The 60,948-nt window shown below is 38.6% G+C and overlaps 3 non-coding genes across 3 annotated transcripts; all 3 read left to right on the top strand.

The window, feature by feature from the left end:
- Positions 1-9,938: 9,938 nt before the first annotated feature.
- LOC148548695 (small nucleolar RNA R71) lies at positions 9,939-10,046 on the top strand. The gene has a single exon (XR_015898849.1). It is a non-coding gene; the product is annotated as a small nucleolar RNA R71 (small nucleolar RNA).
- Positions 10,047-20,955: 10,909 nt separating this feature from the next.
- On the top strand, positions 20,956-21,059 carry LOC148548694 (small nucleolar RNA R71). Its single transcript, XR_015898009.1, has one exon. It is a non-coding gene; the product is annotated as a small nucleolar RNA R71 (small nucleolar RNA).
- A 4,746-nt stretch (positions 21,060-25,805) lies between these two features.
- Positions 25,806-25,913, top strand: LOC148548693 (small nucleolar RNA R71). Its single transcript, XR_015897815.1, has one exon. It is a non-coding gene; the product is annotated as a small nucleolar RNA R71 (small nucleolar RNA).
- The last annotated feature ends 35,035 nt before the right edge of the window (positions 25,914-60,948 follow it).

The following is a 60,948-nucleotide window of genomic DNA, read 5'->3' as shown; positions in this document are numbered from 1 at the left end:
CTTGACAGCATCCCAGTCAAATCTCAGAAAGTGCATGTCCTCTTCAGCCTTTTGGAAACCGTCAGGCTGATCTGACTTAGGCTGAAGCTACAGAATATCCTTAATGGCCTCTTCAGTGACCAGTATCTATTTCCCTCTGAGGTGCACTGCATCCAGGGAAGTCTTGAAATAGTTGCAGTAAAACTCTCTTACCCAGGAAGCATTGACCTTTGTCAAGTTTCTCTCCAATAAGAACCAGCCTCTTTGTTTGATCTGATTGGAAGTGTATTGCTGTAGTTCCTCTGGAATTTTCAGAGTCCGCTCCAGGTACAGGTTTCTGGAGGTGGCAAACACTGGATACTTTAACTCACAGTATCTGTTTACAAATTTAATGGGATCATTGGCAGGGAGGAGCTGGTCACCCTTCTCCTGCAGGGTAATGTGCTTTTCCCGCCAGGAGTCATCATGCAAGATATCCAGGATAGACATAGAGGATTCACCTCTTTTCCGTTTGTCAGTTGTTGCCTTTCCTTTTCCTTTTCGTTGAGGGTCAAACATCTTGAAAAATAGAAATCTAGGATATAATTGAAGAATAAAAACAGGAAAACAAGTAGGCAAATAGAATAATAGTAATATAAGCACATAATGGCAAAAAGGCAGTAGAATAATGAAATGAGTAAAATAAATGTATATTTTGGGTTGTTTCGGAGGTAAAAATCTGAGATGAGAAATCACAATCCAAAATATATTATGAGTAGAATACTTATTAATTAGGAGAAACAATAATCATGCTATGAGTTAAAAAGTTGAAGGAGTTAGTAAAAAGGCAAAGGGAGAAGCTAGAAAGTTAAAAGTGGTTAAAAGTGAAAAAGTGGAAAGCAGTGAGTTAGGAGAAAGATAGTTAAAGTAAGTGGCATTGAGAATTGTTTCCTAAGTAACAAGAATTTCATAAATTTAAAGACTAGTCAACTCATATTCAAAAATATCAGGTTATTGATGATGATTCATAAAGATATAAAAATAGCAAAAAATTAAAATCGAATCATCAAAAGTGCAATTTAGTAACCAGGAAATCGAAAGGAATAAGAATGCTGGCTCGTGCATTCATGAAGTGGTTTGGGAAAATCTAAGTGATGCCAAATTCAAATTGCCAAAACCAAAATATGAATGAAAATCAAAACAATTTACAGAAAATTGGGCAGCATTCCGGCTAAAATTGGATATTTTCGGGTAATAAACAGCAAGCAGAATAGTTCATATAAATTAAAATAAAGCTGCAATTACATATACGGAATATGAACATGAAAAAGAAGTGTAAAAAGCAGCATGAAACAGTAAAGAACAGCATATGAACAGTATTAACATCACAGCAACATCAGAATAGCGAAATTGATAAAACAAGAAGCACGAACAGCGCAATTATCAGGCCTAAATCCACTAACCACACCCTAGCTACCTAACCACCTAGAATCCACTACAAACATGCATCTCTAACTAGCCTAATTTTAAACATAAACTGAAAAAAAATGCAACTAACTACGAATGAAAGAAAAGTGGCGTTCGGCGGAACCTGGTAGTTAGAGGCAAAAGTATGGAACTAAGAGAGATGGTGGGAGTGGGGTGGTATTGGCGGCAATGCGGCGGTGGCGTAGGGTGGCGTGACGGCGAACCGTGGTTGGCGCAGCGGTGGTTTGGTGGTGCTGGGTTAGGGTTGGGGTACAGGGAGGGGAAGGGGGGAGGGTTCGAGGGTTGTGGGGCGGAGGGTGGTTGTGATGGTGGGAGGTGGTGCTGGGGGCGGACGGTGGTGGTTCGCGGTGGGGGAAGGGAGAGAAAGGATGGGAGAAGAAGAAGGAGAGGAGAAGGAAGAAGGAGGGGGGTGAGGGTGATAGTGGTGGGAGTCGCGGCGGTGATGGCACGGTGGCGGTGGCTGGCCGCGGTGGTGGAAGGGAGAGAAGGGAGGGGAGAAGAAGAAGGAGAGGAGAAGGAAGAAGGAGGGGGGGACGTCGCGGTGGGGCTGGGTGGTTGGCGCTAGGGTGGCGGTCAGGGGTGGTTGGTGGTGGTGATGGGTGCAGATGAAGGAGGGAGAAAGAGCAGAGGGGGTTGGGGAAGGAGAATGGGACCCGGAGGGGATAGGGTTTCGCGTCACTGGGGTTAGTGAATTTTAATTCACGCGAAGGCGTGGGGCATGCGATCGCGTGGCTAGGGTGGAATGGGGTTGACGCGATAGCGTGAGTGACGCGATCGCATGGAATGGGAAAAAGGACGAATGACGCGGTCACGTGAGGCACGTGACCGCATCGCTGGAAATTGTGCTAAACACACAAGTCTAGCATCATTTCAGCGCAACTCTCTGTCTCCATTTAGGGTGTTATGCAATCCACGCAACGTGGACGCGTCGCTCACGCTTTCGCGTGGGATGGGTATTTTGCAAATGACGCGTTCACGTGATGGATGCGAACGCGTGAGCCGGGTTGTGCTAAACGCACACCAGCCGCACGATTCCAGCCCAGATTTCTAGGCGTTGGATTTTTACGCCGATTTCTAGATCACGCGTGCGTGTGATTGACACGGACGCGTGGGAGGTGGTTTCCACAACTGACGCGACGCGTCGCACGCCTTCCTCTTTTTTATATATATATGCAGGTATGCAATTATGCAGTATGCAATGCTAATGAAAATGCTATGAATAACATCCAAGTTCAATAATATAACATAAAATCAAACAGTACGAAATAAAAAATTGAAAAAGAAACGACCTTACCATGGTGGGTTGTCTCCCACCTAGCACTTTTAGTTAAAGTCCTTAAGTTGGACATTGGATGAGCTTCCTGTTATGGTGGCTTATGCTTAAATTCATCCAGAAATCTCCACCAATGTTTGGAATGCCAACAGCCTCCGGGGTCCCAAACTAGGCATGTGAAGCTTTTGAGCAGCTTAAAACAGGTTCTCAGGCTCCTGAGGTAACGAATGTCAGAATAGATTCCAGGATCCCAAACCTTGCTTTAAAATCTGCCTTTGTCTTGATCTATATTCTTCGATTCGGACGGTTTAGAAATTGTATTCTCACCAAGATGACCAAACGTCTTCCAAGACCCATTCAATTGAACTTGGTACCAATCCGTGCACTTTGAATTGAAGTGTGGGACCTTATTGAACCTTGCGCACCAGCTCTGAGTACGAGCCATTTCCCTCTTACTCTTAAAGCCGCAGAGAGCTCTAAGCTGGCCATCTGTTTCAAGCAAACCATATTCAAGTGGAAAAGTAAAGATAAAGGTTAAGGATTGTACCCACTTGAAGCTTGTATTAGGTGGTAATGGCCTTGGGATAGGTGTTTCCAGTGGTTCCGTAAGTTCTACTCCCTTGTAATCTTCTGTGAATTCCTCTACTTCTTTGCAAAATTCTTCAGCTGCAACTGCGTCCTGATCAAAGTCTTCTATGTCTTCCTCATCACTTAAGTCATACGTTGGAGGTTGAGAGAAATCTACCTCGACGTCATCTTCGTATTCACTTTGGTAAGGTTCTTCAGGCTCAAGGAATTCAGTTGCGGATGTGAGTTCGTGACTAGGAGAGCTTGATTCAAGATCGTCACTGCCCATGGAATCAACTTCTTGGTCTATTCCGTCCAATTTTTCACAAGGCATATGCTGTGGAGGTTGTGCACTGTCCTCCTTGGCATCAATTTCAGACTTCTCAGCGGAATCCTTTACGGTTATGGATTCCCATGGAAGTTCAGCATCTCCTAAATCTTCAACCACTATCTCCTCTACAACTATCATGGCTTCCTCTACTCGTTCCATTACAAAGCCATGCTCCTCGTTGTCTACCGAGGTCTCTAGTGTCTCCTTCATGCTACGCTCTTCTTTTGATTCTCCACATGCAGCCACGGGAGTACCTTGAGATCTAGGATGTCGGGAGGCTATTAAATTTACTACCTTAGTTACGGCAGTAGTGAGTTCTAGTACGCCCTTTTCTATCTTTGCTTGCCCTTGAAGAAGAACACAAAGTTTGTCATTCACTGGAGGTTGGGGTGGGTGTGAGGTTTCATTGGTTGGGGGAGAGGGTTCAAAATAAGAATGTGGTGGTTCTTGGAAGTAATTGGATTGGGATTGTGGTGGATAAGGGTCATATGGTGGTGAATAGTGAAAAGGAACTTGTGAGTGTGGTGGTTCAAATCTACGTTGAGAGGATGGTCTATAAGCACAGGGTGGGGCTTGTTGGTAATTGCAAGGTGGTCTACCATGTCTATTAGCTTGGTGTGCATTGTATAGTGGTCCTCGTCCATGATATCTTGGAGGGTGTTGTTGCCTAAAGGGTTGATCAGATCCTCTTGGCTCCATCCATCTTTGATTGCTCTGACCTTGATGCATGTTCCTTCTATAACTTCCGTTCCCTTCAAAAATATTAGAACCAAACTCAAAGCGAGAGGGGTGAGAATTCATAGTAGCTAATGGAAATAAAAGGAGAAAACAAAAACAAACAAACAAGTAAAAGAAAAATATTTACAATAACCAATAATAGGGCACACGTTTGCAGTTCCCTGGCAACGGCGCCATTTTGAAGAGAGAACTTTTGCGTGGTCTATAATTCAGAATAAATTCCCGTTGCAAGTATAGCTTCTAAACCAACAAAAGTCCTTTCTTACAAACGTTTTGGTTGTCACAAGTAACAAACCCCTAAATAAATTGATAACCGAAGTATTTAAACCTCGGGTCGTCATCTCAAGGAACTGCAGGGAGGTGTTCTTATTATTGGTTATGATTTTTGTAAATTGGGGGTTTTGAAAGTAAGGAACAAGTAATTTAAATGACAAATAATAAAATAAATAAATAACTGTAAAATAAACTCTTGGCAAGGTATGAAAATTCGGAAGTCCTATCCTAGTTACTCCTATGAGAATGGAGGTTAATCCCACTTAGTTAACCCTTATGAAAGCAAGGGAAAGTCAAGTGAACAAATTAGTTAGATTCCCAAGTCCTAGCCAAGTCCTAAGGAAAGACGAGAGTTAGTGGAATACCAGTCAATTTAACCGACATAACAACCAATCACGGATAGTTGATAACTCAAGAGCTTCCAGTTAATCAGTTAAAGCTAATAACATAAAAAGCTAAATAAGAATCAATGATCTGAAATACCTCAATTGCATTAATAAGAGAAAACCAATTTAAACATAAAGAGTTCATAAGCCAATCTGGCAATATAAGTAATTAAAGGATAGCATTAAAATATCTGAAAGTAAAAGAGAAATATAAAGTAAAAGGAATATTGAACCTGATGAAGAGTTGAAATTCTAAATCCTTTAAGAGGAATCCTAATCCTAAAAACCTAAGAGAGAGGAGAGAACCTCTCTCTCTAAAAACTATATCTAAACTATCAAAAGTGAATAATTGAAGATATCATCATGAATGGATGCATTCTCCCACTTTATAACCTCTAATCTGTGCCTTCTGGACTTGGATCTGGGCCAAAAAAGGTTTCAGAAATCGTTGGGAGCATTTTCTGTAATTTCTGGTGCGTGGCGTCTATCATGTGTCCGCGTGGGTCACGCGGTCACGTCATCTGAAGTTTCCTTATCACGCGTTCACTTCGGTCATGCGTCCGCGTCATCTGTGTTCTGCTTAAGGCGCGCGTCTGCGTCAGTCACGCATTCGCGTCGCTGCTTTTTCGCTTTAGGCTTGCGGCCGTGTCGTCCATGCGTTCGCGTCGCTGCCAGTTTCTTCAAAAACTCCATTTTGTGCTTTCCTTCTATTTTTGTATGTTTCCTTTCCATCCTTTAAGTCATTCCTGCCTTAGAAGATCTGAAACTTCTCAACACACAAATCACGGCATCGAATGGTAATAAAGGGTAATTAAAATAAATAATTTCAAAGCATAAGAAACATGTATTTCACATATATCACATAATAAGGAAGGGAAAGTAAAACCATGAAATTTACATGAATAAGTGGGTGAAGGGTTGAATAAATTACTTAAATTGAGCACAATATATATATCATAAAATATGAGTTTATCACAGCCCTTTGCCTGTTTACTTCAGAGGTGTTTACTGTGCCCAGAATTGATCTCTTTATAAGTTCATACCAACATTTTGCCTCAGGAGTGGGATCTCTCCTCAGGTACTTGTGCCCTCCTTCATTGTCTCTCTCCCAGTCAGTATTTATCACACAGATATCACTGCAAATTTCATCATAATCGGGGTTCCCGTTCACTCTTTGTTGGTATCCTGGCTCATCAAAATGTTCTTGCCTTAGTCCTAAGACCTTCATAATGGCCTTCAGGCTAAAGTCTACTTCTACACCCGTACAAAACTCTTGTATGTTGGTGCTTCAGTCATATCCAACCTCGTAGCATTAGCATAGAACTCCCTTATGATGTTTGCATTAATCCTGGTGATTGGTGAGGTCAGCTCTTACCACTTCCTCTTTCTAATCTTGGCTTTTATTTCTGGGCATCTCTCCTCAGGCAACAGGAAAGGAATTTCTAGATATATCTTTTTGTCATTCATCCACCCAAGTTGCATTTGGTGGAACCATGATTTGAACTTCCATCGATCATAGTCATTTTCAACTTCCTCAGTGATAGGTTCCTTTCCTCTCCTTCTTTTAAAGCTTGAAGAAGATGCCATGCTTCCCTTGATGGTTAGCCAAGTGGGGGTTAAAGGTTTATGAAGAGGGACGGTTGGTGTGATGCACTCTCAGGAAAAAGTGTTTGAAGTTAAGGTAGTGTTTTGGTAGCAAGTGAACAAGGGTGCTTTGTTACACAAGGAACACGGTTTCTAGGCTTTGGTTTTAAAGAACACAAGAGTTGAATATTTGGAGTACAAGAAGTGTGAAACCTTAGTTCACATGCACGGTTCAAGTGAGGCCATTTATAGTAAGTTTTAATGAAGAATAGATGGCTAGGATTCATTTGGACAAGTGATAAATGAAGGTTGTGCATGCAAGGTTGAATAAAGACAAAAGTTGCCTCTTTATGAAGCATATCTCTTCGGTCTTCCAATTGCTTCTTCCAAGGATGTGCAGACTCACCCTTCAAGCCATGTGATCCACTTTTGTCTTCAAGCTAGCTTTACCCTTCCTTGTCTTGTCTCTTTCATTAAATAGTTCTCTGCTCACCTAACCATCATAACAAGACAAAAGAAGTGAGTACTAATAGGTAGTGGCAAGAGAGCAATTAATATTTAAAACTAAAAATTTGACTCTCATTCCTCATGCTTGTTTAACCAACCGTGACTCTTTTTGGTGCCACCATATATAGTTCTGGAGGACACCAAACTTAGTGTTTGGTCTTATAGTTCAAAGTGTCACTTCCTCCAAGTATTGTCCTTGAAATCTAAACGAAATTAGTGTCACTTTTTGGTTAAACCATCATGGAAAAACTTTATCTTTTTCTTTTTCTAAACATGAACTAAAAATTATAAACATGGTTGCACTTTCATGACTTTCAAAACTCAAAAGAACTTTGACTCCCATGACTTGTTCTTGCAATATATGGAACACCAAACTTAATCTTTGGCAATATATTCCAGGAAACAAATGTCAAACTGGCACTATGATCATTATTTTTGAACGGTATCCTAGTGTGCATGTAAGCACACCAAAATTAGAATTGGATCATATGCTTCTCAATGTCATGGATAATTGTCAAAATTATCTATACGAGCTTGAATTCATGTTAGAGTAACACTTATTATTCATACTGAAGTATTAAAAACAAGGAAAACTAAATCATGGGTTGCCTCCTATGGAGCGCTTCTTTAGCGTCACTAGCTTGACGGTTGGTCATTGTCATGGTGGGTTGTAGTGTCTTAGGTCTTCTTCCCTTACAGTGAAGTGGTCTCCACTTGATTCCTTGGTTATCTCTACATGCTCTAAGGAGAGGACCTTTCTGATGGTGAACACTTGCGGTAATTGAGATGGAATGATTGTAAGTTGGGGTGGTATTGGTTGATGGTGGTTGATATTACCTTGTCTCCAGGGGAGAAACCCTTTCTAGGAATCTTCTTATTTCTCCATTCCCTTGGCAATTTCTTCACAACTCTTTTCTCTTCTTCCAATAGTTTTGTAGTGATCATTGTGTTAGGGGCTTCCTTATTAACTGCTCCTTCCAACTCTTGTGGCTTCAGTTCCTTCTTGAGTTCTCTTGATTGCTGTATCTCTTGAACTTCTTGCTTGTTCACCAAAGACTGTTTCAGTGGTTCAGCTGCTGATTTACTATTGCTTCCCTTTGTGCACATGTTGTTGTGATTATTCTTTGACTCCTTAGGTTCTGGCTCAGACTCAGATGTAGGTTTGAATACATGGAATGTACGGTGTTCATCATGTATTCCTAGGATTAACTCTCCTTGTTCCACATCTATCAGGGCTCTAGCAGTGGCTAAAAATTGTCTCTCCAGAATAATTGGATGAAGGTAACATTCCTCCATGTCCAAAACAACAAAGTCAGTGGGGAGGAAGTAGTTTCCTACATTTACCAATACATTTTCAACTACTCCTTCAGCCTTCTTCTGAGTTTTATCTGCCAATTGGATGATTACATCCGTGGATCTCAGCTCATTGATTTGCAACTTCTTCATAAGTGATAGAGGCATTACATTTATGCTAGCTCCTAAGTCACAGAATCCTCTGTCAATTTTTGTCTCTCCTATGGCACATGGAATATGAAAGCTCCCTGGATCTTTTTTCTTCATGAGTATGTCTTTCTTGATGAGGGAATTACATTCCTTGTTCATTGTCACTATTTGTCCCCCTTTTAAGGTTCCTTTCTTGGTCAACAGTTCTTTCATGCACTTCATGTATGTTGGCATCTGTTGGAGAATTTTTATGAAGGAGATGTTGACACTGAGGGATGCAAACATGTCAAGGAATCTTGAATATGACTTGTCTTTCTCACTTCCCATGAGTCTTTGGGGAAATGGTGCTTGTGGCACAAAGGGCTTGAGGTATTCTTTCTCTTTTTGTTCCTTTCTCTGTTCAGGGCTAGCCATTTCTTCTATCTCCCTTACATTCTTCCTTGACTCTCCTTCATCATGCTCTGAGTGTCTGGAGCATTCTTCCTTTAGACCTTCTTCACTACTTAGATTAATTGACTTGCATTCTTCCCACCTTACCTTCTTCATTTCCCCTCATGGATTTTTTTCTGTATCACTTGGGAAACTATTAGTGGACTTTGGAGTCTGTTGTGAAAGATGTCCTACCTGAGATTCTAGATTCTTAAAAACCTCCGCTCGGCTTTTCATACTACCTTTCACTTCTTCCCGGAATTTCTTCATGTCTTCACACTCTTTGTTAAGGTTTGCAAGCATAGCTTCTAGTTTTGCCATTCTATCATCATCATGTGGTGATGGTTGGTTGGAATTTGGGTGTTGAGAGTGGGTGTTGTGGCTTTGGTATGGTGGCTGTGAGTGAGTGTTTTGTGTGGTTTGGTATGGTCTTTGGTTGGAGTTTTGGTGAGTAGAGTTGTTATACTGCTTACGATTGTGAGGTCTGTGTTCTTGGCCTTGGCTTTGTTGGTTCTCCCACCCAAAGTTTGGGTGGTTCCTCCAACCAGAGTTATAGGTTTTAGAGTATGGATCATTAGCTTGCCTAGATGAATTTCCAAGGTAATTAGCTTCCTCCCAGTTAACTCTTTCTTTTGTCTCCAATTCTTTTTGGGGTGATGGTTGAGCATGGATAGCTGCAGCCTGAGTCTTCTCCATTTGCTTGGTCAATTCAGCTAGTTGCTTGGTGATCATCTTATTCTGGGCCAGGATTACATCCATATGATTTAATTCCAAGACTCCCCTGTTGTTGCTCCTATCTGAGGCAAAAAAAATACTCATTGTCAGCTACTGTCTCTATAACATCAATGGCCTCTTCAATGGTCTTCTTCTTGTTTAGGGAACCTCCAGATGAGTGGTCTACAGCCTTCCTTAATTCACAATTCAGCCCTTCATAAAAGATGTGGATTTGTACCCACTCATTAAACATATCAGGGGGACATTTCTTTGTCAAGTCTTTGAATCTCTCCCAGGCTTCATAAAGAGTTTCCCCATCTTGCTGTCTGAAAGTCTGCACTTCAGTTCTCAGCCTGTTTACTCTTTGTGGAGGGTAGAACCTTGTTAAGAATCTGTTCATTACATCTTCCCAGGTGGTCAAGCTTTCCTTTGGAAATGACTCCAGCCATTTTGATGCTTTGTCCCTCAAAGAGAATGGAAACAGTAGCAATCTATAGGTGTCAGGATGAACACCATTAGATTTAACCGTGTCACATATCCTTTGGAATTTAGTGAGACGCTCATTAGGATCCTCTTGTGCACTTCCTCCGAAAGAACAATTGTTCTGGAAAAGAGTTATGAGCTGAGGCTTCAATTCGAAATTATTAGCATGGATAGTTGGCCTTTGAATGCTGCTGCCACAATTTTTTGGATTTGGATTGATTTATAATCCAAGAACTCTCTTTTCTTGTCCAGTAGGGTTAGCTCCACCTCTTTTGGCATGATTGTTCACCTCTCTTTCATGATGGTTTTCCATATCATCCTCCATGGTTATATCAAAGTATTTCTCCTCTTCTTCTACACCGACAACTCTTTTTCCTCTTGCTTCCCTCCTTAATCTCAAGAAAGTTCTTTTCGGTTCACTATCAAATGAGGTTGAGGTTTCCTTTCTCCTACCTGTCATACAATGAACAAGTACTAGAAACAACAAGTGTAGAGTCTACTAAAATAGAGTATAGTTAGCTTGGTTAGAACAATTTATCAAATAGTTAGTAGGTTAGCTTGCTGGAAAGTAAAGAAGTAAGGTAAAATTAAAGAGAAACAACTAACAGAAAATTTGCAGAGAATAAAATGAAAAACTGAAATTAAATTGCAATTAATCAAAAGAAAAAGTAAGTGCTCAATCTAGTTATCCTTCAATTTAGTAATTGTCAATACAAAACCAGTCCTCGGCAACAGCGCCATAAACTTGATGCACGGGAATTTGCCTCTCAACAAATTTCCTTCCAGCAAGTGCACCGGATTGTCGTCAAGTAAAAACTCACTGTAGAGTGAGGTCAAATTCCACAGGGATTGGTAGATTAAGCAATGTTTATTGGAGAATTATGCTAGTTGACCGAAACCGGAAGTGAATTGAGACTTGCAGAAAAAAAAATTGGCGGGAAACTTAAATTGCAAGAAGTTAAATGACAGAGAATTAAATTTCTGGAATTAAAGAACAGGAACTTAAATTGCAAGAAATTAAAAGGGAATGGGGATTTAACATGAAATTAAAGAAGCAAAATGTAAATAGAATGGGTAGATCAGAGATGAGGGAATCATTGGGTTTAGGAGATGTATAACACTCCAGATCAAATTCATTTTCATCTCTTCCACAATCAATGCATTCATTGATCTCCTTGGCAATCTTAATTGAGTGGATCCCAATTTCTTGGCTCACCAATCTCTCTAAGCATGAACAATTCCCCAATTCCTTGATTTAAGTGCTCGTGGGAAGAGATGAAGTTCGGTCAATGATTATACCACCCAAATTAATAGATCAAAGTTTTGGTAGGATTACATGTCACTATATCCATCTAAACCCCAATCTAATCCAATGTCAGAAAGCATTTCTAGCATATCTCCTCATTCCTCTTCCAAGGTTCCGAGGAGATCCTATTATGAATAGCTTCTTTCCCAAGATAACTATCCAATTGGATAAAGAACGAAAGCTTTCTAGCAAAATCAAGAGAAAAGAAAGAAGAAGATGAATGAAAATTACTATTGATCCATTCGATTACATAGAGCTCCCTAACCCAATGAAAGGGGTTTAGTTGTTCATAGCTCTCAAAATGGAAATTTGGATTGAAAGATACATTGCAAAAGAAAAATCAACAGAAAGTAAATGTGTAGTACTCAATAAAAGGAAAATCGAAAACAAAAAAAAGGTCCCTCTAACTTAAATTCTAAACTATTTATACACTCTCTTCCATTGATCTTCAGTCTCTGAATTGGGGTTTTGGCCTTGGTGAAATTGGATTGAATTGGCTCCAATTGGTTTCCTTTGTTGTTGAGAAGAGATTGGTTTGAAATGCAGAGTCTGATGCTTCACGTTGGGGTCAATGTTTGATGGCCAACGTTGACTCAAACGCTCTTCAGAAAAACCAGTGAAACATGCTGTGATTGGCGTTTGACTTAATGTTGGAGGGCCAACGTCCCGCTATCCACGTGTACGCGTGCTTTGCGCGTTTGCGCACCAGGGGCAAAAATGATCATTCATGCGTGCGCATGGATACAAAGATTTCATTTTACAGTTTCAACACAATGCATGGGACGTTGGCCTCAGTGTTGGACCTCCAACATTCCCTCCAACGTTGGCATTTTCACGAGTGCATGTACTCCACGCTTACGCGTGATTCGCCATTTTTCCCATCCACGCATACGCTTCACTGACGCGTACGCGTCAATTTCAATTTTTCAAATCCAAATTCTAGGTTCTTCATCGAGGACATTGGAGGCTGGCGTTTGAGGCAACGTTGGACTCTAACGTTCGTCTAGTGACGCGTATGCGTGACCCACGCGTACGCGTGGATGGTCAATTTTGCCATTCTACACGTGCACGTCACTCACGCTTGCGCGTGGATATGAAAATTTTGCTTTTTCACGCGTACGCGTCATAGACGCGTATGCGTCACTCAAAAATTCTTCAGCCCCAGAATTGATCATTTTCTCACAACGTTGGGGTTAATGTTGGACCTCCAACGCCACCTCCAACGTGAGCATCAGCACACTTTACAGAGAGTTGCTTTGCTTCTCTTCCAACTTTTGAGGCAACGTTGGTGGTCCAACTTGGCCACCAACGTTGCTTCCTCTTTGTCTTTTCCATGCTCCTTTTCCAACCTTCCTCCATGCTTTCCTTTACCTATCATCAACCAATAAATGCATCAAAGCCTTGCTAAAGTCATGAGAATTCTTATCATTCTTAGCATACAAGTAATCATAGCATAAATCATCATGAAATTGCATCAAATTACTCATGGTTGAATGAATCTAGGGATACATAAATTTCTACCCAATTTCCTTACTTATAGCTGAAGAAAGTGCATAAAACCTATTAAAAACAAAGAACAAGGCTGGTAAAACTAGCCTAAGATGCCCTGGCATCCGCGCACGCGCCACAGACACGCGCGCGTAGAAGTGAAGTTGCAAGGCGACGCGTATGCATACATCGTGTGTACGTGATGCACGGAAAACTTGTCTCTCAACAAATCTCCCTTCGCAAGTGTACCGAATTTGTCGTCAAGTAAAAACTCACAATAGAGTGAGGTCGAATCCCACAGGGATTAATTGATCAAGCAACTTTAATTAGAAGAATATTCTAGTTGATCGAATCCAGAATTTGGGTTGAGAGTTGCAGAAAACAAAATGGCGGGAATGTAAATAATAGAAAAGTAAATGCTAGAATTAAAGGACTGAAAGTAAATGACTGAAAATAAATTGCAGAATTGTAAATGGGAATGGGGGATTTGCTCATAAAATTAAATGGCAGAAATTAAAGAGAATGGGTAAGATCAGAGATGGGGAGTTCATTGGGCTTAGGAGATGTTGCAATTATCCGGATCAAGTTCATTTTCATCTCTTCCTCAATCAATGCACTCATTGATCTCCTTGGCAATCTTAAGTAATTGAATTACAATTTCTTGCAATTCAATCTCTCAAATCTTGATCAATAGCCAATTCCTTGGTCAATTGCTCATGAGAAGAGATGAAGTATGGTCACTGAATATACCACATGCATTTCCCAAATCAAGTATTGAGAGGGTTATAGTCACATACCCATCCAAACCCAATTTGGTCCAGCATGAGAAAGGATTTCTAGCTTGATCTCTTCATTTCTCTTTCAAGGTTCAAAAGAGATCCAAGTTTGAATAGCTTCTCTTCCAAGATAACTACTCAATTGGATGAAGATCGAAACCTTTCAAGTAAAATCAAGAGGAAAGATAGAAGAAGATTAATGAAAATTAGTATTGATCCATCAAATTACAACAGAGCTCCCTAACCCAATGAAAGGGGTTTAGTTGTTCATAGCTCTTGAAAATGAAAACAAAGATGGAGAATACATCATAAAACTAGAAATTGCAAAGAAAGTAAAATACAGAGAGTAGTTCTCTTTTTCCCAGCCTCCAGAACTTCTTCTCAATTCAAAGCTACTCCTATATACTACTCTTCTCAACTTCTAGTGTGATTCTTCAAGTCTTGGGCCTTTGGATCTTGAGTTTGAAGCAGTTCCTTTCTTTATTTGGGCTTGGCTTTACTTGCAGAGAGAAAGTGCGAAGTGGGCGGAGACTTTAGTTCAGGACGTTAGGGGTGTTAATATTTAGTGAGAATATAAGTTCGAGAACGTTAGTGACACTTAGCATTGTCACTAACATTCCAATGCACCCCTTTGCCTCACGTTAAAACCCACGTTAACTAGGTTAACGTGGCTTTTAACGTTGCCTTGTTAACCTTCGAGAACGTTAGTGACACTCAACATTGTCACTAACGTTCCAATGTGCCCCTTCTTGCTTCACGTTAAAGCCCACGTTAACTAGGTTAACGTGGCTTTTAACGTGGCCCTTGCCATCCTTCGAGAACGTTAGTGACATTCAACATTGTCACTAACGTTCCAATGTGCCCCCAGGTCTCACGTTAGAGTCCACGTTAACTAGGTTAACGTGGCTTCTAACGTGGCCATCTTTAGCCATCCCAACGTTAGTGACAATGTTGAGTGTCACTAACGTTGGCTCATCCTTCATTCCTCATCGTTAGCTTCCACGTTAACCAAGTTAACGTGGAAGTTAACGTGACTCTTGGGGGTTGTGTGGTTGCTTCAATGTTAGTGACAATGTTGAGTGTCACTAACGTTGTCGACAACTCTTCATCCCTTACGTTAGTTCCCACGTTAACCAAGTTAACGTGGGAGTTAACGTGGTACTTTGCACCATAGGCCAACGTTAGTGACAATGTTGAGTGTCACTAACGTTGGCTTCTCTTCCCCCCCTTAACGTTAGAGGCCACGTTAACTAGGTTAACATGGCTTCTAACATGGCCACTTATGTGTAATTGCCAACGTTAGTGACAATGTTAAGTGTCACTAACGTTGGCTCAACTTCTCTTCTCCACGTTAGAGTTCACGTTAACTTAGTTAACGTGACTCTCTAACGTGGGCATTGATGGCTTTTTTTTTTTAGAGTGTTATTGGCAATCACTTTTCTCATTATCCTTGCAAGTTACCTCCCCTTTTCTTGCTTCCTTTTGGTCCTAAAATCAAGCAAGAAAGTGCATCAAAGCTCTAGTCCAATTCATGAGTAATGCAACATAATATTTGTCACTAAACTTATGCAAAATCCTCATGAAATTATGTAAAATGCACAATGTATGCTTGAATCAAGGAATAAGTGAATATCTACCCAAAACTAGCTTATTTCCTAAAGAAATGCATGAAACTAACCTAAAAATAGTAAAGAAAAGCTCAGTGAAACTAGCCAAGATGCCCTGGCATCACAACACCAAACTTAAAGCTTACTTGTCCCTAAGCAAGTACTGGAACAAGAGAATGATGAATGGAATATCCAGAGGAATGAGTCATTCTTATGGAAGTTATGTTACTGATTTTATGGTGGTTTCATGCATAGCAATTTATGTTCATTCCATTACTGGCTTTCAGACCTTTATCATGTCCTAAAACACCCACTTTGTTTATATCCCATGAGACTTTTATTCATTGATCCTTTTATTGTTATTCCAAGGGTTGTTTGTGTTATTTAGGCTAAGTGCTCTGTAAGGGGGCAACTCTTTAAGATAAGCTTTCAGCCAACACTCCCGAACCAGTTGCTTCAAGGTGCTAGGTGTTGAGACACCCCTAAGGACTTACTCCCTCAAGCCTATCCTCCATACATACACACTACAGGCATTTAGTTTATTTATTTTCTTTTCTTGAGACTTTGGTGTCCAGCACCTCTTTGGGTTACTAAGTGTTCTGTAGTGAAGGTTACTCTTGATAGTGGACTTTCAGCTGATAATCCCGAGTTAGTTAACCCAAGTTACCAAGTGATAAGGCACCCCTAAGAGCTTATTCATCCAAGTAGATCCCTCACACAGGAGCACCACAGACACTTGCCTCAAGATTAAAACCATTGATGCCTAGCCTTATTACTTACTCTTTTTCTTTTGTTTTTCACTTCCATTGTTCTTTCCCTTTTCTCTTCTTAGGATCTTGTTATTAACTTAATCTCATGAGTGTATCCAAAGCAAAGTATTCAGGCTAGATAATTGTCATCCCAGCCTTGTGGTTGAACCAACTTAGCTAACTTATGACTACCCCAAAGATTCATGAATGCACTTCCACAATATGAACTCTACTCTGGTCTTTTGAAAACAATCATTCTCTTCTTCAATTTGATTTAAAATGGACAAGCTTACAAGTAAATAAGGGAATGATGCAGTGACATTTAAACCAGAAATCATGGACCTATTCAGAAGGAAAACTTAAAAGACACAATTTTAAAAAGTTTAAACATAACATGGAAGCAGGTTCTATTTCATACAAGATCTTCCTTATTTAAAGCATAGAAAACGATGGACTAAAAAGAACTCCACCACCTTTCATTCATGTGGATGTCCATGCTCCCATCCTTGTTTGTCCTCATTGTGTCTCTCTTGAGTGCTTGTACTTCCACTTCCCTTGCCTTTTCCAAGCAGCTTCCTCCAGAAACCACTATCTTCCATCTTCTTCTTGAGTGTCTCCTTTTGCTGTTTCACTTTCCTCTCTTCTTGTTCTACAAATTCTTTTTGGACCTCATCATATGTAGGGATGGCATAGTGTAGCTGATGTATATTACTGGTCATGTAGTTCAACTCGGCTTGAGTGTTTACATAGAACTCCTCCCTATGTAGTTGCCTTCCTTCATTGAGTACACTGAACTCATTGAAAGTTTTCATTTGGGCTATCTGCCGCTGGTTGAGTTCTTGCAAGTGCTTCTCTTGAACCTCTTGCCTCTCATTCACTTGGTTGATGGCTTGAGTGAGCTGGGAGTATTGTTCCTGCTGCTGCTCCATTTGTTGTTTTTGCCATGCTTCCTGTTGGCTCAGCCAGTTCAGTATTTGCTCTTGTCCTTCCATATGTCTCTGTCCCAAATCTTCAATGGCTCTTAGAAGGTGAGTCATATTCAAGTTGGCTGGGTCATGATGCTCTTCTTGTTGATATTCTTCCTGATGATATTCATCTTGATGAGCTTCTCCCTGGGCCCTTTGCCTTCCTATATGTAGCCTTCTTAGTTGCTGAGCCGGTGTGGTATAGACCATTCGCTCGAGTGTGACTGGCCTCCCTGGGTTCACCCAGTCTGGGCTGCTGTCCTCAAATATTACCTTGGCCTTGTTGCACAAGCGGAGAATGGTACTGGGGTACCAAAGTCTGGCACCTGAGTCAGCTTTCTCAGCTGACTCTTGAATCCCTTCGGCAATGAGCTCATGCACTTTGATTTTCCCACCTTGTACTAAGCATTGTACCATAGTGGCTCGATTGATGTTGACCTCTGAATTATTAGCAGCTGGTAGGATGGACCTCCTTACAAGCTCAAACCACCCCTTGGCTTCAGGAGTGAGGTTTGTTCTCTTAATGAACTTTGGTTTATTTCCAGTACCCCTTTCCCAGTCAGCTCTCGGTACACAAAGGTCTCGTAAAAGCTGGTCATAATTGGGGTTGTTGTCCAATCTTAAGTGATAACTTTCTTCTTCAAACGGTATAAACCGTAGCTAAAATGCTCTCATTACACTCATGGGACCAAAATCCACCATTGTTCCTCTCACAAAGCTTGTATATGACTCATCTTTCTTATCATATCTGACTGCCTTTGCATAAAATTCTCTTATGAGATTTGCATTCACCTTAGTGACCGGGTCAGTGAGGAGCTCCCATCTTCTCCTTTCTACCTTCTCTGTGATTTCGGGGCATTCAGTCTTCTTCACTTGAAATCCCAGCTCATAAATGATTTCCTTATCAACCATCCACCCGTATTGCAATGCATGATGCAAGCTTCTAAATCTCTTCTCATCATATGGGTGTTCTTCCATGGGTTCCTTCCCCTCTCTTCTCTTAGAACTTGAAGATGCCATGAATGATGATTAATATGTAAAGGTGGTAAGGTTGTGGAGACTTTTGGTTTTTTAGGGTTTTATGGCAATAAGGAAAGTGAGGGGAGGAATGTTTGTAATCGGATAGGGGATGTATTGTACCGAAATGAAGAGTGGTGAAGGGTGTGTGATGACAATGAATGTTTACTAGATGGACGGATGGGGTTGTTTATGAAGGAAAGACAAGGATCATCACTTAATGAGAGTGATTGGTTCGGTCTTCAAGGGTCTTCTTTCTCCAATGTTGCATGGCCGCTTTTCCCCATGCGTTCCCTCTTGAGACATGTGTGTAGTGCTCTTCATTAAGTGGCGAAATCTCCCCCATTTAATTATCCAATCAATCCCTTTTCATGCTTCTTTTCCTTTCCTATAAAGATTTAAAATAAGGAAATTAATAAAAAAATTCAAACTCTACGGCTAGAATAAAAGGAAAGAAGAGATTTGATTGTTTATTTATGAATTCCAACTAACTAACTAACTATTGGTGGGTCCTTATATGCATTTTGGTGGCACCATGAGGTGACACCAAACTTAGTTTGGATCACTGTGATGGAGGTTTTGTGTTCAAAGCTCCCAAGACTAGCATGCGTCTAGGTTTGCTTTGAACACCAAACTTGTTCCTCACTATATTCTGCATAAGAAGATTTTCACCAATTATTTGTCAACTTTGGATTGATGCTCATAAAGATTGACTTATTCATTATCATCTGAAAGCATATAAAACATGGGTTGCCTCCCATGAAGCGCTTCTTTAGCGTCACTAGCTTGACGTTTTTCCTTCATCATGGTGGTTGGTAGTGCTTAAAGTCCTCCCCTCTTGCTGTGGACTTGTATCCATTGGTTGGATCAATGATCTCCACATGTTCCAGGGAAAGAACTATATTGATAGTGAAGACCTTAGGTAATTGAGATGGCACAATAGGGAGATTAGGGAGAATATTTGGGAAGTAAGCTGAGACAACTCTATCCCCTGGAGAGAAGTCTTCCGTAGGGATCTTCTTGTTCTTCCATCTCCTTGGTACCTTCTTCTTTGTTTCTTTTGAGGTTGTCTTCCCCTTGGTGACCTCTTTTCTCCAAGGAGTTGTGATGCTGTCTTCACCTGCCTCTAGAGGTTTGGGTTCCTCCAACTTTTCCTTGAGCTGTAGTAATTGCTGTTTTCCTTGTTTATCTATTAAGGGGATCTCAGAATGAACTGGCTGTGCTTCAGTGCTTGTTTCCTCCTTCAGTGTCTCATTATCATTTGTGCTTAGTTCCTTGTCCTCTTGATCTGTTTCTTGTGAGAGTTTGAAAATATTGAAGCTGAGTCGTTCATCATGGATTCTCAATATTAGCTCCCCTTTCTCTACATCGATAAGTGCTCTGGCTGTAGCTAGAAATGGTCTTCCCAATATGATTGGGTGAGTATGACTTTCTTCCATGTCCAGAATGACAAATTCTGTTGGGAGAAAGTACTTCCCAACCTTTAGCAACACATTTTCCACCACTCCTATTGCTTGCTTTTGAGTTTTGTCAGCCAGTCTGATAATGACATCTGTGGGCATTATCTCATTGATTTGCAGCCTCTTCACCAGGGATAAGGGCAGTAAGTTGATGCTGGCCCCTAAATCACATAGTGCTCTGTCGAACATATTTTCACCTATGGCACAAGGGATATGAAAACTTCCTGGGTCTCTTCTTTTTGTAAGCAACTCAGGTTGAATAAGGGCACTACGTTCCTTGTTCATCACTATAGTCTGCCCTCCCTTGAGTGAGCTTTTCCTGGGAAGAAGTTCCTTCATATACTTGATGAATGCAGGCATTTGTTGAATTGCCTTGATGAATGGTATGTTCACATGCAGAGATGCAAACAAGTCTAGGAACCTTGAGTATATTCTTTTTCCCACAGCACCATTGAGCAGTTGAGGGAATGGTGCATAGAGCTTCAGCAGCTCTTGTTGTGAGATTTCTGGTTCTTTGTGATCTCTATCCTCCTCCTTTGTTGAGTTGTCTTCAGGTTGTTTGCACATTTTGCCTTGCTTGTCTTCAATCTCTTGATCACTTGCAGTGACCATTTTGCAATCTTCCCATCTTACTTTCTTTGCTTCTCCCTTGGGGTTTTTCTACGTGTCACTTGGGAAGCTATCAGTAGGTTTGGGAATCTTCTCAGCTAAATATCCCACCTGGAATTCCAGCTTCCTAATGGTCTCTCCCTGGTTCTTAATATTGGCTCGCACCTCCTCTTTGAACACCTTATTTTCTTCAATCTCTTGGCATATTCCTTCAAGTAAGGCTTCAATCTTAGAGAGCTTGTCATTAATTGATGAGTGATTCGGAGCAGATGTGCTGTTTTGGTTTTGATAAGTGTGTGGAGACGTGTTGTTGTGGGGGTGTTGAGATGTCCTCTGGGTGAATTGCTGGTGAGCTACATTGTTGTTAGAGTTGTAACGTCTCTGGTCTTAGTTTTGATCTTGCTCACTTCCCCACCCAAAGTTTGGGTGATTTCTCCATCCAGGGTTGTAAGTCTTGGAGTATGGATCATAGTTTTTCCTTGGTGAATTCCCAATGTAGTTGGCTTGCTCCTGACTCCCCTCTGCTTCTTCATTCACTCCTTCTTGGATTGTTGATGAAGATGAGATTGCTGCTACTTGGTTCCTCTCCATCTTCTTGGTGAGGTCAGCCAGCTGCTGGGTAATGAGCTTGTTTTGGGCCAATAGAGTATCTACATTGTTTAGCTCCATCACTCCTCTTGTGTTCCCTCTTTCGGAAGCATAGAAGTAGTCGTTTTCTGCTACTGTTTCTTAGAAGTAGTCGTTTTCTTTGACTCATAAGAGAGCCCTTCATAGAAAATGTGCAGCTGGACCCATTCGTTGAACATGTCAGGTGGACACCTCCTTGTTAAGTCCTTGAACCTCTCCCATGCTTCATACAGAGTCTCACCATCTTGTTGCCTGAAAGTTTGAACCTCAGCTCTCAGCCTATTGATTCATTGAGGAGGGTAGAATCTTGCTAAGAATTTATTCACCACATCCTCCCAAGTTGTCAAGCTCTCCCTTGGGAAGGATTCCAGCCACTTGGCTGCCTTGTCCCTGAGTGAGAAGGGAAATAAGAGCAGTCTATAGGCGTCAGGGTGAACACCATTAGATTTCACTGTGTCACATATTATCAGGAAGGTGGTCAAATGTTAATTGGGGTCTTCTTGAACACCTCCTCCAAACGAACAGTTGTTCTGAACAAGGGTGATGAGCTGTGGTTTAAGTTCAAAGTTGTTGGCATGGATTGTTGGCTTTTGGATGCTACTTCAACAATTTCCTGGGTTTGGATTGATGTAAGAGCCCAAAACTCTTCTATCCTCCCCAGCATGATTTGCTCCACCTCCTCTGCCATGGTTGTGAGTCTCTTCTTCATGATGATTTTCCATGTTTTCTTCCATGTTAGGTTCAAAGTATTCCTCAAAGTGTTCCTCCTCTTCTTCAGCACCAACTACACATTTTTCTTTTGCCTCCCTCCTTAGTCTAAGGAAGGTTCTCTCAGGTTCAGAATCAAAGGAAGTTGAAGCCCCGCTTTTTCTCCCTGTCATACAACCAACAAGTACCAGCAAAAAAAATAGGTGCAGACAGTATTTGTGTCAGAATTGCTGTTAGTTGTGGGTGATGCAATATATCAAACAGTTAGTGGGTTAGCAAATAGAATTGAAAATAACAAAGAAAAACAAAAGAGTAGAGGGGGAAGGGAAGAAGTTTAACTAAATCAAAAAGTAAATCACTCCAACAGAAAAATAAAATTCACAAAATATAAATGCTCAATCTAGTGATCTTCCAATTTAATCATTGTTGATTCACAATCAATCCCCAGCAACGGCGCCATAAACTTAATGCACGGAAAACGTCTCTCAACAAATCTCCCTTCGGCAAGTGTACCGAATTTGTCATCAAGTAAAAACTCACAATAGAGTGAGGTCGAATCCCACAGGGATTGATTGATCAAGCAACTTTAATTAGAAGAATGTTCTAGTTGAGCAAATCCAGAATTTGGGTTGAGAGTTGCAGAAAATAAAATGGCGGGAATGTAAATAACAGAAAAGTAAATGCTAGAATTAAAGGACTGGAAGTAAATGACTGAAAATAAATTGCAGAATTGTCAATGGAAATGGAGGATTTGCTCATAAAAGTAAATGGCAGAAATTAAAGAGAATGGGTAAGATCAGAGATGGGGAGTTCATTGGGCTTAGGAGATGTTGTAATTCTCCGGATCAAGTTCATTTTCATCTCTTCCTCAATCAATGCACTCATTGATCTCCTTGGCAATCTTAAGTGATTGAATTACAATTTCTTGCAATTCAATCTCTCAAATCTTGATCAATAGCCAATTCCTTGGTCACTTGCTCATGAGAAGAGATGAAGTATGGTCACTGATTATACCACATGCATTTCCCAAATCAAGTATTGAGAGGGTTATAGTCACATACCCATCTAAACCCAATTTGGTCCAGCATGAGAAAGCATTTCTAGCTTTATCTCTTCATTCCTCTTTCAAGGTTCAGAAGAGATCCAAGTTTGAATAGCTTCTCTTCCAAGATAACTACTCAATTGGATGATGATCGAAAGCTTTCAAGTAAAATCAAGAGGAAAGATAGAAGAAGAATAATGAAAATTAGTATTGATCCATCAAATTACAACAGAGCTCCCTAACCCAATGAAAGGGGTTTAGTTGTTCATAGCTCTTGAAAATGAAAACAAAGATGGAGAATACATCATAAAACTAGAAATTGCAAAGAAAGTAAAATACAGAGAGTAGTTCTCTTTTTCCCAGCCTCCAGAACTTCTTCTCAATTCAAAGCTACTCCTATATATACTACTCTTCTCAGCTTCTAGTGTGATTCTTCAAGTCTTGGGCCTTTGGATCTTGAGTTTGAAGCAGTTCCTTTCTTTATTTGGGCTTGGCTTTACTTGCAGAGAGAAAGTGCGAAGTGGGTGGAGACTTTAGTTCAGGACGTTAGGGGTGTTAATATTTAGTGAGAATATAAGTTCGAGAACGTTAGTGACACTTAACATTGTCACTAACGTTCCAATGCACCCCTTTGCCTCACGTTAAAACCCATGTTAACTAGGTTAACGTGGCTTTTAACGTTGCCTTGTTAACCTTCGACAACGTTAGTGACACTCAACATTATCACTAACGTTCCAATGTGCCCCTTCTTGCTTCACGTTAAAGCCCACGTTAACTAGGTTACGTGGCTTCTAACGTGGCCCTTGCCATCCTTCGAGAACGTTAGTGACATTCAACATTGTCACTAACGTTCCAATGTGCCCCCAGGTCTCACGTTAGAGTCCACGTTAACTAGGTTAACGTGGCTTCTAACGTGGCCATCTTTAGCCATCCCAACGTTAGTGACAGTGTTGAGTGTCACTAACGTTGGCTCATCCTTCATTCCTCATCGTTAGCTTCCACGTTAACCAAGTTAACGTGGAAGTTAATGTGACTCTTGGGGGTTGTGTGGTTGCTTCAACGTTAGTGACAATGTTGAGTGTCACTAACGTTGTCGACAACTCTTCATCCCTTACGTTAGTTCCCACGTTAACCAAGTTAACGTGGGAGTTAATGTGGTACTTTGCACCATAGGCCAACGTTAGTGACAATATTGAGTGTCACTAACGTTGGCTTCTCTTCCCCCCTTAACGTTAGATGCCACGTTAACTAGGTTAACGTGGCTTCTAACGTGGCCACTTATGAGTAATTGCCAACATTGTCACTAACGTTGGCTCAACTTCTCTTCTCCACGTTAGAGTTCACGTTAACTTAGTTAACGTGACTCTCTAACGTGGGCATTGATGGCTTTTTGAGAGTGTTATTTGCAATCACTTTTCTCATTAATCTTGGAAGTTACCTCCCCTTTTCTTGCTTCCTTTTGGTCCTGAAATCAAGCAATAAAGTGCATCAAAGCTCTAGTCCAAGTCATGAGTAATGCAACATAATATTTGTCACTAAACTTATGCAAAATCTTCATGAAATTATGTAAAATACACAATGTATGCTTGAATCAAGGCATAAGTGAATATCTACCCAAAACTAGCTTATTTCCTAAAGAAATGCATGAAACTAACCTAAAAATAGTAAAGAAAAGGTCAGTGAAACTGGCCAAGATGCCTGGCATGAATCGATAATTGTTATCTTTGCTAATTGAATTGAACTTCAATAATTCCAGTCCTTTCTCAGGAATTGACTAGAACCTGAAGATCAGACTAATTAATCCACTTGATCTTCCCTTGCTTTAGTAAAGGCTAACCAAGTGGGAGTAAGACTCAATTCTCATTACCATTGATAAGGATAATTAGGATAGGACTTCCAATTTCTTATACAATTCCAAAAGTGTGTTTTACAGTTATTTATTTATTTTACTTGTCATTCAAATTACTTGTTCCTTACTTTCAAAACCCCCAATTTACAATCTTCATAACCAATAGTAAAAACATACCTCCCTGCAGTTCCTTGAGAAGACGACCCGAGGTTTAAATACTTCGGTTATCAATTTTAAAGGGGTTTGTTACTTGTGACAACCAAAACGTTTGTACAAAGGGATTTCTGTCGGTTTAGAAACTATATCTACAACACGACTATTTTTATAAAATTATTTACCAGCAAAAATCCTAACGTCAATGAGCAATGGAGGTTCATCCTCCCAAGTCTCATTACCAAATAACTTGGCATTCAGCTTCATGATTGCGCCTAGATACCGAGCAACTTACTCTTCAACAATATCTTCATCCTCTTCAGAGGAAGAATACTCATCAGAGCTCATGAATGTCAACAGTAAGTTCAGTGGAATCTCTATGGTCTCTGTATGAGCCTCAGAATCCTTTGGTTCCTCATTAGGGAACTCCTTAGTGGTAAGTGGATGTCCATTGAGGTCTTCCTCACTGAAAATCACTGCCTCTTCCTCCTCTATAGGTTCGGCCACTTTGGATATATTGATGGCCTTGCACTCTCTCTTTGGATTCTCTTCTGTATTGCTTGGGAGAGTACTATGAGGGATTTCGGTAACTCTTTTACTCAGCTGACCCACTTGTGCCTCCAAATTTTTGATGGAGGACCTTGTTTCAGTCATGAAAATGAGAGCAGTTTTAGATAGATCAGAGACTATGGTTACTAAGTCAGAGAGGCTCTGCTTAGAATTCTCTGTCTGTTGCTGAGAAGATGATGGAAAAGGCTTGCTATTGCCAAACCTGTTTCTCCAACCATTATTATTATTAAAGCCTTGTTGAGGCTTCTGTTGACCCTTCCATGAGAAATTTGGATGATTTCTCCATGAAGGATTATAGGTGTTTCCATGGGATTCTCCCATGTAATTCACCTCTTCCATTGCAGGATTTTTCGGGTCATAAGCTTCTCCTTCAGATGAGGCTTCTTTAGTACTTCCGGATGCAGCTTGCATTCCAGTTAGATTCTGAGAAATCATATTGACTTGCAGAGTCAATATTTTATTCTGAGCCAATATGGCATTCAGAGTATCAATCTCAAGAACTCATTTCTTCTGAGTCATCCTATTATTCACAGGATTTCTTTTAGAAGTATACATGAACTGGTTATTTGCAACCATTTCAATGAGTTCTTGGGCTTCTGCAGGTGTTTTCTTCAGATGAAGAGATCCACTAGCAGAGTGGTCCAATGACATCTTGGATAATTCAGACAGACCATCATAGAATATACCTAAGATGCTCCATTCTGAAAGCATGTCAGAAGGACACCTTCTGATTAATTGCTTGTATCTTTCCCAAGCTTCATAGAGGGATTCACCTTCCTTCTGTCTGAAGGTTTGGACTTCCACTCTAAGCTTGCTCTCTTTTGAGGTGGAAAGAATTTGGCCAAGAAAGCATTGACCAACTTTTTCCAAGACTTCAGGCTTTCTCTAGGTTGTGAGTCCAATCATATCCTAGCTCTGTCTCTTATAGCAAAGGCGAAAAGCATAAGTCTGTAGACCTCGGGATCAACCCCATTGGTCTTAACAGTGTCACAGATTTGCAAGAATTCAGCTAAGAACTGATGAGGATCTTCCAATGGAAGTCCATGAAACTTGCAATTCTGCTGCATTAGAGAAAATAATTGAGGCTTAAGCTCAAAGTTTTTTGCTCCAATTGCAAGAATTGAGATGCTTCTTCCATAGAAGTTGGAAGTTGGTGCAGTAAAGTCACCAAGCATCTTCCTTGCATCTCCACCATTGTTCTCAGGTTCGGCTGCCATGTTTGTCTCTTTTTCAAAATTTGCTGTAAGGTCCTCTCCGGAGTGTTGTGCTTTAGCTTCTCTTAGCTTCCTCTTCAGAGTCTTTTCAGGTTCAGGATCAGCTTCAACAAGAATGTTTTTATCCCTGTTCCTGCTCATATGAAAAAGAAGAGAACAAAAAGAGAAGAGGAATCCTCTATGTCAAGTATAGAGATTCCTTTATATGTCAGAGGAAAAGAAGAATAGAAGAATGAGGTAGAGAGAGAATAAGAAGAATTCGAACACAGAGAGAGTGAGAGGGTTCGAATTATTAGATGAGTAGAAGAGAAATGTTAGTAAATAAATAAAATAAATAGAAAGAGATGAGAGAGAGAGAGAGTATTCAAATTTTAAGAAGAGGGAAAAGAAAAATATTTTTATTTTTATTTAATTAATTAAGTTAGTTTCGAAAATTTGAAAAAGAAATACAAGAAATTAAAAACTAAAACAATTAGTTAATTAAAAAGATTTTTGAAAAAGTAGTTAGTGATTTTCAAAAATTATAAGTGGAAAAGTAGTTAGGTGGTTTTGAAAAAGATAAGAAATTGTAAACTTTTTTTAAAAATTAAAAAAACAAGTCAAGTAGTTAGTTGAAAAAGATTTGAAAATAAATTTTGAAAAGATAAGAAGTTAGAAAAAGATTTTGAAATTAAAATTTAAAAAGATATGATTGAAATTTATTTTGAAAAAGAATTGAAAAAGAAATTAAAAAGATTTGATTTTTAAAATTAAAGTTTATGACTTGACTAACAAGAAACTAAAAGATATGATTCTAGAATTTAAAGATTGAACCTTTCCTAACAATAAAGTAACAAACTTGAAATTTTTGAATCGAAACATTAATTGTTAGCAAGGATTTTCGAAAATATGAAATAAAATTAAGAAAAATATTTTGAAAAATTAGTTTTAAAATTTTCGAAAACAATAAAAGAAAAATGAAAAAGATTTTGAAAAATTTTAAGAATGAAATTCGAAAATCATAAAAAAAATGAAAAAGAATTGATTTTGAAAAAGATTTGAAAAGATAAAGTTTTTAAATTGAAATTTTGACTTGTCTAACAAGAAACAACTAAATTTTAAAAGTTTTTGACAAAGTCAACTCAAAATTTCGAAAATTATGAGAAGAATAAGGAAAAGATATTTTTTTTACTTTTGAATTTTTAATGAGGAGAGAGAAAAATAACAAAATGAAACAAAACATAAAAATTTAAGATCAAAACAAATAATGCATGCAAGAACACTTTGAATGTCAAGATGAACACCAAGAACACTTTGAAGATCATGATGAACATCAAGAACATATTTTTTAAAATTTTTAAGAAAAGAAAGACATGCAAGACACCAAACTTAAGAACTTTTGTACTAGGGACACTAACAATTTGAAAATGCATATGAAAAACAAGAAAAGACACAAAACAAGAAAATGTAAAGATCAAACAAAGAAAATCATCAAGAACAACTTGAGGATCTTTTGAAAATTAAAAAAATATAATTGACACCACACTTAAAATTTGACACAAGACTCAAACAAGAAACACAAATTTTTTTTTGTTTTTATGATTTTATTAAAAATTTTTTTGAATTTTTTTTCGAAATTATTTTGGAAAAAGAAAATAAAGAAATTCAAAATTTTTAATAAGAATTCCAGGATTCATGCAATGTTAATCTAAAGCTTCGGTCCAAAAGAATTAGACATGGCCAAATGGCCAGCCAAGCTTTAGCACAGAATTATAAATGAGAATCCAAAGGCTCCTCCAATAGCTGCGATGATAAGGAGAAGCTTCAGTCCAAAAGATTAGACATGGCTTAATAGCCAGCCAAGCTTCAACATATCATCATGGAGCTCTAAGGTGGAATTCATTCTTAAAAATTCTGAAGAACATTTTTTCGAAAACATTTTTTTTCGAAAATAATTTTGGTAAAACGAAAAAGAAAAAAAAATTTTTGAAATATTTTTAAAAACTTTTTGAAAAGAAAATAAAGGTTGAAATAAGAAAGAAGGATAATCTAAGTAACAAGATGAACCGTCAGTTGTCCAAACTCGAACAATCCCCAGGAACGGTGCCAAAAAACTTGGTGCACGGAATTATGATCACACTTTTTACAACTCCGGTACAACTAACCATCAAGTGCACTGGGTCGTCCAAGTAATAAAACCTTACATGAGTAAGGGTCGATCCCACGGAGATTGCCGGCTTGAAGCAAGCTATGGTCATCCTGTAAATCTTAGTCAGGCAAATTCAATAGGTTATGAGTTTTGATAATTGGAGGATAAATAAACCGTAAATTAAAATAAAGATACTTATGTAATTCATTGGTAGGAATTTCAGATAACCGTTTAGAGATGCTTTGTTGCTTCTGAACCTCTGCTTTCCTATTGTCTTTATCCAATCATGTGTGCTCCCATCCATGGCAAGCTGTATGTTGGTGGATCACCATTGTCAATGGCTACCATCCGTCCTCTTAGTGAAAATGGTCCAGGCACGGCTTCTGTGCAGCTAATCATCTATCGGATCTCTCGTCTCGGATGAAAAATACCAGGCACAACTACCACACGGCTAATCATCTGTCGGTTCTCACTTGTGTCGAAATAGGATCTCTCTATCCTTTTGCACAATATCTCTGCGCCCAACATTCGTGAGTTTGAAGCTCGTTTGTTCTAGCCTTTACCACGAAGGTTCTGATCTCTGTGAGTTCGACTGCTCTATTGTTAGGAGATGCAAGTCAATGTCACGAACCAGAGGCCTAAGAGATTATACTCCAGCTGTCGTCCAATGACTACGTTGAACATCAGGTAGACCGCTTGTGTTTGTCAGGTACGCGGATCTTGGCTAAGTGAGTAATGAAGATAGTGGGTGATTGTCACGGGTCACCCCTTCATTCTGACTTAACTGAATTAAGAATGAGAGTATATCTTGGAGAAGAGACATGCGTGAATTGAAAGAGAAACAATAGTACTTTCATTAATTCATGAAGAACAGCAGAGCTCCGCACCTTAATCTATAAGGTGTAGAAACTCCACCGTAGAAAATACATAAGAGAAAAATGTCTTGGCATGGCCATGTGGCCAGCCTCCAAATGTGAAAAATTGCATAATCCTCGAATACAATAGTAAAAAGTGCTATTTATACTAAACTAGTTACTAAGGATTACAGAAAATAAGTAACTAAGTGCAGATAGTGCAAAAATCCACTTCCGGGGCCCACTTGGTGTGTGCTTGGGCTGAGCATTGAGCTTTACACGTGCATAGGCGTTTTCTAGAGTTAAACGCCAGCTTGGATGCCAGTTTGGGCGTTTAACTCCAAGATGTTAGCTTTCCATATCAATTGAGAACGCACCAATTGAATATCTGTAGCTGCAGAAAATCGCGTTTGAGTGCAGGGAGGTCAGAATCCAACAGCATCTGCAGTCCTTTCTCATCCTCTGAATCAGATTTTTGCTCAGGTCCCTCAGTTTCAGCCAAAAAATACCTGAAATTATAGAAAAACACACAAACTCATAGTAATCTCCAGAAATGTGATTTTTGCATAAAAAATAATAAAAATATAATAAAAAGTAACTAAAATATACTAAAAACTACCTAAAAACAATGCCAAAAAGCGTATAAATTATCCGCTCATCAAGCGTCCAACGCCGAGAGAGAGGTAGAAGCATTGGACGTTTAACATCCAAAAGGGAGCATTCCACAACAATTTTTTTGGCCCCCCTAGGGTGTTCCACGCCCATTCCTGGTGTTAAACGCTAGGAGCAAAGAAAAAAGGGATGACACCCTGCTGGCGTTAAACGCCAGACCGGCGTTGAGCACCCAGGGGGGAGGAGTGCTGCAGAATTCAAATTTCAATAAGCTTCTATGGACATTGGATAAACCCCAACTCCCAACTACTTCACCACTCAATCTTATCCGTTCTCTCTCCTCTTTACCCCATTTTTTCATCCATATTCATCCATCTTATCTTCCATCAAATCCCTAGATTTCCTCAATTAACCTCCCACTCCACCCAATCCCCTCTCATCTATCCCATCAATCTCTCCTTCCAACAACTCGCATTTAAATTCAATTTTTCTCTCCACCCTTACCCCATAACCGAAACCCCTCCCACCCCTACCAATAAATAGCCCATTCTTCATCCCCTTTTACCATACCTCACACTACTCTTCCCCTCTCACTTACATTTCACCATACACACTTCCTCTTCTTCATCTTTCCCCTTTTTTCCCCACAAAGGCCGAAGCCCTTCCTCACTATCCTCTATCTCTTTCTTCTATTTTTTTCTTTTTCTTATTTTCTATTTTTATTTTTATTTTGCTCGAGGACGAGTAAAGCTTTTAAGTTTTGTGTTGGGCACTCTGATTTTTGCTTCTCCACTTTCTTCTCCAAGGCACCTAAAACTGGAGAATCCTCAAGGTAAAAAAAATAGAAGACCCCTACTTCTGATCCATGGAATTTCACACGATTCTTTTTCAAGACTCATCAAGACCATTTTTATGATGTGGTAAGGAAGAAGAAGGTGATTCCCGAGGTCCCCTTCAACTTCAAGGATGACGAATACCCGGAGATCCAATTCCAGATTCTTAGACAGGGTTGAGAAGTTCTAGCCAACCCTGTGACCGAGTTTGGAGTATTCATGGTGCGAGAGTTCTACGCCAACACTTGCTTGATCAGCAAGCATCATAGAAGCGTGAACCCGAAGCCAAAGAATTGGTGCTCCATGGTCAGAGGACACATCATGAATTTTAACCCAGACAGTGTGAGGGTGGCACTACAGTTGCCAGAGCCACGAGAAGACCCTCATTCATACACTCAGAGGGTCAATACTGACCAGCAGTTGGATCAAGTCCTTGCTGACATCTGTGTACCTGGAGCTTAGTGGAGGAGGGATGCTCAAGGTTGGCCTTACCAGCTGGGTAGGCAAGACGTTAGGCTAGTAGTTAGAGGATGGTTGGAGTTCATCCAACTTTCTATCATCCCTACGAGTAACAACTCGGAGGTTACAGTCGAGCAGGCAGTGATGATTCACTGTATTATGCTCGGCAACAAGGTAGAGGCACATGAGGTGATCCCTCAAGAGTTTTACAGAGTAGCTAACAAGTCCTCCACCACTGCGAGGCTGACATTCCCTCATCTCATCCACCGCCTATATGCAGAAGTTGGAGCTCATATTGAGGGAGATACCCCGATCAACGATGAGAGATCGATCATCAAGAAGGGTATGAAGCATGTTAGAGAACCCATACATGGACCGTAGCAGGAGCCAGTTCCACCGCCTCCACAGGATGTTCTGGAGATGCCTCAAGGAGTTTACTTCCCTCCCCGTGATTACTGGGATCAGTTGAACACATCTTTAGGGGAGCTGACATCATCAGTCAATCAGCTGAGGATAGAGTATTAAAATCACGCTACACTCCTCCACCAGATGATGGAGGATCAGAGGAGGCAGAGGTGTGATATAGAGTAGTTTGAACGCCCCAGAGGATTCTTCGGAGGGAGCAGCAGCCACCATCACTGAGGTGGTTGAGTTTCATTCTCCTTCTCTTTGATCTTATTTCTATTTTCCAGTATTTTATTCTACTTTCTGTTTTCTTTTCTATGTTTGCATGATCACTATTAGGATTTTCCTGCCTTCATGTTTGGTTTTTTTATTTCAGTATTTTATGTTTAGTTTTTTTTAAAAAAAAAAGATGTCTCATGTGTTGTCCTCTGAACTTAAACAAAAAAAAAAGAAAAAGTAGTAAAATGCATGAGATCTTGAGTTATATTATGAGTTACTCTAGTTGCTTTGACGTGGTGCCTCATCTCTATTTCTAAATGTATGAATTCTCTATGCATATATGATATTAGAGTTGAGTATATTGGTTCCTGAGGAACAGGAAGAAATATTATTGATTCTCTAACATAAAAAAAGATTGATTCTTGAGGCAAAATAAATAGCAAAATGAATTGAAAAGAACAGAAAAATCAAAAGAAAAGGTCCAAGGCTTTGAGAATCAATGGTTAGGAGGGTCAAAACTGATCTAAAGCTCAGAAGAGTGGTTTTCCCTACCCATATGCTTGTGGTGTGAAAGTGTCAAGTGACCCTTTAGACTGAACACTTAAAGTCGTGACTAATTGCTGTTATAGAGTATGCCTAAGGCTCTGAGAACCACTGTCTGGGAGAAAAAAAGAAAAATTTTAACCCAAGGAGTTCCCCAGTTAAGTTCTTGTTGTGTTCTTGCTTCAAGTTAAGCTTGAAGACCAAACACTTAGAGTCACGGCTAGACTCAAGGTGCAAGGCACCAAAGAAAGGAAATGATGTGTTCAAGAATCAATTAGAGCCTAAATAAGAGAATCTATAATATTATCTGAATTCTAGTTCTGAAGGATACAAATATTGTTGAGTTTCAAGGGATAGTAAGATGCAAAGCTATTCAGAAATATAGTGTCATTAGCCACATTCAGTAACTAGACCTGAGCTTGAATGACAACTCAAGTCTTGTGTATTTTCTCTTCTTGATCCTACATTATTTTTGGTTGCTTAAGGACAAGAAACAGTTTAAGTTTGGTGTTGTGATGCGTGAGAATCTTATAACTTTTTTGGCATCATTTTCTAGTTGTTTTTAATTAGATTTTATTTATTTTTACTTGATTTTAGTGCAAAAAGTACCTTTGGATGCTACTTTTAGTTTTTCTCGTGTTTTTATGATTTTAGGTGAAATTTGGAGCAGTTTGGCAGAGTTTGGAGCTAAAAAGAAAAATGCTGTCAGCATCCCCCCTGGGCGCTGAATGCCCACCAGGCGTTTCACACTAGCAGAGGATCAAGACCAGAAATATTGCACTCCCCCCGGCGTTTAATGTCCATCTTTGGAGTTAAACGGTAGCAGCAGTCCGAATCCACATTCAATTGAGCCTCTGAAGTCGATTTTTCACCTCTTAGCTTATTTTTATTTTCTCTTTGTAATTTTTAATTACAAACAATATCTTTTAGGTTTAGAATTTATTATTTTGTTTTATTTTCTTATCAAATTAGGTTAGTATTTAAGAAATAAGATGCACCCTTTATAGGGCATTATGTATCATTAGACATTTTCAGAACTGTATTTTCTCTGTCAGTTATGAGCACTTAAACCTCTTGGTTAAGGTTAGGAACTCTGTTTATTTCTATGGATTAGGATTATTATTTTTCTGTTTTAATTTATGGTTGATTAAATTTTAAGGATTGTTTTCGTTTTTAATCCTGTGAGTTGGGTAGAACGAGAGTATGACCCTTTTCTACATGAGTTCTTGTGATTCTCGAGAGAGTTATCTCGCTTGAACTACAGCTTAAAAGCATTCCTCTTAGACGGCTAATTACACAAACCGATGGGGATAAGCAACATCTATTCAACCGGTTTGGGGTGATTAGGGCCTTTGTGGTATAAACTAGTTTTTTGAACTTCACCCTCTAATCTGAGTTGAGTGACCACGAGAGTGGCGGTTGGTGAAGGTTAGAGCAGGCTAAATCGCTATGAAATTAGGGTTTAGACACATATGGTTTGCCATAGAATGAATCATTCATTGTTAGAATAGTTGGTAAGACATTTTTATCCGGAAAAAGTAAACATCTCCGAAACTTTAACTGTTTTCTTACATTGTTTTCACACCAAACTGTTTATTGCTTTCTTTATTTCCTTGATATTGTTTATGCGATTATAATTCACCAAACCTCTTTTCTGATTTGCCTGACTATGTCCAATAGGAGAACCATTGCTTGCTCAGTCTGACAATCCTCGTGGGATCGACACTCACTCATCTGAGGTATTACTTGGATGACCCGGTGCACTTGCCGATTAAGCTGTGAGAAATTCGATTTCCTGCACCAAGAAACGACTACAGCAAATCAATTCAAGGTTGTCCGACAATAAGAATAAGGATCGGTGTATCTCATAACCCAAAAAGATGGTCTGGATAAGCCTTTAGATCCTTTTCTTCTAACCCGAGCTTGTCAAATGCAGGCTTAAATAGTATGTCAGCTAAACTTCCTTGGTTTACCAGGGTTTGATGGAGATTTGCATTAGCAAGAATCATTATAATTACCATGGGATTTTCGTGACCAGGTGTCACCCCTTGTGCATCTTCTCTGCTGTCTTCCCCGATTTGATATACCTCCTTAAGGTATCTTTTGGTTGAGGACTTAATAACTCCTCCTCCTGCGAATCCTCCATTTATCATGTGTATGTGCCTATTAGGAGTTCGTGGTGGCCAATCACACCTACTTCCTTCTTCATCTCCTCTCTTTCTTTTTCCTAGGTCATCCGAACTTTCAGCGAGGTACCTTTTAGTCGACCTTCTCTGGCCAACTTTTCAATAACATTTTTCAGATCATAACAGTCATTGGTGGAATGCCCATATAATTTGTGATACTCACAATATTCTGTCCCACTTCCATGCTTTTGTGTTTAATGAGGCGAGGGGATGAAAGTTTTTTAGTGTGACAGTCTCCTTGTAGACATCAACAAAAGAAACTTAGAGTGGGGTGTAGTTATGGTGTCATCGAGGCTTCTTTGAGCTGTACTCCTCTTTTATCTTTGTCTCTTTCTCCTTATCCTGAGCTTGGTAGCGAAGGTTTGGCCTTGGGACCGGGTCTCTAAGTCGAGAGTTCTCCTTAATGTTGATATACTTCTCTGCCCGCTCTTGTACTTCATACAAAGAAGTCGGGTATCTCTTAGATATAGATTGGGAAAACGTCCTTTCTCTAAGGCCGTTAACCAATCTAATTATCACTGCTTCTGGAGGTAAGTTTTCTTATTTTCAAGCAAGGTTTGTTGAATCTTTCCATATAAACTCGGAGTGTTTCTCCATCTTCTTGTTTGACCCCTAAGAGACTTGGAGCATATTTGATTTTATCCTTTTGAATTGAAAATCGGGTAAGGAACTTCCAAGCTAGGTCATCAAAGCAAGCCACCGGCCTGGATGGTAAGTTATCAAACCATTTCATCTCCGCTTTAGTCAGTGTTGTCAGAAAGGCCTTGCAGCGAGTTGCATCAAACGCATTAGCCAAGTACATCCGACTTTTAAAATTGCTAAGGTGATGTCTCGGGTCAGTCGTTCTGTCATAGGGATCCATGTCGGGATTTTTAAAGTTTCTTGGAACCCTAGCATGCATGATTTCTTCAACGAACGGGTCCTCCCCTCCAAGAGGCCTTTCCTCCCAATCTGCCCAATAGCTCCGATTTTGTTGATTGGCCTCTAACTTCGAGAGTTTTTTCTCCAGCTCTCTTCGTCGTCGTACTCCTTTTTGTAATTCTCTCTCCGCTTCTTACTATCGTTCAGCCTCCTACTCGAGGTGTAGACTTTCAGGTCCCCGCGCAATAGCGCGAGTGTTCCGAAGGTTAGCTAAAATGGTGGTTTGGGATTGAACATGAGGTCTAGACTCCTTCTGGGGCAGCGTCCGACTTGCGCTAGTGTCAAGGCGCTGCTGTCCGAGTTCCTCGTGAGGACGTAGGGGTGGTACATGCAAGAGACTCCGATGTTTAAGTTAGCAAAGGCTTTATACAGTTAGCAAAAACTTTATGCAGGCTTTTAGTAGATTGGGTTCTAAATATACCTGAAAGTATCAATTTATTTATAGTAGAATAAATAATTATATTTTAAAATAATTTTACTTTTATTGGTGGATAAATGTTCTTTTCTTAAAGAGATTGTTGAGATTTTCCTTCTACACAAATAAAAAATATCTTAAAAGATAATTATTTATTTAGATAAGTAGGATTGAATTATTTTGTTACGCCCAACCTCTACAAACTTGGCAAGAATAGTGGAAACCGCTTTTATAAGATGAACTTTTATCTTTTTTATGTCTGACTTTATTTTGGACAAAAATATAAATAATAACTATGTGCCCTTCAAATCCATGGGAACGCGTTGAATGAAAAGTCATACAAATTTCATTTTATTTCGAATATATTAGAGACTATAGTCTATATAGGTCCCTATATATGGATTGATTGCTTGCAATGGTGATAAGACTAGGAGGATGTTCCATTTTCCGAAACGGGGAATAAAAACAGGGGTACTTTAAGAAAGAAATATAAGAGAATTGAAGCTTTGACAAAATCATATATATTTTTTTATAATTATATCATTAAAGAAAGTGACAACGCCCTTGACGTGCAAGAATTTGCTAATGTGTGGCCTTAGTAGTGGCGTATGATTAAATTATACACAATTTAATCCTACACTTCAAATATACATTTTGTTTTTATTCCTTTATTATACGATTTGTTTTAGTCCTCTAATTATATTTTATTGTGTTTAAAATGCACCCCTCTTTTTACGTTGAGTGACGCAACTAAAGTTAGAGTTGGATTAGTTATTGTGCATTATATATAATATATATATATATATACTCTTATTCAATAATATTCAAATGTTCTGTAAAATAGTAAAATATTGTACTGCCCGATAATATGCGATACAGTTTGTTCTATGGTGTGTACTTTTTATCAACCATATTAAATGAGCATAAAAAAACTTATTAACCACCAATACAATTTACTACTATGTATATAAAAATACATATCTAGTATTTATAAAAAATATTAATTATAATATTGTTCATACTCTAATTCAATAAATAAATAAATAAATAGAAAGAGATGAAAGAGAAAGTGTATTCGAATATTAATTAAAAAAAAACAAAAATATTTTTATTTTTATTTTAATTTTAAGTTAGAATTCAAAATTTAAGAAAAAAAATAGAAGCAACTTAAAAACTAAATAAGTTAATTAATTAATTAAATTTTTGAAAAATTTGTTAGTTAGTTTTCGAAACTAATGAGAGAAAAAAGTAGTTAGGTGGTTTTGAAAAAGATAAGAAATAATAAACTTTTTAGAATTAAAACAAACAACTCAAGTAATTAGTTGAAAAAGATTTGAAAATAAATTTTGAAAAGATAAGAAGTTAGAAAAAGATTTTGAAATTAAACATTGAAAATATATGATTGAAATTTATTTTGAAAAATAATTGAAAAAGAAATTAAAAAGATTTGATTTTTAAAATTAAAGTTGATGACTTGACTAACAAGAAACTAAAAGATATGATTCTAGAATTTAAAGATTGAACCTTTCTTAACAGAAAAGTAACAAACTTGAAATTTTTGAATCAAAACATTAATTGTTAATAAAGTTTTTGAAAATGTTAAATAAAAATAAGAAAAAGATTTTAAAAATTTATTTAAGAAATTCGAAAATATTAAGAAGAAAAATGAAAAAGATTTGATTTTTGAAAAAAGATTTGAAAAGATAAAATTTTTAAATTGAAATTTTTGACTTGACTAACAAGAAACAACTAAATTTTGAAACTTTTTGACTAAGTCAACCCAAAATTTTAAAATTTATGAGTAAAATAAGGGAAAGATATTATTTTTGAATTTTATGAATTAATGAAGAAAGAGAAAAATAACAAAATGACACAAGACATAAGAATTTAAGATTAGAATAAATAATGCATGCAAGAACACTTTGAATGTCAAGATGAACACCAAGAACAGTTTGAAGATCATGATGAACATCAAGAACATATTTTTGAAAATTTTTAAGAAAAGAAAGACATGCAAGACACCCAACTAAAAAATTTTTAATGTTTAGACACTATGAATTCGAAAATGCATATGAAAAACAACAAAAAACACCGAACAAGAAAAATTAAAGATCAAAAAAGGAAAATCATTAAGAACAAATTGAAGATCAAGAAAGAACACATGATGAATTTTCGAAAATTCAAGAAAAATTAAAAACATGCAATTGACACCAAACTTAAAACTTGACACAAGACTCAAACAAGAAACACAAAATTTTTTTGGTTTTTTTTATTTTATTAAAATTTGGCATATTTTTTGAAATTATTTTGAAAAAAGAAAACAAAGAAATTCAAATTTTTTTATAAGAATTCCAGGATTCATGCTATGTTAGTCTAAAGCTTCGGTCCAAAAGAATTAGACATAGCCAAATGGCCAGCCAAGCTTTAGCATAACAATTACAGACATGTCCTTTCTACAATAGAAAGTGGAAACCTCGGTCCAAAAGATTAGACATGGCTTAACAGCCAGCCAGGCTTCAACATATCTCATGAAACTCTAGAATTCATTCTTAAAAATTCTGAATAACATTTTTTTTTGAATTTTTCAGAAACTAATTTTTTTTTCGAAAATAAAAAAGAAAAAAAGCTTAAACATAAAATAAAATTACCTAATCTAAGCAACAAGATGAACTGTCAGTTGTTCAAACTCGAACAATCTCCGACAACGGCGCCAAAAACTTGGTGCACGAAATTGTGATTCACACTTTTCACAACTCCGCACAACTAACCAGCAAGTGCACTGGGTCGTCCAAGTAATACCTTACGTGAGTAAGGGACGATCCCAGGGAGATTGTCGGCTTGAAACAAGCTATGGTCATCTTGTAAATCTTAGTCAGGTAGATTCAAATGGTTATGAGGTTTTGATAATTAAAAGATAAATAAAACATAAAATAAAATAAAGATACTTATGTAATTCATTGGTGGGAATTTCAGATAAGCGTTTGGAGATGTGATAAACCACTATTTTATGGTTTATCTTGTGCTTAATTGAGTGGTTTTTATCAACTCTTTACCCACTTATTCATATTATTTGCATGGTTTTACAATTCCTTCCCAGAATTTGTGCTATGATTGAAAACATGCTTCTTTGAACTTATATTTGCTAATATTAATCCTCTCTTATTACCATTCGATGCCTTGATATGTGTGTTAAGTGATTTCAGGATTTACAAGGCAGGAATGGCTTGGAGGATGGAAAGGAAGCATGCAAAAGTGGAAGGAATACAAGAAGTTAAAGAAATTGCTAAGCTGTCCAGCCTGACCTTTTCGCACTCAAACGGTCATAACTTGAGCTACAGAGGTCCAAATGAGATGGTTCCAGTTGCGTTGGAAAGCTAACGTCCGAGGATTCGATTTGATATATAATTTTCCATAGTTGTCCTGACGATAAGTGATGCGAACGCGTGATCCACGCAGATGCGTCGCAGTGGCAAAAAACCAGCGTGTTTGAATTCGAAACCAGCAAATTCTGGGTTGTTTCTGACCCAGTTCTCGGCCCAGAAAGCACAGATTAGAGGCTATAAAGTGGGAGAATGCATCCATTCATGAGACAACTCATACAACATACATTCATACATAGTTTTAGGATTTAGATGTAGTTTTAGAGAGAGAGGCTCTCTCCTCTCTCTTAGGATTTAGTTTTAGGATTTAGGATTATTTCTTCTTCAATCACAGGTTCAATGTTCCTTTTATTTATTTTTCCAATTTAATTTATGAACTTTTCCATGTTAGATTTGAATATTCTATTTAATATAATTTGAGGTATTTCAGTTATAAGATTGTTTTATTTATGCTATGAATGCTTTCGATTTATCCAAATTATTTTCATTCGAGTAGATTCTCTTCCTTTTTGGCTCTGGTTAAGTAATTGGTGATGCTTGAGTTATCAAATAAAGCAGTGGTTGAAATTAGCAGATTACTAATTGATCTAGATCTCTCTAAAGCTAGTCTTCCCACAGGGATTGACTAGAACTTGAGGATTAAGCTAATTAGTCCACTTGATTTACCTTCATAGTTTGAGGTTAACAAAGTGGGATTAAAACCCAATTATCATCACCATTGATAAGGATAACTAGGATAGGACTTCCAGTTCTTATACATTGCCAAGAGTTTTATTATTTATTTAAATTAATTCAATACAATTTACTTTCTTGCCATTTACTATTCTTGCTTTTTATCTTATACATTAAAAACCCAAAATTCTACCTTTTTCATAGCTAATAATAAGTCATACCTCCCTGCAATTCCTTGAGAAGATGACCAGAGGTTTAAATACTCGGTTATCAATTTTATTGGATTTTTTTAAGTGACAAATAAAAATGTTTGTAAGAAGGGATGATTGCTTGGTATAGAAACTATACTTGCAACAGGAATTTATTTTGAATTCTAAACCGTCAAGCATCCGTTCTTCAAGATGCTTTGTTGCTTCTGAGCCTCTGCTTCCCTGTTGTCTTCTTCCAATCATGCGTGCTCCCTTCCATGACAAACTGTATGATCCTCTCGGATGAAAAATACCAGGTACGGCCTCTGCACGGCTAATCAACTGTCGAATTTCTCGTCTCGGATGAAAAATACCAGGTACAGCTACCGCACGGCTAATCATCTGTTGGTTCTCACTAGTGTAACACCCTAACTACCAAAGCTCACGCTTCCGGCTGCGCAACTCTGATAGCTCGGACATTACGACGACACTTATACTATTTAATACTAAAATATGAGCCTGTTTAAAACTTTAAACCGCAATACTGCTCCCAAAAATACTTCCATCCGATAACGTACATCCATAGATACCATACAACTTACAAAACTCATAAAGAGTACATCCATATGTATACAAATATATATATAAATAATATTACAAACATAATCCAATACAATTCCTATCCCTCTTACAGATTATATCAAGATAAAGGCGAGGGTACGGTAAACCATAACTAAAACAATACAGAGCATCTCAACAACAATTAAATAAGCTCTTCGTAACTTCTGCACCCATATCCTGAAAGGGGAAAAATGTAGGGGGGTGAGAACATCATCCTCAAAAGGGTTCTCAGTAGAGGGTTTTTGGGAATTACTGTAATAGGATACATGAAGATAACCGCACCAGTGATTAATAATCGTCTCATGCCTCTTTTCAAAAATGACGGTTTACAATAAGAATAAAGTCGGAAATCTTTTCTAAAAGAGGAACCGTTCAATTCTCAAAAACTCAAAAGCCTTTCAAAACAGTTTATCTATGCTGAACCAAAACAGCCTTTCATATTTTATTTCAAACCAGAAATACAAAACCGAAAGCAACCATCGGTTCATCTCATTTCAACCACGGCCCTAGGCCCAAACAATCCAACCATCAACCAAACACCACAATCCAACAGAGTCCCAGTAGCAAACACAAATAGGAAGATGCAAGCACAAACAAACAGTTATTGCAAGTAGAACAATTAGCAATTATTCACATAGGCAAACCAAGTATAATATGCACACCCAAACAATGTCACATAGATGCATATGATGCATGCCTGTCCCTAGTGGCTGATAATATCATCTGTCAGTTATATAGCCAACCCGACACGTCCTGGTAGCTAACCATGGACAGAAACACCCATCGCGGAGCAAGTAGGTTTGAGCTACAACCCCATTGCTACTACCCGCTCAATCCAGAGCCAGTGGAATAACCACTACTGCGGCTACTACCCAGGCGGGTGTTTAAAAGCTCAACCTGGAGTGAGTGGAATCACCACTACTACCGCTACTACCCAGGCGTCACAGTCTCTAACCTGGAGCAAGTAGGACGAACCACAACCCTTGCTACTACCCAGGTATCTCAAGCATATATTCATTCAGTCCCAGCCATGGATCAACATCCATCTCAGCCATCCGGCTTAAATTCATAATTCATAGTCAGCCATACGGCCCATAACTCATTCGGCAATCAGCCATAAATCAATATCATACACAACCATTCCGGCTCACGGTTCAATCCAGAACCACCCAATATTCATAATTATACACAGCCATTCCGGCCCATAACAAAACAGCACTTCCACCATTCAACATCATCAAATTCATAAAACCGGCATTTAAGCCATAAATCACTTTTCTCAAGCAATTTCACTTTGAAATCAAATTTCAACTCTTTTTAGCTTTGGCTTTTAGAAATCTCGTTTCTCAAATCATCTCAGGCTCATAAGCCAAATTTACTCAAAGTGAGTTCCCTTTTTAAAACAAAGCCGCTCTCGGCATCCTCTTTCCGAAACTTCCAAAACCATGGAAAGTTAAAGATTCACTTTGGGAACATTCAAAATCACCCATCCCACAATGGGATTTTATAACAAAGTTTCTCGGCAGAGTCCCAAGTCTTTAGGGGAGAATAGCATAACTCATTTCGCCGAATTCATTTAAAATCATTAAAACCTTGGCTTTCCGATTTGAGTAATAAAATAGGATCTAAGCCAAACCGAGTCACGTAATCATTTACTTCTTTCAAAGCCATTTCCTTTACTTAGGCAAAACCAGCTTCAACCCCCATGATAAATTCTAAAGCGTTTCAACTGTTCAAAATTGTTTGTCTTGCAAAAGTTCAGAGTTCAAAGAGTACTTAAAACCTTTCTCAAAACATTTCAAAATGAAACTTGTCAATAGACATTCAGGTTCTTGCAAAGTCATTGAAACTTCTTTAATTGAAACCCCCAAGTCAAATTCAAAGGCATAAACCCTTTTCGCATTCAAACAGCTTTAAAACACAAGTTTCATCTAAATAACTTTCTCTTGAAAGAGATACAATGCCTTTCTTAAGAAGCAAGACTAAATCACAATTTCCTCTTTACTAACTCATTTCGAAAGCATGAATTATCCTTTTCTTGATAATTCAAATAAAATAGTAGAAGTCTTTAACTCATCATTTTCCAGACAACATTTCAATAAAGACTCGGATTTTATAGAATTTTCGGCAGCATCTCCCCTAAAACTTGGACTTTGCCACCCGGTTCGGGTCCCAACTAAACCGTTCCACAATTCTTTTCAACAGTCCAGAATCCAAAATCAATTCAAAATCAAGCTAAATCCAACAGTCGCCTTAGTGGCATATCTCAAGAAAACCATTTCAAAGTCAACTCAATATCAACCGATTTAACTCATTTCCAAAGCTTTAAAGAAACGGTTCAGTAACAAATCATTTGTCCAGGATCAAGTCAATTAAAGTAAACCAAGCTGAATTCAAAGGTGCATTCGACTTTTCACATCATCAAATAATTGACTCAAATCAAATCAATCCTCAACGGATTAAACTCAGATTTCAAATCTTTAAAGAATCACTTCAAAACAGTACATTTTACAAAGCCGCACAACAATTCAGCCAAACAAACATTCATAAGCTTTCGAGACAATCAAGTCATACATAAGGCCGATACAATCACCAAATACACATTTTCTCACATCAGTATCCATATGTAATAATTCCAATACATAAAGTATAGTTTTGGAAAGCGCCCCTACCTCAAAACGCAATTCCATAACTCAAACGCGCCACCGGAAGTCTCTATCAACCTGAAGTTACCGGCAGCTCGCATCACAGCTTTGTTCACTTTTGCGGCAGCAATTACAACCCTTACGCGCAACATGAGGCTCCGATAGCTTAATCCTAGAAAACAATATTATTGCGAAACCTTAAAACACATCACGGGATATGAACTGGCAAGGTCTCGAGGCAGAGGTACTTACGGTAGCTAAAGAATACTGACCGAACCAAAGGACACAAGCCTCAGCGATGGTTCCGTTAGTAGTTCCAGCAACAGATGAAGCAGTCTCCAAAACGAATACTAGTTGTAACATACATCTCTAAACAGAGTCAGCAACCATCTCCAGTAAAGGCAGCGACAATGTAACTTACTATAACCATTTTATTCAATACAACTAGTGTCAGCAACAATGCTTCTAGGTAGGAATGAATTGATGGAACAAGAGAGAATCGGAAACAGGGTAAGGCTTACCCAACAGCAGCGGTTCCAAATGGAGCCAGGGCAAGACCAGAGCAACATTAACTCCACAGCGGCAGTGGCGCCTGGTCAGAATCCAAAACCCAGGAGCAGAGGCAGAAAGGCATCTCCTTTCCCTGATTCACGCGGCGCTGTTCTTCGTGGTGCTCAATCGGTGATGGCATGAGCTCCGGCGACAGTGGACTATGGAGAGGTCAACAGCGGTGAGGCAAGGCGCGGTGGTGACGCAGCTGGCGGCAGCTCTAACAGCAGCGACAGCAGCAACGTCCTCTACCCCCGCGCGGGTGTCCTCTGATCGTGGATCTCCAAGAACAACAATGACGGCGCTGCCACACGGAACGGCGACAGGGACTTCTCCTCCTCGCGACGGTAACGGGTCGGAACGGGCAGATCTGCGCGGACGAGTCAGACCCGCGCCTCCTCTTCCCGCGGCTAAGCTCCCTCACTCCCGTTCTTCCTTCGGTGTGACATGGCGGCGGCGGCTGGCAACTCGGCGGCGACGGCGATGCCCACCGTTGCTAGCCGTGCCTCTCTTCCTCCCCTGCCTCCCTCTGTTTCCCCCCTGTTTCTTCCTAGCCCTTTCTTTCTTGTGTTTTCATTTTGTTTGCAACTGCTGCTGCTGTTAGGGTGCTTGTGTGGTTGAAAGGGAACCGGGTAGGGTTTTCAGGGTTAGGGTTTCTCTTTCAAAAATTAGGGTTGGGCATTTTAGTAATTTCAAATAAAAATAGGGATATTATAGTAATTAGAAATAAATTCTAATCCATTAATAATAATGTATAAAAATACTATTTGCTCATCAATTTCATAAATTATTTTCAATAAAATGCCCAAATCTAAAAATTAGAAATAATATACTTAATTTCTTCATTTTCCAAAATAGTAGTAATAATATTTAAAATATTACTTATTTAATCTAAATCATATAAAATCCTTATTATTTCATAACTATCAACCTTATACTTTAAATATAGAAAATAATCCAATAATTATAAAATTGGATAATAATCATAACTCATCTCAATTTTAATAAATCAAAACTTGCCTTAATTATCTTTAATAAAATAATTTCTAAAATTAAGGCTATAAATAACTATATGATTTGAGACTTGATCATAAAAAGACTTTTCAAAGATTCTGGGTCTTACATTCTACCCACCTTATAAAAATTTTCGCCCTCGAAAATTGATACAAAATGAAAGAAATTCCATAACAGTTCACCCTTGAACAAATTTAAGGAAGAAGCAAAAATATCTCAAAATATAATCATGTATATACGATTTCCAAATACTTTGATCGTCATATGCATAAGGGTGCAAAGGTAGTAGTGTGATTGCAAAGCAAACATTACAAGGTAGGCTCGATGCAAAAGATAACATGGGTCAATCATGTGATAGTAGGGCAAAACATCAAAGGCTATAAAACAGGATGGGGTTAAAACAACGTGCTTAACATCCACACACTAATCTCATATCAGTCTCAGGGCTTCAACTTTCCAACCTCATCAGGCACTTAACAATCCCCATATCCGATCATAAGCCTAACGACCGCAAACCCGTTCGCAAGGAACAAAACACCCACAACTATTAACGTTGCACACCTACCGCTTCAACTTTCGTATGCACACATCACGTCTTAAAGAACTAACGTATCGCGTTACTATATCTACAGATCGCACGTGATATCAAAACAATTCTCGAGTCTACTCAGAAGGATACCAGATTCAGAAAGGAATGACATGTGTCAAGAATAATACTCATAGATTTGGGAGAATGTATCCAATCCAAGTAAACAAGGACACTCAACCAATGAAGTTTGCTAGAAATAAATCGATTGACAACTTCAAAGATAACCCTTGTATCAAAGAAATCCAACAGGACCAATAAGAAGAAAATTCAGCGCATTATTTTGAAACAAACTCAAGCTGAGTCGAGGAAGCATGAGGTTTACAGAAGAGAATATTTCAAACCCAAGACAAAGCTCACAGAACTCAAGAGCATGATTAAAAATACTTTCGAATACATTGTTCATGAAAGAGTCAAAAACTTGCAAAAAAAACCACTTCGCAGTCTAAAAGAAAAGTTGAGCAACAAACATTCTTCAAGAGAGTAGGAAAAGCATAAATGTGGCTTTACTTCAATACAGTTTCATGCTGAAGTAGATCATGTAGAGTTTTAAAAACAAAATGCACACAAGTTTGGCTAAGAGCTAAAATATTTCCTCAAATATTTTAGAAAGATAGTTAGGTGCACAACCTAACCAAAAGCAATTCATAAAACTCGGGAAGGAATCAAATGCTTGTTCAAAAATTTCCAAAGTCCATATTTAACAAGCGTGTATAAAAGTTTTAGCAAGGATGAAAGAGGAAGTTAAACTCTTTTTAGAAGAGAAATTCCGAGGTAAAAATTTGCTTACAATTTGGTAAAGCAAATAAGTGGTGCGTTACAAACGAACCGATTTCCACTAAACAAGGGAGCTTTCCAAAACCTCATTTAAAATGGCGCATGCCAACTTTAAATTAATTTCGTCAAAATTGGACAATGATTTTCAATTTCAATCAAGCAACAGAAAATAAATTCCGTTTAATATTTCTTCAAAGAGAATTCAAAACTTCTTTAAAAAATTCAAAGCAAGACTCCAAAAGTGTTCTTAAAATCACCATCTCAGAAGAACATTCAAGAAGTTTAAGATGTACTAAAAAGGAGTCAAGCCTTGCAAGAAAGGATCTTAAACCAAAGTAGTCCAAACAAGATTCACTAGGCATGAGTCATCAAACAAGCTTTGAATTGATCCAAAAGAATACAAAAGTCATAGGAAAAGACAACTCAATCATTAGTAATTTCTCAAAGGTAATTCTTTAACTAAAAACTCTTGTAGATAAAATGAGAGAATAAACAATACACTAACTTGAAACGAATCAAACTGACTCATAAGAATGAGATTCACCAGAGAAGAAAAACCAAGATCAATGGAAATGTTCACAAAATGTAAAAGATTATTTAAAAACAAAGTCAAGTATGACATTCATAGAGATGGAAGGCTTAAGAGAGAATTTAGTCTGTTCATAAGAAGAAAGCCATGAGTCCAACATTTTCAAAAGAACAACAATGGCATAAGCCATGTAGTATGCTAAATCAAACTCAAATCAAAATGAATTAAGTAAAGTTTATCAAACGAAACTCAACCGAGACAAAAGTGGTAAATCCTTTCTTTTCAAAATTTTGAAAAATATCCAAATACATAATCAAATGAAGATGTGCACTGGAGCTATAGTAGAATTACTAGAAAGTCAATTTACTTTTAAAGTAAGTGTAGTTCCGTAAACCAGTAAGAGTACATGCGAGGTATTAGAGATAAATAGTTATTAAACTGTATAAGAAATCTTCAAAGATTCATATATAGATAAGTACATATCTAATCAACAGCAACTTTATAAAAATCTCAAAATTGGCTGTAATTCACTGTCAAATAAGAGGAACACTGAATCAACAATTTCTCTAAGAATGGACTAGGAATCCGGAGTTAAAATGCACAGTGCAGTAGGACAAGTTCAAAGTCATGTCAAAGGATACATGAATCAAGAAGAACTCAAACAGAGAAAGATAGATACAACAAGGAGTTCAACCAAACATATGCACTTAAGATCAAACAAGAATGCATATGAATAGAGGAATAGAGTTGAAAAGTCAAACTATTTTTCAAAGGATTAGCAAACAAGAACTTCAAGTTAGGACATGAAAGAACAGGTCGACTCAAACAAAATCCAAAACACACAACTGAATAGCCTCGAGAAATAGTTTACAACATTCCCAAAACCCACGATTCGCTTTACTCAAAACTAGTACGTCATCTATGATAACCCATCAGTGCTTTCATATACATAATTCAATAGTATTAAGACTAACGGCATTAATCAATAGATCGTCATGTGCATAAAGCTCTAATTCTTGTCATTCGACAAGACCTATTCCATGAGAAACGCTCAGAGTATGCAATTGAAGCATAGTCGGTCCATTCCTCAGGCTCTACAGGAAGGACTGCTCTGATACCATAATGTAACACCCTAACTACCAAAGCTCACGCTTCCGGCTGCGCAACTCTGATAGCTCGGACATTAGGACGACACTTATACTATTTAATACTAAAATATGAGCCTGTTTAAAACTTTAAACCGCAATACCGCTCCCAAAAATACTTCCATCCGATAACGTACATCCATAGATACCATACAACTTACAAAACTCATAAAGAGTACATCCATATGTATATAAATATATATATAAATAATATTACAAACATAATCCAATACAATTCCTATCCCTCTTACAGATTATATCAAGATAAAGGCGAGGGTACGGTAAACCATAACTAAAACAATACAGAGCATCTTAACAACAATTAAACAAGCTCTTCGTAACTTCTGTGCCCATATCCTGAAAGGGAAAAAATGTAGGGGGGTGAGAACATCATCCTCGAAAGGGTTCTCAGTAGAGGGTTTTTGGGAATTACTGTAATAGGATACATGAAGATAACCGCACCAGTGATTAATAATCGTCTCATGCCTCTTTTCAAAAACGACGGTTTACAGTAAGAATAAAGTCGGAAATCTTTTCTAAAAGAGGAACCGTTCAATTCTCAAAAACTCAAAAGCCTTTCAAAACAGTTTATCTATGCTGAACCAAAACAGCCTTTCATATTTTATTTCAAACCAGAAACACAAAACTGAAAGCAACCATCGGTTCATCTCATTTCAACCACGGCTCTAGGCCCAAACAATCCAACCATCAACCAATCACCACAGTCCAACAGAGTCCCAGTAGCAAACACAAATAGGAAGATGCAAGAACAAACAAACAGTTATTGCAAGTAGAACAATTAGCAATTATTCACATAGGCAAACCAAGTATAATATGCACACCCAAACAATGTCACATAGATGCATATGATGCATTCCTGTCCCTTGTGGCTGAGGATATCATCTGTCGGTTATATAGCCAACCCGACAGGTCCTGGTAGCTAACCATGGACAGAAAGACCCATCGCAGAGCAAGTAGGTTTGAGCTACAACCCCATTGCTACTACCCGCTCAACCCAGAGCCAGTGGAATAACCACTACTGCGGCTGCTACCCAGGCGGGTGTTTAAAAGCTCAACCTGGAGCGAGTGGAATCACCACTACTACCGCTACTACCCAGGCGCCACAGTCTCTAACCTGGAGCAAGTAGGATGAACCACAACCCTTGCTACTACCCAGGTATCTCAAGCATATATTCATTCAGTCCCAGCCATGGATCAACATCCATCTCAGCCATCCGGCTTAAATTCATAATTCATAGTCAGCCATGCGGCCCATAACTCATACGGCAATCAGCCATAAATCAATATCATACACAGCCATTCCGGCTCACGGTTCAATCTAGAACCAGCCAATATTCATAATCATACACAGCCATTCCGGCCCATAACAAAACAGCACTTCCACCATTCAACATCATCAAATTCATAAAACTGGCATTTAAGCCACAAATCACTTTTCTCAAGCCATTTCACTTTGAAATCAAATTTCAACTCTTTTTAGCTTTGGCTTTTAGAAATCTCGTTTCTCAAATCATCTCAGGCTCATAAGCCAAATTTACTCAAAGTGAGTTCCCTTTTTAAAACAAAGCCGCTCTCGGCATCCTCTTTCCGAAACTTCCAAAACCATGGAAAGTTAAAGATTCACTTTGGGAACATTCAAAATCACCCATCCCACAATGGGATTTTATAACAAAGTTTCTCGGCAGAGTCCCAAGTCTTTAGGGGAGAATAGCATAACTCATTTCGCCGAATTCATTTAAAATCATTAAAACCTTGGCTTTCCAATTTGAGTAATAAAATAGGATCTAAGCCAAACCGAGTCACGTAATCATTTACTTCTTTCAAAGCCATTTCCTTTACTTAGGCAAAACCAGCTTCAACCCCCATGATAAATTCTAAAGCGTTTTAACTGTTCAAAATTGTTTGTCTTGCAAAAGTTCAGAGTTCAAAGAGTACTTAAAACCTTTCTCAAAACATTTCAAAATGAAACTTGTCAATAGACATTCAGGTTCTTTCAAAGTCATTGAAACTTCTTTAATTGAAACCCCCAAGTCAAATTCAAAGGCATAAACCCTTTTCGCATTCAAACAGCTTTAAAACACAAGTTTCATCTAAATAACTTTCTCTTGAAAGAGATACAATGCCTTTCTTAAGAAGCAAGACTAAATCGCAATTTCCTCTTTACTAACTCATTTCGAAAGCATGAATCATCCTTTTCTTGATAATTCAAATAAAATAGTAGAAGTCTTTAACTCCCCTAAAACTTGGACTTTGCCACCCGGTTTGGGTCCCAACTAAACCGTTCCACAATTCTTTTCAACAGTCCAGAATCCAAAATCAATTCAAAATCAAGCTAAATCCAACAGTCGCCTCAGTGGCATATCTCAAGAAAACCATTTCAAAGTCAACTCAATATCAACCGATTTAACTCATTTCCAAAGCTTTAAAGAAACGGTTCAGTAACAAATCATTTATCCAGGATCAAGTCAATTAAAGTAAACCAGGCTGAATTCAAAGGTGCATTCGACTTTTCACATCATCAAATAATTGACTCAAATCAAATCAATCCTCAACGAATTAAACTCAGATTTCAAATCTTTAAAGAATCACTTCAAAACAGTACATTTTACAAAGCCGCACAATAATTCAGCCAAACAAACATTCATAAGCTTTCGAGACAATCAAGTCATACATAAGGCCGATACAATCACCAAATACACATTTTCTCACATCAGTATCCATATGTAATAATTCCAATACATAAAGTATAGTTTTGGAAAGTGCCCCTACCTCAAAACGCAATTCCATAACTCAAACGCGCCACCGGAAGTCTCTATCAACCTGAAGTTACCGGCAGCTCGCATCACAGCTTTGTTCACTTTCGCGGCAGCAATTACAACCCTTATGCGCAACATGTGGCTCCGATAGCTTAATCCTAGAAAACAATATTATTGCGAAACCTTAAAACACATCACGGGATATGAACTGGCAAGGTCTCGAGGCAGAGGTACTTACGGTAGCTAAAGAATACTGACCGAACCAAAGAACACAAGCCTCAGCGATGGTTCCGTTAGTAGTTCCAGCAACAGATGAAGCAGTCCCTAAAACGAATACTAGTTGTAACATACATCTCTAAACAGAGTCAGCAACCATCTCCAGTAAAGGCAGCGACAATGCAACTTACTATAACCATTTTATTCAATACAACTAGTGTCAGCAACAATGCTTCTAGGTAGGAATGAATTGATGGAACAAGAGAGAATTGGAAACAGGGTAAGGCTTACCCAACAGCAGCGGTTCCAAATGGAGCCAGGGCAAGACCAGAGCAACATTAAGTCCACAGCGGCAGTGGCGCCTGGTCAGAATCCAAAACCCAGGAGCAGAGGCAGAAAGGCATCTCCTTTCCCTGATTCACGCGGTGCTGTTCTTCGTGGTGCTCAATCGGCGATGGCATGAGCTCCGGCGACAGTGGACTATGGAGAGGTTAACAACGGTGAGGCAAGGCGCAGTGGTGACGCAGCTGGTGGTAGCTCTAACAGCAGCGACAGCAGCAACGTCCTCCACCCCCGCGCGGGCGTCCTCTGATCGTGGATCTCCAAGAACAACGATGACGGCACTGCCACACGGAACGGCGACAGGGACTTCTCCTCCTCGCGACGGTGACGGGTCAGAATGAGCGGATCTGCGGGGACGAGTCAGACCCGCGCCTCCTCTTCCTGCGGCTAAGCTCCCTCACTCCCGTTCTTCCTTCGGTGTGCCATGGCGGCGGCGGCTGGCAACTCGGCGGCGACGGCGATGCCCACTGTTGCTAGCCGTGCCTCTCTTCCTCCCCTGCCTCCCTTTGTTTCCCCCCCGTTTCTTCCTAGCCCTTTCTTTCTTGTGTTTTCGTTTTGTTTGCAGCTGCTGCTGCTGTTAGGGTGCTTGTGTGGTTGAAAGGGAACCGGGTAGGGTTTTCAGGGTTAAGGTTTCTCTTTTAAAAATTAGGGTTGGGCATTTTAGTAATTTAAAATAAAAATAAGGATATTATAGTAATTAGAAATAAATTCTAATCCATTAATAATAATGTATAAAAATACTATTTGCTCATCAATTTCATAAATTATTTTCAATAAAATGCCCAAATCTAAAAATTAGAAATAATATACTTAATTTCTTCATTTTCCAAAATAGTAGTAATAATATTTAAAATATTACTTATTTAATCTAAATCATATAAAATCCTTATTATTTCATAACTATCAACCTTATACTTTAAATATAGAAAATAATCCAATAATTATAAAATTGGATAATAATCATAACTCATCTCAATTTTAATAAATCAAAACTTGCCTTAATTATATTTAATAAAATAATTTCTGAAATTAAGGCTATAAATAACTATATGATTTGAGACTTGATCATAAAAAGACTTTTCAAAGATTCTGGGTCTTACAACTAGCGTTGGATAGGATCTCTCTATCCTTTTTCAAACTATCACTATGCCCAATATTCACAAGTTTGAAGCTCGTCACAGTCATCCCTTCCCAGATCCTACTCGGAATACCACAGACAAGGTTTAGACTTTCCGGATCTCAGGAAAGCTGCCAATTGGTTCTAGCCTATACCACGAAGGTTCTAATCACACGGATTCGGATGCTCTGTTGTCAGGAGAGGCGATGCAAATCGTGGATTAGAGACCCAAGGGAATATACTCCGGCTGTCGTCCAATGACTACGTTGAACATCATGTAGATCGCTTGTGGTTGTCAAGGACGCGGATTTTGGCTAAGCGAGTAACGAAGATAGTGGGTGATTGTCACGGGTCACCCCTTCATTCTGACTTAATTGAATTAAGTACAAGAGTATATCTTGGAGAAGAAGTAGGCATGAATTAAAAGAGAAACAATAGTACTTGTATTAATTCATGAATAACAGCAGACTTCCGCACCTTAATCTATGAGGTGTAGAAACTCCACCGTAGAAAATACATAAGAGAAAAGAGGTCTAGGCATGGCCGAATGGCCAGCCTCCCAAATGTGAAAAGAGGGTTCCATCCATACAAGTCTTTGAATACAATAGTAAAAAAGTGCTATTTATACTAAACTAGTTACTAGGGCTTACAGAAGATTAGTAACTAAGTGCAGATAGTGCAGAAATCTACTTCCGGGGCCCACTTGGTGTGTGCTTGGGCTGAGCATTGAAGCTTTCACGTGCATAGGCCATTCTTGGAGTTAAACGCCAGCTTGGGTGCCAGTTTGGGCATTTAACTCCAGTTTTGGCGTTTTACTCCAGAAAAAGGGTCTCTAGCTGGTGTTTGAACGCCAGTTTAGGCTATCAAATCTCGGGCAAAGTATGGACCATTATATATTGCTGAAAAGCCCAAGATGTCTACTTTCCAACGCAAGTGAGAGCATGCCAATTGGGCTTCTGTTACTCCAGAAAATCCACATCGAAGTGCAGGAGGGTCAGAATCCAAGAGCATCTGCAGTCCTTTCTCAGTCTCTGAATCAGATTTTTGCTCAGGTCCCTCAATTTCAGTCAGAAAATACCTAAAATCACAGAAAAAACACACAAACTCATAGTAAAGTCTAGAAATGTGATTTTTGTATAAAAACTAATAAAAATATAATAAAAAGTAACTAAAACATACTAAAAACTATGTAAAAACAATGCCCAAAAGGGTATAAATTATCCGCTCATCAGTGCCTTATTATTGGTTATTGTGAATATTGTGAATAATTTTGCTTTTTCGCTTCTTTGTTAGTTATTTATTTATTAGTTTTTGTTTATTTTTTCTTGCTACCATGAATTCTCACCCCTTTGGCTATGAGTTTGGTTCAAATTATGTTGTAGGGAATGGAAGCTATAATGAGAACATGCATCAAGGTTGGGACAATCAAAGATGGGAGGAGTCACAAGAATTTGATCAACCCTTTCGGCAACAACCTCCTCCTATGTGCCATGAGCAACAACCATTCTAGGATGCATCCACGAGCAAGAGCCAATCCAAGGCGCGTACCAAGTGATACGCGAAAAACTTGTCTCGCAACAAATTTCCTTCGGCAAGTGTACCAAATTTGTCGTCCAGTAAAAACTCACAATAGAGTGAGGTCGAATCCCTTAGAGATTGATTGATCAAGCAACTTTAATTAGAAGAATGTTCTAGTTGAGCGAACCAGAATTTGAGTTAAGAATTGCAGAAAATTAAATGGCGGGAAAGTAAATACCAGAAACAGTAAATGCTGAAATTAAAGAGCTGAATGTAAATGGCGGAAAGTAAATTGCAGAATCTTAAATGGGAATGGGGTAATTGCTCATAAAAGTAAATGGCAGGAATTAAAGAGAATGGGTAAGATCAGAAATGGGGAGTTCATTGGGCTCAGGAGATGTTGCATTCTCTGGATCAAGTTCATTTTCATCTCTTCCTCAATCAATGCATTCATTGATCTCCTTGGCAATCTTAAGTGATTGAATCACAATTCCTTGTAATTCAATCTCTCAAATCTTGATCAATAGCCAATTCCTTAGTCAATTGCTCATGAGAAGAGATGAAGTATGGTCACTGATTATACCACATGCATTTCCCAAATCAAGTGTTGGAAGGATTATAGTCACATATCCATCCAAACCCAATTTGGTCCAGCATGAGAAAACATTTCTAGCATGATCCCTTCACTCCTCTTTCAAGGTTCAGAAGAGATCCAAGTATGAATAGCTTCTTTTCCAAGATAACTACCCAATTGGATGAAGATCGAAAGCTTTCTAGTAAAATCAAGAGAAAAGATAGAAGAAGGAGAATGAAAACTAAAATTGATCCATCAAATTAAAACAGAGCTCCCTAACCCAATGAAAGGGGTTTAGTTGTTCATAGCTCTGGAAAATGAAAACAAAGATGGAGAATACATGCTGAAGGTAAACTAGAAGTGCAGAGAAAGTAAAATACAGAGAGTAGTTCTAGGCCAACGGCTCCCTAAAGTTTCCAACCCTCTCAACTAATTCAAAGCTACTCCTATATATACTACTCTTCTGATCTTCTAGTTGGCTCTTCAAGTCTTGGGTGTGGGCCTTTGGATTCTGAGTTTGAAGCAGTTATCTTCATCATTGGGCTTAGCTTTTCTTGCAGAGAGAAAGTGTGAAGTAGGCAGAGACTTTTAGCTCAGGACGTTAGTGGTGTTAACGTTAAGTGAAAGTGTGGGTTCGAGAACGTTAGTGACAATCACCTTTTTCACTAACGTTGCTCACCCAAGTATGAGCCACGTTAACCTCAACGTTAGTGGCACAAACGTTACCACTAACGTTGCCTCTTGGTCCTTCGCACACGTTATTGGGACTTACCTTTCCCAATAACGTTGATAAACCTCCCCCTTCCCTACGTTAGAGTCCACGTTAACTTAGTTAACGTGGCTCTTAACGTAAGCTTGCCAATCCTTCGAGAACGTTAGTGACACTTACCTTTGTCACTAACGTTCCAATGTGCCCCTCTTTCTCACGTTAGAGTCCACGTTAACTAAGTTAACGTGGCTTCTAACGTAGTCATGCTAGCCATCTCCAACGTTAGTGACAAAGGTGAGTGTCACTAACGTTGGCTCATCATCTCTTTATCCACGTTAACTAAGTTAACGTGGGAGTTAACGTTGCTCATGGTGGCTCTTGGTGGTTCACCCCAACATTAGTGACAAAGGTAAGTGTCACTAACGTTGGCGACCAATTGCTCTCTCCACGTTAGCTTCCACGTTAACTAAGTTAACGGGGAGTTAACGTGGCTTATGGAAGCTTGGCCAACGTTAGTGACAAAGGTGAATGTCACTAACGTTGGCTTCCCTTTTGCTTCTTAACGTTAGAAGCCACGTTAACTAAGTTAACGTGGCAACTAACATGGCCAATTATGAGCTTGGTCCAACGTTAGTGACAAAGGGGAGTGTCATTAACGTTGGTCTTATTGTCTTCTTCCACGTTAGAGTTCACGTTAACTAAGTTAACGTTACTCTTAACGTGGGCTATGATGGCTTCGAGGGCGTTATTGGCAATTACTTTTCTCATTAACTTTGCAAGTTAGCTCCCATTCCACGTTAGAGGTCACGTTAGTTAGATTATCGTGGCTGCTAACGTGGTTCTTCCTTGCTTCTTTTGTCCTGAAATCAAGCAATAAAGTGCATCAAAGTTCTAATCCAAGTCATGGGAAATGCAACATCCAATTTGTCATTAAATTCATGCAAAATCTTCATGAAATCATGTAAAGTACACAATGTATGCTTGAATCAAGATGTAAGTGAATATCTACCCAAAAAGAGCTTATTTTCTAAGAAAATGCATGAAACTACCCTAAAAATAGTAAAGAAAAGGTCAGTGAAACTGGCCAAAATGCCCTGGCATCACCAAGACAATGGATATGGTGGACTCCCTTGTAGTTACCAATAAGCCCCACCATATGCCTGTGAACCCCCTCCTCAACACAGCTTTGAACCACCATACTCATAAGCCCCTTTCCACCATTCACCTTCATATGACCCTAACCCTTATCCACCACACCAACCACCATACGAACCATATGAACCATAATCAGAAATACCACCTTAATATACACCATCTCCATACCCTTGTCAAAAAGAACCACCTCCATATTATAAGCCCTTTCTCCTGACAAATGAAGAATTTGGAGGAATTGAAGAAAGTTGTCAAGAGGTGGAAGTTATCAAGGAGGAGCTAGATTTTGTACTAGAGCAAGTGGAGAACGCCGAAATTATTGAAGAAGAGGAAGTGGTTGAGGACTTAGGAGATGCGGAACCTCTATGGAAATCTCAAGTCATAGAACCTCCTTCCAAAACATTTAAATTTGATGCTGAGAAGGGTGTATAACCTCCAAGACATGTCATGGTTGAAGACTTGGAAGAGGTTGATCATGTGAAGGGTTCACTAATTAATGAGTTTTTACCTACAATTGAACCCTCTCCCACTGAACTAGAGGAAGAGGTTAATGTTGCAGAATCTTGTCAAGAGGTGGAGATCATCAAAAAAGAGCCCAAGAGATTGAAGTATACATTAGCAAGGCCGCCACTGGAGATACCTTCCCCGAAGCCATTACCATCTAACACAACATTCAAGTGGGTAAAATTCTTATCCTTAAACTCTACCTTCCCACTTGAATATGGTTTGCTTGAAACAGATGGACAACTTAGAGCTATCTGCGGTTTTAAGAGTAAAAGGGAGATGGTTAGTGGTTGGCAACACCATCCTAGGTTCGTTATGGTTGGAAGCTCATGGCCTAATTGCAAAGGGTTGGTATAATTCTCAATTAATTAGGTCTAGGAGGATGTTTGACTGCTTACATGATAATTCCAAGGTTAAACAACCCGGTTGGAGCGATGATGAGCCACTTAAAGACGGATGTGGAAACAAGATTTGGGATCCCGGAATACATGAGGATCAAATTTGGGAGCCCTTAGCTTGTGAAGAACTCCATCAGAGCTTGGAGCTATTAATTTTGAAGAATGGAGCTTATTGGAAGTCCAAGCATTGATGGATGTTCAGAGATGAGTTCAAGCACAAACCACCATGACAAGGAGCTCACCAAATGTCCAACTTAAGGACTTTAACTAAAAGTGCTAGGTGGGAGACAACCCACCATGGTATGATCTTTCATTTTTATTCTTAGTTTTATTTTGTTTTATTTTTTCTCAGTGTTCATTTATAAAATTCTGCATAATCACCTGCATTCTGCATAAAAAAAATGGTGTACGACGCGCAAGCGTCTATGACGCGCACGCGTCATATGGGGGTATGCACAACCATTAAAATTAAATAAAGAGTTGTGCTGGAACGACGCGGGAGGGGTGCCTGGCGCACAAGCCAACCCACGCATATGCGTCCCCTGCTTTTTTGCCAATCCACACGTAAGCGCCCCTGACGCGTACGCGTGGGATTGCCAATCGGCGTGAAAGAGTGCTTGAATAGGGAGTTATGATGCCATGGTGCTGGAGCCGCGCGGGTTCTCACACATATGCGTGACTGACGCTCGCGCGTCAGTGTTCATTTTCAGCAACCCACGCGTACGCGTGGGCGACACGTACGCGTCGCATGGCTAAGGCAGTTTTCACGCGCACGCATGATGCCCGTGCGCGCGTCACACCCTGTTTTCCATTTCTTACTTCCTTCTTCTCTCCTTTCTCCTTCTTTCCTCCTCCTTTCTTACTTTCGTCTTTTCATTCCTTTAACTTCTCATCCTTATTCTCTTTTGCTTATTACATTTGCATACTTCCACTCATTGAATTTTAATTTTGTGCATGTTTTTATATTCTTTTCTAAATTTGATACTTTTTCTTTGGTGTTGAATTTTCTTGCTCGAATGTTAAATATCTCTTGCATTATTCTCGTGCTTCTTGACTTGTTTTATTCTGATTGGGTATTATTATTCATAAGTCAATGCTAATCTTTTATGATACTTGCATTCTATTTGCATTGATATGCACTTATACTATCTTGCATTACCCACACTCTCTCCCCCATTGTTGCAATTTTTGCACTATTGATATGCCATTTGCTTCTACTGTTTTCTTACTTGCATGTTGTAGCTACCATGTAGTTGAGACACTTATTATTTGGCATTAACCCACGCATACATTATTGTTTTCTTATCTTTATTTCTGGGTTACTTTTCTTCTTTTTCCTCTTCTTTCAGGATGGCCACTGAGAAGGGAAGGAAAAAGCTTCTCAATGAGGCGACAGACAAGTCCATCTGCACAATCTTTGGAGAAAAGCATCAGTTGTAGCAGCCCGTCCACTTGCACATCTTAGCATGAACCGAGGATGGTGCAATCTTTAAGTGTGGGGAGGTCGATACCGACTTCCGTGGGTTAGTTATTTCTCATTTTAACACCAATGTTTAATTTTCCTTGTTAAATTAGTTGTTGCATTTGCATGTTTGATTGCATGTTTGTTTGATGTTGTGCATGTTCTTCTACCACTACCTGGTTGGAGTGATGAATTCTTATTCAAGAACCTTTTTATTGCATTTCACTAATTTAAATTAAAACTTTTTTTTGTTAAACTTGTTTGAATATTGTAATTTGGAACATGGTTTATAGCTAAGAACACACAACCTGTGAGATTTTGAGCTTAATTATATGATTACATTATTTAATCATAATATTTTATTCTTGTGTGTTTTCTTCCCTATGATTGCAATCTATAGTTTGTTCCATTCTATATGTCAATTGTTTAGTGTTTTTGCATGCATACATATGATTGAGGCTATCATTTGTTATTAGCCCACTTATCCTAAATAGCCTACCATTTCAATTACCTTTGTTTGCCACTTTGAGCCTTTTAATCCCCATTTGTTCTATATTTTACCACATGACTAGCCTTAAGCGGAAAAACAATTAATTACCCCAATTGAATCTTTGGTTAGCTTAAGATAGAGATTGTTTATCAATTTAGTGTGGGAAATTGTGGGAACTTGGGTTGATAAAAATTGTGTTGACAAAAGTATTAGGAATTTGGGTGCATACTCATGTGATACCAGAAAAACCATATGCATTGATATGTTATGTTTGCTTTCATGTTCATAAAAAAAAACAATTTTATTATAATATAAATAAATAAATAAATATCGGACAAAATTACCCCAATGTTAAGTTTAATAAAAGATTAGTGCATATGTGGTAAAATTAAAGAAAATTTGATACATGAGTATGTGAAATTATACAAAAGTGAAAGGGTAGCTAGGCATGATTTTGGAATCACATAGAGTGTGTGTATGTTAGGTGAGAGCTTAGGTTAGTCAAAGATTCATATTATAGCTCACTTGACCATACATATATCCTCACCCTTACCTTAGCCCCATTACAACCTTGAAAAGACCTCATGATGTTTGCATTGGTATACTAAATTTTTGTTGATTGGTTAGATAAAGAACAAAGTTTTAGAAAGCATGACTAGAGAAGAGTAGAGTAGATTAACCCTAGACACTTGAGAGATTAGAGTGCATATACACTTCCAGTGAGGGTTCAATGCTTGATTCTATGTTCCTGACTTTCATGAGCTGTCTTCTTACAAGTTTACTTGTCTCTTATTGTGTGATTTGAATTAGTGGAATCTGATTTATGTTTGTCTTGGAGAATTTGGTTACTTTTAACCAAGTAGGTAGAAGTATTTTTGCATTTAGTTGCATTCATATAGATAGGTTGCATTTCATAAGTTTTACCGTTCCTCTTCACTCCTTTATAGCTTCTCTTGAGCTTAGCATGAGGACATGCAAATGTTTAAATGTGGGGAGATTTGATGCACCACTATTTCGTGGTACATTTTATGCTTAATTGAGTGGATTTTATCCACTAAATTCACACTTTTTCACATAATTTGCATGTTTTACATTTTCCTTCCTAACTTTGTGCTATGATTGAAAACATTTCCCTTCCTAATTATTAATCCTCTCTTATTACCATTCAATGTCTTGATGTGTGTTAAGTGTTTTCAGGGTTTATAGGGTAGAAATGGCTTAGAGGATGGAAAGGAAGCATGCAAAAGTGGAAGGAATACAAGAAATTGAAGGAATTGCTAAAGCCTGACCTCTTCATACTAAATTGATCATAACTTGAGCTACAGAGTTCCGAATGAGGCGGTTTCAGTTGCGTTGGAAAGATAACATCCAGGGCTTTAAAATAATATGCAATTTACCATAGTTGCCATACTGTTAGGCAAAGCGCACGTGTGCGTGACGCGTACACGTGATCTTGCGAAAGTTCAGCGACGTGTACGCGTGACGTAAGCGTACACGTGACGTGCGCCATGTGCAGAAATTGCAGAAGACGCTGGGGGCGATTTTGGGCTGGTTTTGGCCCCAGTTTTTGGTCTAGTAAACACAAATTAGAGGCTGCAGAGTGGGGGAATCATTCATTCAATGACACAAAAATTCCTTCACATAATTTTAGATTTTAGATGTAGTTTCTAGAGAGAGAGACTCTCTCATCTCTC

The sequence above is a fragment of the Arachis ipaensis genome, chromosome B8 (genome assembly GCF_059453495.1).
Source record: "Arachis ipaensis isolate K30076 ecotype BB chromosome B8, ASM5945349v1, whole genome shotgun sequence".
NCBI lineage: Eukaryota > Viridiplantae > Streptophyta > Magnoliopsida > Fabales > Fabaceae > Arachis > Arachis ipaensis.
The sequence above is the reverse complement of the archived record's forward strand: the minus strand, read 5'-3'. Positions and strand labels throughout refer to the sequence as shown.